At 44.4% G+C, this 72,089-nt stretch overlaps 1 protein-coding gene across 1 annotated transcript; it reads left to right on the top strand.

Annotated features, from left to right (window-relative positions):
• Positions 1–47,881: 47,881 nt before the first annotated feature.
• On the top strand, positions 47,882–69,307 carry LOC309567871 (indolethylamine N-methyltransferase-like). Its single transcript, XM_082273379.1, has 3 exons — positions 47,882–48,068; positions 64,444–64,651; positions 68,628–69,307. Exons 1-3 carry the CDS (start codon positions 47,915–47,917, stop codon positions 69,064–69,066), a joined length of 801 nt encoding a protein of 266 aa, XP_082129505.1. The 5' UTR covers positions 47,882–47,914; the 3' UTR covers positions 69,067–69,307.
• The last annotated feature ends 2,782 nt before the right edge of the window (positions 69,308–72,089 follow it).

The raw sequence follows: 72,089 nt of genomic DNA, 5'->3' as shown, positions 1-72,089 counted from the left end.
CCCATTCAAATAAATGGGCTATCATGTTCATGTAAACCACAGCCCTCATGGGCATGTAGATGTGAACCTAGTCTTAATGCACCTATGCCAAAGCAAAACTCTCTCATACTGGGTGGATTACTATTCAGGCTCTCCAAGGAGGTGAAGTCCAGCCAGGGAAGCTTTAGAACTGAACATGGACTGCACACAAGACATTTCAGTTAAAGTTTGTATGTAAAGTACTTAGCCATATGGCTCAATATGTTTTTGTAAAACCGTCACCAAGGAGGTCTAGTGTAGCAAAGGCAATTCAAAGAGGCCTGCACTGAGAGAAATATAGAGGCTATTATTGCTGAGATCCTTCTGAAAATGCTAACTGCCTGGCAGGTTTGGATATAGTCATTAAAAGAGAGCTATGATCAAAGCTTTTTTGGCCCTTACTTCTCCTATGGATAACAAGAGTGCATTTTGTTCTGCATTTCTGTGACCCATTGTTGGCTGATGTCATTCAGCCGGTCCAGGCTGTGGAAAAATCCTGACTTTTACAGTCGGGTTCCACCCAGATGCCTGGACCAGCAGCTGGCTAAAGCCCTGTACACACGATAAGAAATTCGGACAGGAAATTTCGTCCGACGACCGATCTGCAGATTTTTGGATTGTTAGTATGGTGCTTTCGACAGCCGACTCCGACTTTTCGGCTGACAAAATCCTGGTGTGCAGGCTATAAAATTTTTGTCCTCCGTCAAAACAAGTCAGATTTTCGTCTCATTAGTACAGATTTCGATGGTGAAAAATCTTATGAGCAAGACTAGGCATGCTCAGAGAGAAAGAACACAAAGAAAGCAATCCAACACATGACGTCACTTCTGAAGTAGAATTCTGTCGTACGGGAAAATTTGTGTGCAGTCTAGAGCACATTCCAACCAACAAACACCACTCTGGACAAAAGACAGACGACCGGTCGGCAGAAATTCGTAGCGTGTGTACAAGGCTTAAGCCTCTCAGCTGTGTTGTTGGGAACTGAGCCAGCTGCTCCCTCCCCAGCCCAGCACTTTTCTGAGCACTGGAGGGGCAGAGCAGAGAGCCGATAACTAATGGCACTTTTCCACTGCAAGTACCGGCTAGTACCGGCTCGGCTCTACTCGGCCCTGCTTGGCCCGGTTTGCTTTTCCACTGCTGGTACCGCATGGTATAGTGTCGGAACGGTTCGGTACGGTACGGTATAGGTTTGCTTTTCCACTAAAGTAGTACTAAGTTAAGTGGGTGGGATAACAACGGGGTGGGTGGGATTCTCTGACCAATTAGTGGCTAGTAGTGACTGCATGCAAAGGATTGTGGGATATGGTACCAGTTTGGTACCTGTTGGAACTACAATCGAGTAGGTACTGTTTTTTCAGAGCCGTACCGTACCGTACCGTTCGGTTCCATGCAGTGGAAAAGCAAACCTATACCGTACCGTACCGAACCGTTCCGACCCTATACCATGCGGTACCAGCAATGGAAAAGCACAAAAGGGTGCCGAACCGGTACAGTTCCATGCAGTGGAAAAGCGCCATAACAGTCACCTCTCTCTGCTCAGAGCAGAGGGGTAGAACTGAGCGATCAGCAGTGTTTGATTGCTACGTTCTCAGATGTGGTGGGGGACAGATGCAGCATCGGATCAATGCTGCATCCACCTAGGTGTTTTTTTTTTTTCTCAGTATATCCTATACTTCTCTTTTAATCCAGTTAAAGTGTTACTAAACCCACAACAGTAAAATCAGTCTGCATATGCAGTAAAGCATGCTTGTTATACTCACTGTGAAACCTAAGGGGTTAATCCCCTGCATAGTGCAAAAGGGCTGTTTGATCCTGTATGCACAGATCCTCTTCTTTTTTACATTGTCCCCATAACATGTCCGGATAAGACAGGCTGCACATGCCCAGTTTGGTGTGTATTGCTAAAGAGTTTTTTATTTTTTCTTGGGAGAGTGCATGTGATCAGCACAGGGCCAATCAGCACTGTCCAGACAGAGGGTGAGGGTTCCTGCATCCTCATAGGACAGCTAGTGCTGTATGAAATCTCCTCCTACAAGCTTAATCGGGAACTGATAGAAGTCACAAGACTGCTATATACTGCTGATGAGAAAAGGAATTTAGCAGATTATATTTACTAAAATAATTGCATTTTGATGTTCTGTGTACTGTGGGAGACAGTATATATGGTAGTGAATGCAGGCTCCTGGGTCCAGGGAGCTAGTATTTTCATAAAGAGTGGTTAGTAATGGAAGACTCAGGGTCAGTTCACATTACAATTTCTGCATTCCAGATGCGTTTCTGCTTGCATGTTTTTGATGCGTTTTGGTGCGTTTCTGGAGCATTCCAGTCAGTAGCGGAACTACCAGAGTCGCAGCAGTCGCCGTTGCGACTGGGCCCTGGAGTTCCGCCACTGTGGGGGGGGCCCGCCAGCCAGCCCACCCGTCAGTCTCTTCATTTGTTTTGCTATGCAGAGGTTGCGTCCGGTGTTGTGCCGAAATCGTGTGAAGATGGGAGGCCAAGCTGGGAGGGCTGGATTGCACCGGGCTGGAGGGGCGGAGTTCCGATCACAACCAAAAGCAAGGGGAAACTGGTTTCTCTGGGGAAACCAATTTTGGCAAAAGGCAGAGGGGAGGCTGCGCTGTGCACTGGAGTCTCAAACCCCGCCTCTCCTCTCCAGAGAGAGTGTGAAGCCGTACAGAGAGAAGGAGGTGGAGTCAGACCCCGTGCTACAGAGGCATCCCTGGAAGCATGTGCCTGTGGGATGATTACTGAGGGGGAAACGACTGACTGAAAAAGTGGGTAAGGAATTGCTAGTGCAACTGACCCCAACCCCCACCATCTCTGCCTCTTACTGATCCCAACCCCCCCCCCCCCCCCCCCACTACAGAACTCATCCCTATTCCCCAATCACCTCCACAACAGATAGGAATGAGATCTGTGGTGGGGGGGATCATTAAGAAGCAGAGGTGGTGGTGGGAGGATGTCGCTAATCCTACCCCCCTCACCACCACCGCTGCCACTGATCCCACCACCTCCCACTGATCCCATCCCACCACCACTGCTGCAACTGATCCTATCCCACCACAGCAGCCACTAATCCAATCCCACCACTGCTGCTACTGATCGCATCCCACCACCACTGCTGCAACTGATCCCACCCCCCTCACCACCACCGCAGCCACTGACCCACCCCCTTTACTGCCGCTACTACCACTGATCCCATCCCCTCACCACTGCTGCCAGTGATCCCCTCCCCTTCACCACCACCCCCGCTGCCACTCATTCCACCCCCTTCACCACCACTGTCACTGATCCCATTCCACCACCTCTGCCACTGATCCCATCCCACCACCACCGCTGCCACTGATCCCATCCCACCACCACTGCTGCCACTGATCCCATACCACCACCACTGCTGCCACTGATCCAATCCCACCACAGAAGCCACTGATCCAATCCCATCACTGCTGCCACTGATCCCATCCCACCACCACCGCTGCCACTGATCCCATCCCACCACCACTGCTGCCACTGATCCCATACCACCACCACTGCTGCCACTGATCCAATCCCACCACAGCAGCCACTGATCCAACCCCATCACTGCTGCTACTGATCCCATCCCACTACCACTGCTGCCACTGATCCCATCCCACCACAGCAGCCATTGATCCAATCCCACCATCCCTGCCACTGATCGCATCCCACCACCACCGCTGCCACTGATCCAATCCCACAACCACCGCTGCCATTGATCCCATCCCACCACCAACGCTGCCACTGATTCCATCCCCTCACCTCTGCTGCCAGTGATCCCCTCCCCTTCACCACCACCCCCGCTGCCACTCATTCCACCCCCTTCACCACCACTGTCACTGATCCCATTCCACCACCTCTGCCACTGATCCCATCCCACCACCACCGCTGCCACTGATCCCATCCCACCACCACCGCTGCCACTGATCCCATCCCACCACCACCGCTGCCACTGATCCTATCCCACCACCACCGCTGCCACTGATCCCATCCCACCACCACCTCTGCCACTGATCCCATCCCACCACCACTGCTGCCACTGATCCCATACCACCACCACTGCTGCCACTGATCCAATCCCACCACAGCAGCCACTGATCCAATCCCATCACTGCTGCCACTGATCCCATCCCACCACCACCGCTGCCACTGATCCCATCCCACCACCACTGCTGCCACTGATCCCATACCACCACCACTGCTGCCACTGATCCAATCCCACCACAGCAGCCACTGATCCAACCCCATCACTGCTGCCACTGATCCCATCCTACTACCACTGCTGCCACTGATCCCATCCCACCACAGCAGCCATTGATCCAATCCCACCATCCCTGCCACTGATTGCATCCCACCACCACCGCTGCCACTGATCCAATCCCACAACCACCGCTGCCATTGATCCCATCCCACCACCAACGCTGCCACTGATTCCATCCCACCACCAAGGCTGCCACTGATCCCATCCCACCACTACCACTCACCCCCCACCACTGCTGCCACTCATCCCATCCCACAACTACCTCTGCCACTGATTCCATTCCACCACCAAGGCTGCCACTGATCCCATCCCACCACTACCACTCCCCCCATCCCCTCTACCACTGCTGCCACCCATCCCATCCCCCCACCACCGCTGCCACTCATTCCATCCTGCAACTTATTCCAACCCAATGCTCCAGGGGGCCCCCATGCCTCACCTGTACACCTAGATAGGAGGGACAGCAGGGTGGAATATAGAGGAACATATCCCCTCTATGCCGCAGGAAGAAATGTAGGGGATCAGTTCCTCTATATGTCGCCCCGCCTCCTCTTCTGTACAGGGGGGCCCTTCATGGTTTCTTGCACCTGGGCCCTGAAGGTTCTTGTTACGCCTCTGATTCCAGTGCATTTTTTCCCTTATTTTCTCTTCATCTCAGTTGAGGACAGTTGAGGCTTGTGTACGTTTTTGCTGCATTTTGCAGCGTTCTGTATACAATCAATACAGAAAAAATACAACTGGTGTGAACCAGCCATCTGTGTTTCCATAGGACATTTTTTCATTTTTGCGTATAAGATGTACAATGTGTGTTGGATGGGACCTGGCAACAAAAACTGCTTATTATTCCACAGATGTCTGTATACTCCCAGACGGTTCCAAGTTACAGAGAAACAAATCTCACAGCATCCTGTCTCAGATCATTTACAATATGTTTAAATAGCCTTCCTGCTCTCTGATGTTTTATAAAAGATAGGATCATTAACAAAGAGGCAGAAAGAGAAAGGTTGCAGCCTTTTTCACTGTTTGTCTTAAAGCCGTATTATATTGCAGCTTACCAATTCTTAGATATAATGGCTGCATTCCTTTTCCTTTTTGTTTTAGCTTTCTTTCTTCTATTTTTATCTGGTGATCAAGCCAGTGAGTCTGTTGTTTTTCAAAAGAACAAATTATTTTCCAGTTATAACAGTTTACAGGGATGAGACAAACCATTTTACACTGGCAGAGGTGCTTATAATGATCAGCTTTTAGTTATTCACAAAAAAAAAAACAACAGTTTGCTGTAAGTGCTGGTTCACACATATGCGATGCAGGAACCCTGCAAATCCACTGCAAATCGCACTCGACTCGAAGGCAGCTCACACTGCCATATGCGAATCACTGGAGGTGTCAATACAAAGTTAACGACACCCCCATATCAGTTCACATATCGCAGTGCGAACTGTCAATTCAGACATTAATTGGATCGCATAGGTGTGAACACCCATGCGATCCAATTCTGGTGTGGACCAAGAAAAGGGTCCTGTGCGACTTTGGTCCGAATGCGATGCAAATTTAGCCAAACAATCTGTATGGCTAAATTCGCATCGCACAGACATTGCATGTAATTTGCAAAGCAGTGTGCTACGAATCACATGCGAAGTCTGATATTGCGTATGTGTGAACCGGCATTAACTGATTTAAAAGTGTGATCTAGAAATTGGCATGAATATGTTAGTGTATTTAAATCTACTAATACATTTAACACTCTGCTCCCCCCAGAACGCAAATGCTGCTGTCTACCTCCTGTGCTCATTAATCCAGAGTGGGGCACTCTAAGGCTTCATGTACACTAGCTTACATTTACGGCGGCTGTGGGAAAATGCAAAATGTGCCAAAATCGTGCCAAAATTGCAGCAAAAACATGCAACAATGTTGCCATGTTTCCTGTTTTTCCCACAGCCGGAGGTCAAAACATTCCTGTCCTGAAAGAGATTCTTCTGTGTTCAGGAGAGGGAGGTTGAAGGTCAACTATACACAGCAGCTCCTAAACTCTTGTACATGGACACATAGGCTTCTATAGAGTTGAGATTAGGAGCTTTGGCAAAAAAAACGAAGTTTAGGAGCTGCCAGCGTACATAAAGCCTAATACAGAAGGTGTGCTACTGGCCAGATCACCAGGTGAAAACAGAAGAAAAAAAGCCTAAAAACAAGAAAACAAATGCAGCCACCACATTTAATGATTGGTAAGTTGCAATATATTACATTTTTGATTTGGGGTTTAATACTTTAAAAATTATTTCCAGACAGGTATGGCAAATTTTACATATTTACAATCGTCCAGCTTAGATCAACGTATCCATGCGCATACCATACCCGTGGGACCCCTCTAGAAGCTGGGAATCACTGTAGTAGGCACCTCTACTATAGTAATCTCGGCTCCTCTACTATAGTAGTCTCCACTAGCTTCCAAGTCCCATGCTGAGCAGCTGCACTTCTGCTAACTGAACAAAGGAGGTCACCCACTTATAATGGGTACTGTTTAGAGAACACTTTGCATTTTCTTAAAGTGGATGTAAACCCTCGCATATTCCCAGTGAAGTGACCAGCCTCAGATAATACACAGAGATTATAAAAATCTCCTTACATAAGCTTTGCATGTATATATGATGTTTTAAGCTTGCTTTAGAAATTGCACATCGTGTTAGAGATTTTTTCTTCCTGTTCAGCACTGGGTTTGGAGTCTTGGCATACACTGTGTGACAGCTGATTGGAGGAAAGGCACACACCCCCACTCCACAAAGGGAGAGGAAGAAAGGATTGTGCAGAGCTGCACTATGAATAGACCAGCTCTCTGCCAAATCTATTTATAGCACCCACCCCGATGCAAATTTCAGGCAGGTTTTCTCTTGGTTGTCAGAGAACTTGTCAGAAGTTATCATGCTGATAACAGAGGAACGGAGCACCAGAAAGACACAGGACTTACGACTTTGAAGAGAGATAAGAAAACACTACAGATATATATGCTTAGGTCAATTTTCATGAATCAGGTTTACATCCACTTCAATGAATACAAAGTATTCTTTGACTGGGTGAGGTGGAGATTGTGACATCACCGCCCGCCTTGGCATGTCATCCAATCAGAGAACACTTTGCATTCTCTGAAGAAATGGAAAGTGTTTCTTAAATGGAGCCTGTGCCGAGCAAGCGACCTCCTGTGACCACAATGTAGCAGAGAAGCTTTACTGCGCGGGACCTGGAAGCTAGTGAAGATCATTATAGTAACAGTGCCTATTACAGTGATTTCCAGCTTTCACAGGGATCCCACATGTATGGAATGTACATACTGTACTTACTGGACCAGTGTAACTATGTAAAAATTGCCATACCTGGAATTTTTTTTAATCCAAGAACCATACCTGGAATTTATCTTTGAGTCAAACAAGTTTTTTTTTTTTTTTTGTAAATATCTGCAGATATTTACAGAAATGAAAACCTATGTTCTCCCCCCGGCAGCACAGGACTGAACCCAGTCAGCAGCTGCTGAGAAGCTTTAAGTACTCTCCATTGGAAAAGAACCAATCAGAATTGGTCTTATGCAAGACTCTGAAAATGTAATCTTCAGTGATAATAATTGCACAATCTTATTTATGAAATAGTGTTATTTGCTCTCACATTTAGCTTACTACTAGTGCTATAGGGAACCTGCCATAGGACTAATGTGTCCTTTTCTATGGGCTCCGGACGCCATCTTGGAGGATATCTCATTAGCTGCCTCACAGAGGTGCCCAGTGTACAAAAGGTGACTCAATGGATGTAGGATCCTATTTTGTCAGTTGTGTCCTCTACACCCGCCTCCACAGCGAAGCCGCAGAGACAGCTCAGCGTGGGATGGTGATTTCTTCCTTATAGGGCTAGATAGCTTAGTGTTAGATTATGGAGGTCTATAGATGCAGGAATTTTAGTGTTGGGGTGGACTTATCCTTTATGGATGCGGGCAGCCAGCTGCTTAACAACCAGCTATTTCTTCGCACAGAATTTGAATCGGTTGATTGTTTTTCGACCGATCCGAATTCTAATCTTTCTGAAAAGTTGGAATTCATTAGAAAATGAATAAACTAAACCAATTTTTACATATTTCAACTAAATTCATTACTATTCATTACTATTTCATTCTGAGATTCGGATACATCAGAATCTCTAAATAACCAAAAATGTGTCCCAATTTGTATTCGGACCGAATCAAATTGTACGTCTACTTAAAATGGGGGTGGGTAAGGCTACACTGAATATTGCCCCAAAAGTCAAATGAATGTTTGAGATGTAAGACACACATGGGTACACTACTCCACCTTTGGCGGTCGTGTCCCAGGATTGTACCCTTTTGGTCAGCTGTACTTGGCACAAATGAAGCTATAACGAATACAGAAATAGCTCGAGCTCTGCAGATAGCATTGCTCTCCCTTATTCTAGGCTCTGTTAAAGAGATCAAGCAGGGTCTCTTACATTTTTTTTTAATTGGCCACAAAGGCTGTCATACCAAAATATTGGAAATCTTCTGATGCGCCAAAAATAGTAGAATGGGCAGAGGAAATGCCATACCTGCAGAGAATGGAGGAATTTACTGCAATGTTAAGCGATAATTATTAGAAATTCCTTGCAGTGTGATCCCTGTGGATATCTTTCAGTGCATCCTTGGAAATGAGAGAATTGATTGAAGTGAGATTAGGAAACAGCGAGGGGTATGTTCTCCTGGGTGGGGATGAGGGGATGGGGGCGGGAAGAGGAGAGAATTATATCCCTCTTTTTTTTCTTATTTCTTCTCATTTCTGTGTTTTTTTTTTTTTTTTGGGTGAGTGTTTCAAGGCTCCTCAATATATGAGGAATATAAGTATAAAGATGGCTCCTGCATGATATTATAGCCTGGGTGAACTATAGCCTGTAAAATGAAATTGATGACCTGCTCTTAAAAGATTATGTGAATGATGTGCAAAATGTAATAAAAATTATAATTTAAAGAAAAAAAAAATAGGGGTGGGAGCAGGTTTAAGCTTAGTTAGGTTTTGACTGAACTTTCAATTTAAGTCTTATGGGTTGGAGCAATGAGGACCTAGAGAGTGCTGGTGCCAATTATCTGCTCAGAAAATTAATTATATGTAATGAAAAACTTTTTATGCTCAGCGTTTTAATATGTGCCAAGAGCTGCACTCACAAAATATCTGAATAATATATTCCATTAATGTTCTGGAATTTTTATAAATAGGATACTCCTATCTTCATATAGATTAGTGGTTCCAAATGATTAAAGCTACTGCAGTAGGGAACAGACACAAAAGATACACTCAGCATCTTTCCAAAATGACTGTTCTGTTTTATTTGATGCAATTGAAGGTTTTTATACACATGATTACTAGGGATGATCGAACTTTTGAAAAGTTCGGTTCGACCAGAACACCCGAACTTCCCGAAAGTTCGGCCCGGATTTCAGAACCCCATTGAAATCAATGGGACCCGAACTTCGGTAATAAAAAACACAATTTTGAAGCCCTAAAACCCAATAAATGCCCCTAAAAAGTGCCTAGGGTTCTGGGTCATGCTCCAGAGACTATTAATCACACAAAAAAAAAGTTCTTAAAAATTGTCATTTTTGATAGAGAGCCAATTATTGGAAAAAAAAATGAGATTTCTTTGGATTTAGTGTCTGGGTGGTCTAAAAAGTGTACCTGTGAAGTTTCAGCTCTGTAGCATGTCCAGAGCCAGAAAAAAATAAGTTTGTTTGCATTAGAATTAATATAGAACAGGGATATGGCTGCGCTATTTTCACACCTTGCCGGTTTGCAGCAGGCGTTTTTTTTGGGCATTTTTTGGGGTTCTTTGGAGGCAGGCATAACATCAGAACTTCTGTGTAGGGGTATATATACACACACACATGTATGTATATATACACATACACATATATAGGTGTGATAGGAGCGGAGCCATATGGGTGTTAATTATTTAATTAGCGCAAGCATAGTGTTCTGCTACTTTCACACCTATATATGTGTAGGTGTGTATACATACCCCTATACAAAAGTTCAGATGTCATGCCTGCCTCCAAAGACCCCCAAAAAAAGGCCCCAAAAAAAAGCCTGCAATAACACACCTGGGCGTTTTTTTTTGGCGCAGGCGTTTTTTTGGGCATTTTTTTTTTGGGGTCTTTGGAGGCAGGCAAAACATCTGAACTTGTGTATAGGGGTATATATACACACATACTTATATGTATTTAAACACTTACACATATATAGGTGTAATAGGAGCGGAGCCATATGGGTATTAATTATTTAATTAGCGCAAGCATAGGGTTCTGCTACTTTCACACCTATATACTGTATGTGTATATATACATACATGTGTGTGTGTATATATACCCCTACACACAAGTTCAGATGTCATGCCTGACTCCAAACATGTACTCAAAAAAGCCCTATAAACGCCTGCAGCAAAAAGCAGGCTGACAGGCGAGAAGCCATATCCCTGTTCTATAAGTGACCTAAGAGAAACAATCTTTTCTCTATAGCGGTCACCCTGACATGGAAGGGTTTGGTCACCCTGCCATAGCAGTCAAAGTCAGTTTACCCTACACTACACTACGGTCACCCTGGCACTTAACACTTTCCCTACAGAAACTAGATTTTTGAATCTAACTAAAGTGGAAAAAAACACTCTAACTACACTAGATATCCCTTTCCTCACACTAATAAATGCTAAATGAAGCCGAAGTAACAGAACTGCTTCCACTCTCTTCCATGTCCCTGTATTACAATGCTAGGAATTTGGCGGGGCTATCTTATATACTGGGGGGTGTATTCACTAATGATTGGCCTCTGGACCCCCTAGTCACTCCAATCACATTCCTAGCATTCTCCTGCCCCCTCAATTGGCTTTTACTGATGGTTCTGGTCCAATCACGGGCTTTTAAAGCCCAGTTCCTGTCCCATTGCAATTTCGTCGGTTCTGGTTGCCGAATTCCGAACTTTTTCAGCAATAAGTTCGGAATTTGGCAGAACCTCGAACAGCCAATGTTCGGGTCGAACCGATGGTCGACCCGAACCGTTCGATCATCCCTAATGATTACTTTGGTATTACAGTAATATTACAATTGTACTTTTAATGTAACAAGGGGCATAACATAGGCAGGCTAATTCTAATCAGGACTCGTAAGAATGCAAACATGTAATGAAAACAGTGCAGTGTGCAATACATAGGCAAACATACAAAAAAGAATGCTGGAAGACAGAAGCCAGGTCTTCATAGTGGGGAAGGCTTCCCTCTGTCAGTGGAAGGGTTAACTCCAGCCAGGTCACAGCCTATTTCCTCTTCCTCTGGTTGACCCCAGCCCTCCTCTTCTCCCCCCACGCAGCCGCTTCTCCAGCAACAAGTGTGTCGGGAGAGATAATATTCCAGGTCATGGCTCCTCACTTCTCCTGGCTCTCTCCTTTCCTCTCCCTGGGTCCACAACCTCCTCTCTCTTTCTCTGACACACAGTGGACACTCCTTGCCTCTCGCTACAAACTCATCAACTTTCTGCTCCCCTCACGCTCCACCCTGGACAGCAGAAAGCCTCTCTGCGCATTCGCAGTCCTAGGGGGCCCCCCACCTAGGCACGGTGCTGCGCGGTGATTGGCTCCTCACCATGTCCATCTCATGCTCTCCTCGTTGGCAGGGAAAAGAGTGTAAGAAGAGAAGTTCTACAAGTGGTTTGGCTGAGATTGTCGGATCTTCAATGGAAATAATTTTGGATTGGGGGATCTGTCAGGGGGGAGGTAATATATACTACAGGCTGTCGCAATTGTCCTGGCTCCAGCAGCAGATGATCAGGTACATTAGAGAACCCGGCAGCCATTGCTGAGCCCTAGGTGGCAGTGCACCCTGGGCGGCTGCCTAATTTGCCTAGCGGTAGAACCGGCCTTGTATGCCAGCGTAACTTTGGATAAAGCCATTTTAAAGGACCATGTGTTAATCTTCCTTGTGTGGAATCTGATTCCCCCCTCACATTAGCTTCCCCCAAGCGATGCATGTGTTCAAACGCAAGAGGCAGCAAATGGCTACATTTGACCTGCTTTTTAGTGCAATTACATCTCAGTAGGACCAGCTGTGTCCAAAGAAACGCAACGCAAAGCAGGTAAAATGCCGCATTAGAACTCTCAATTACAACAAAATATGAATGACGTTTTTTTAAACGATTGTGCAATGTGCTTTGGCAAATTCCTATAAAGTATTGTCACGATGGTACTATACCCCAACCAGAATCTTTGCCTATCCTCTTATCCCTCCACCTCTTTTTGGGAGTGTTCGGAACCCGGGGACATGAAGCATATTTGGTGGATGTGCCAAACGCCAATCGATTCAAATGTACACCAAAATATACACTATGGTCAATACAGCTTTTTAAATGAATCTCGTAAAGATCTCTGGGAAGCTGTCCTACATAAGCCTATAAAAAAAATATCCTCCATTGGGAACGCACACTTATCATTCATCTCTTTATGGCCACTTAACAGACAATTACTCGGGCATAGAATTCAGCAACACTTCATTTTGCCAGGATAAAGGGCAGTACACAGGGTACATTTATCAATGAGAAACTAACAGCTATCCTTAACCACTTCAACCCCAGAAGGTTTTACCCCCTTAATGACCAGCCCATTTTTTGCGATACGCCACTGCCTTAATTTACCTGACAAAAAAAGAGTGACAATTCTGAAAAAAAAAAACAATATTTTTCACATTCTGCTATATGATAACATTTTTTAACATTTTAGGTCAATTTGTTTTCCGCTACATATTTTTGGTAAAAAAAAATTGCAATAAGGGTATTTTGATTGGTTTGCGCAAAAGTTATTGCGTCTACTAACTACGGAAAAGATTTATGTCATTTTTATTGTTTTGTTTTTTTTACTAGTAATGGCGGCGATCTGCGATTTTTTGCGGGACTGCGACATTGCGGCGGACAGATCAGACCCCTGACTGAAATTTTTGACACTTTTGGGGGGACCAGTGACATTACTACAGTAATCAGTGCTAAAAATATGCACTGTTACTGTAATAATGACACTGGAAGGGAAGGGGTTAACAGTATAGGTGATCAAGGGGTTAAATGTGTACCTAGGGGTGTGTTTCTAACTGTGGGGGGCGTGGCTTGTGGAATGACCATAAAGACCTGTGATCCTATATAGAAGGATCCCAGGGACTCTGTGATCATTCCAGGGAGAAGAACGGTCAGCTGTGTTTACAACAGCTGAACGTTTTTCTCTCTCAGCGGGAAACGATCGCGGGTGTCAGGCGGCAATCGGAGCCGCCTGCCCGCTGCATCAGCTTCCCCGCTGATGAGCGGGGGTGGGAGCGTGCCGCCGGTGGCACGTGCTCGCCCCCTAGTTGTCACCAAGCGGCCAACATAGACCTATGTCGGTGTGCCTGGTAGAGCCACACTGCCTTAGTAAATATGCGGTAATCGGTCGACAACCGGTTAATAGCCCCTTTACCTCTGCCTTTTCCATTGGGAGGCTTTACTGTACAGTAAGTATCTTTTGGCCCCTTTCACACGGACATTCTGATTGGGTCCGCCTGTCAGTTTTTCAGGTGGACCCAATCAGAACCTCAATTTTTCTCTATGGAGCCGTGGATGACAGCGGACATGTTTACCCGATCCAATACGGTTCGGTTAAAAAAAAAAAAACAGATGGGGGTTTGTTCCCCATTCGTCCAGCAGATCGGATGACAGTCCGATGGAAAACGGACAGGTGGTCTGTTTCCATCCGACCGCCCCATAGAGAGCAGCAGTCTGTGTCCGTGTCCGCTCTGCATCACCACCATAGACATTACAACAATATATAGGATTTAAAAACACAATAATTTTTTATAATTATTATTTTTTTTTTTTTTTCAAACTGGACTATTATTATCAATAGTTGGTACGATTAAGCACCACAATTCAGATGGTACAATCTTGGATTAGCAAGTTCTTCTCAACATGTTTTGCGGTTCTACTGCTTCTTCAGGAGTATTTGAGAAAGTAAATTATCTGTAAAAGACAGTAGATATATCATAATACGCATAACGATATGTTATAAAAATCATATTATTACTTTGTGTTCAACAAGATATATCTCACAACCAACGGAAAGAGACAGCTTACCCGGCGAGCCCCAATGGACCAGCGCACAGGATAGCACCAAGGGTCAGCTCCCCCGGCGGGTGTAGGAGCAATGTACAAATGTTCAGCAGGCTAACAGGACGGCAGCGGTACCCTCAGGGTAGGACCCAGGAAATTCTGCTAAGAAAAGAACAGAGAAACACAATTAACCCTAACCTTCCCAACTGGGTAAATTCTACCACCCTAGAAGGGGTGTTGCTAACATCCTAACTGATCCTTCTCTTCTCGGGTCCCCCATTTGTGCTTCTGGCTCCTCTGAGTGCGCCCTCATAGGAAGCCTCTTCCTTATCATGGCACACCTGCTGGCTCGCTCCACAGCCGAGCTGCCTACATCTATAGACACAGACAGCATGGCTTGCCCCCGCCCCCTCTCAAAGGATTTGACCGACAACAGCGGGAGCCAATAGCTTTTGCTACTCTCAGCCGAGCCTGTGAGAACAGGGAGGAGGGAGAGAGCCGCTATAGATGGGCACAGTGCTGGATCAAGTGAGGGCTCAGGTAAGTATAAGGAGGGGGTAAAAACACTTTCATGAACTAAAAAAACCAAAACACTAAAGTTAGCCCAATTTTTTTGTATAATGTGAAAGATGATATTACGCCAAGTAAATGAATACCTAACATTTCATGCTTTAAAATTGTGTCTGCCAGTGGTATGGCAGCAAACTACGGTGCTTAAAATTCTCCATAGGCGCTGCTTTAAAGCCTTTGCAGGTTACCAGTTTAGAGTTGCACAGGAGGTCTGGTAAAATTATTGCTCTCGCTCTGACGTTTGCAACAATACCCCACATGTGTGGTGCGAGCACCGTTTACATATGTGCGTGGGAGTAGCATATGCGTTCGCATTTGCGCATAAGCATGGTGGGACGGTGGCACTTTAAAAAAAAAAAGTATTATTTATTTATTATTTATTTTATACATTTTTTTCCCCTTTTTTTTGTACTAACTTTAATGCTATCACAAGGGATGAACAACATCCCTTGTGACAGCATGGGCTATGCCAGGTCCGCTTTATGGAGAGATTTGGGGCCTATTAGACCCCAAATCTCTCCTCTGGCCCCCCATGCAGCCGATCAGTCCGCTGGTGGCCAGGTAAACAAAGAGGCGGAACCGGAAGTGACAAATTACTCGATGCTCCCGGTTTCCAGGGTTACAGAGAGAGGAGACCAATGTCAGTTCCTCTCTCTGTCTGTACAGGGCAGCCATCGCTGCCGGACACATCGCTCCCAGGCACTGCGATCGTACAGTAAAGTCCAGGAGAGGCAGCGGTGGGAGGGGGGTAGGACCCCTTTCTGCCACCCGCAGAAGTTATCAAGTAGCTAATTAGCCACTCAGATTACTTCTGCTTTACTCAGAATCGCCGGCTGAAAATAATAATATCAGGATGATGCCTGTATGTACAGTCATCATCCCGGTATAACCACTAAAACCCGAGGATGTCCAGGAACATCCATTTGGGTTCAGTGGTTAAACATTTTTACTTTAGTCCTTAAGATACAACTGTAGAAGGGAGACAAACAGCGCACAGCCGACCTCGCGTAATAACGCCATAGCCTCTCCGTCTGTGTTAGTTCTTACTTACGGTAACTATGGGCGAGTCCACAGTGCGCCTGCGCACGGGCCCGTGCAGATGGAGAGGCTATGGCGGAGCCCTAGGTGGATCACTATACACAGGATATACCGGAGGCAATCCGAAAGGGAAAGGGGGAGGAAGCCCTTGCTGAAGTGCCTTTCATTTTTATTGGACATGTGAGTGGAACTTATTTGTCATGTTTTATGTGCTTCATTAAAGCTGTTGTAAACCCAAAGTTCAAAAAAAAAAAAAAAAAAACCTGCAAGACAAAGGCATAATGAGCTAGTATGCATCGCATACTAGCTCATTATGTATTACTTACCTTAGAACGAAGCCCCGACACGGACCCCCGGACATCGCTGCGGGCGCTGCCATGATCCCTCGCCGTCTCTTCTGGGTTCGGCGGCTCCGGCGCGGTGATTGGCTGGAAGAGACGGCTCCGGCGCGATGATTGGCCGGAGCCGCGATGACGTCACTCCCGCGCATGCGCGCAGGAGTGATTTTCCGGCAAGCTCCCGGCAAATAGATTGAAGGTCCCCCCGGACCTTCAGAGCGCATGCGCCGCTCGCGCGAGCGGCTGCATGCACTGTAAATATCTCCTAAACCATGCCGGTTTAGGAGATATTATTTGTACCAACAGGTAAGCCTTATTATAGGCTTACCTGTAGGTAAAAGTGTAAAAAAGCGGGATACAACCGCTTTAAACATTATTATGCGAGGTCGGCTGTGCGTTGTTTGTCTCCCTACTACAGTTGTATCTTATTGTCCAAGTCCACCACCCAGTGGATGTAAGAAGGAACTGCAACGACCACGCATTGCAAGCAACATACCACATTGCAGCAGACTGGGGACTGTTTAAGTGGATCAGCGCAAGTTCTGGTGATACACTGTAGAGTATATGCATATTTGTGTTACTTTAGTCCTTTACTCCTAAAGTAATGCTGGCCATACACTAGCCCAAAAATCGTTCGAAAATCTGTCATTTGGTCCATTTGTTCATTTTTCGTCCAGTTAATGGGCACAAATAGAAAACCGATTTTAGTTTTTCAGAAGAAATCGAAAATCGAACAGTTTGGGAAATTCTGCCAAACAAACGATAAATTGAAAAGTTAATGTGTTTCTCACCCAAACTGTTTGCACTAGGTACATAGGTGTGCGCAGCCTATTGCATTAGGGTGTGCACCTCAAAGTTTAAATACACATGCATGTGTTTTCCTACATGTACATGGCCCCGATACATTACCCTCCCTGCTGGCAAAGAGAAATAGAAGTGTGTGGCACTTCTCTTATGGCAGAGCAGGTCCGAGGGAGATCTTTCCCATCTCCTCACTGGCAAACAGAGCGATAATGCTAATGTGCCCTAGGTGATTAGGGTGTGCCCAGGCACACCCGGCACACCCTGTGCGCACGCCTATGACTAGGTATATGTGACAAACTGAACAAAAAAACTGATTCATTTATGTCCATTGAACGATTTATCTATCAAAATTAGTTCATTACATGATGGTAAGATTGTCTGCTCTCACAGCCGAGTGTTTGTTTTTCGAAAATGAGTTTGAACGATTTTTCAGCTAGTGTATGGCCAGCAAAAGAAATGCATTAAGGTGAAAATGTTTAGGCTTTAGAACCACTTGAAATATAGGGCAAGAGAGAGTAAAATTTAACAATCACTGCATTGAACAATATTTTAAACAAAACAAAATCAAGCTTATTATTGCTTGTTTAATCTGTGAAATGTGATCATGCTGACATAGCTCAAAAAGTACAAATCTAAGTACTATAGTTCTGAAATGTAAAGTCCTGCCAAATTAACTCCAGGGTTTGGCTGCTGTACAGGGAACAAATAACAACACCCCTATAACTGGCACAGGATCCTGCAGTGTGTTACACAAGATTTAATCCCTTAATGTCCAGAGATGGTTCACAGCCAGACCAGATTAGTAAATTACATAAACTTTCTAAGGTGGGATTTAAACTTTATGCTGTGTAAATGTATGCAGGTTGTTATTTTTTACCATAGTGTGACTGCATGCATTTTTCATGACCTTGTCTAAATCAAAGCCAAACTTTGGGCTATTTTTTTTTTTGGTCCCCCTAGGTAGGATTTAAAAAGGAGCTCAATCTTCAATACTCTCCTTCAATTTGAAGCTTTCCTCCACAATAACTCTATTCCACCACAAGATATTCTCAGTCTTCCAGTCTAAATGACTCCCTGTGTTCTTCAACTTGGAAGACTGAAGACTTAAAGGAGAAGCTCTTTTGGCTGAAAACTGCTGTCGGCTGATGTCACAGAGCCGGTCCAGGCTCGAGAAAGATCACAACCATATAGTCGTGATCCACCCACATGCCTGGTCTAGCACCCAGCTCAGCGAGCCACTGAGAGCCTGAGATGGTCGCTCCAGCTAGATAAGTATGATTGTAAAATTTAAAAAAATCCCATACTTCTTTTTTTAAGTATAATTCTGGGCTAATCTTAACTAATTTTAAAAGCATTCACTCCTCCTCCTAACATCTATACTAACTAATCTGTAGAAAAAAAGGTGCCTTTACCTTTAGGCTGCTTCGGTTTGGTCTATAGAAATTGTGTAGCAATCGGGCCAATCATTTTAATGATTATCGCTACATGGCCATCACCAATGAGTGTTTGCCAACAAAGCTAGAAACAAGCATACAAGAAGTATCCCGTATAGACACGGGCAAAAGAAGCTATAATGTTGGCAAGGAATCTAGACCCAGAGGTATGGTAAGGAATATAAAAAATGACTTTATTGAATAATGACAAGGTACATATAAGCCTGGAAGGAAATTCACAAAACTGGACCTTTGCCATAAGCAACAACCAACAAAGAACAGAAGACAAAACAAACAAATAACAAAAAATGAACAGCCGGCCGGATGCCAGCTACCTCTTGCTTATAGATGGGTTCCCACGGCATACGCCGTATAGTAGCTACCAAAATGGTGGTTGCTGGGGAACCCTCTATATGCAAGCCCCTGCTTCAGTTTGGTCACATGGTCAGCACCCCTGTGACAGCCGACACTGCCTGCAGGGGAGAGGAAAGAGTGCCAACAACTGGTTAGCCATAGTAAGCCTATGGGTGATGTCACCACTCAGGCATTACCAGTAGAGTTGAGCGGACACCTGGATGTCCGTGTTCGGCGGGTTCAGCCGAACTTGAAAAAAAAGTCCGGGTCCGTGTCCCGGACTTTTTCCGAACTTTACCCGGGCACCGAACCCCATTGAAGTCAATGGGGACCCGAACTTTCAGGCACTAAAATGGCTGTAAAAAAACAATGGAAAGGGCTAGAGTGCTGCAAATGCCAGCACAATGTAGTTAAGAGCATGGCAAGTGCTCTTAAAAAAAAATTCCCCTTTAAATTTGTAATTTTTAAATAGCAGATTAGAACACCAATCTGTAGTAAAATATAGCTGAACGCTGCACACAACAGACTGATAAAAATATATTTTTTTCTCCCTCCTCCTCCTCCTCAGTGGGCTCAAGTGAGGACAAAAAGATTGTTCACTGCACCACCCCCCACACAGCAAAATCGATGTAGATCGCTAACGGACGGTTGTTCTGTCCTGTGTCTCCTATCTGACCCTACCTAATCTCTCCAGCCTGTCCCTAAGCGCCGGTTCACACTGGCGCGACGCTACTTTCAGGGGCGACCTCCGAGATCGCGGTGCGAGCAGCGCGCCGCGACCTCGGAGCGGCCGCCACAGACTTCATAACATTGAAGTCTATGGCGGTCGCCTCCTGGTCGCCCCAAAGAAGCTCCGGACCCTTTTTCTAGGTCGGAGCGACTTGTGTCGCTCCTATTAGAACGGGTCCGTAGCTTCCCTATGGGAGGCGACCTGCGGCGACCTGTGAGGCATGGCTGTGATGGCGCACACCAGTTAAACGCTTGTTGATTGGCTGTTGAAAGCCCGCCATTAAAAGCGCGCCATTACATACAAAACAGGAAATAAAATTACCGAAAACGGATTTTAAACCCGACATACAGTAAAGTTTTCGGGTCCGTGTCCAGGTAGCAAAAATCCAATTATCCGGTACGAACCCGAATAATACAGTCCGTGTTCGCTCAACACTAATTACCAGCCATTGAAAAAAAATTGATTCCCTAACAAGAAAAACTACTAGGACTTTTTAGGTGGTCCTAGTAGTTTTTATTGCCACGGAATCAATATTTTTTTTTGTCTTTAATAGAAAATGTGGTACCAGTAAAACCATAGAAAAAGTTGAGACTCATTCATTGAGCACTCCTTCCCATTTTTCTTTTTTGTGCAAGATTACTAGCCGTTGTAGCGCTTTCTCTCTATTGCTCTGAAGCCACTGAGGAGAGATCACATGATCGGACCTGAGTGGCCTGAAAATAGGTAAGTATATGCATCTGTTTTTTAAGATCAATTAAGATTAGCCCAGAATTTTAATTTAAGCTGTCCATAGACGATAAGTTTTTTTTCGTTCAGCCTGCTGCTTTAACGAGGACCATCCAGCTTGGAAAGTAGCCGAAGAGAAATAGGCCCCTATGGTATCAGGGGACCTGCCTGAAGAATTTTGGAGAAGGTGAGTATACAAAAGAATATAATTTGGAGGACTACAAGTTGAGGGGTAATTTTTTAGGAAGGGAGCATGGAGCCGGAGTTGGGCAACCTCTTTACCCCCAGATTTTAAAAGTGGTTAGGAGCTGGGCATCTGTTTGCTTTTTTTGCAGAACCAATCCAAGTGGCTCTGTACTGATGGCCAATCACAGTGATCACAAATGTAAACACATTAGTGTTTTCATTGGAGAACTCTCCTCTTCCTCCATTGTGAGAGAAAGTGGAACTAATGAATTTACTATCATTCATTTGTTTAAGATCACAAGCAGCAGCAGATTCAAAGTAGGGACTTTGTCATTTCAAAGTATTGCAGAAAGTAGCAAAAGGCTGCACCACAAAGCAGCAAATTGCTAGCTAACAGAGCTGACAAGAGGAATGATCTGCTGCTGCCATAAGTATGTAAGCAGGGGTTAGGAACCTTTTAGGGAGTCTCCACCCTGTGGGCTTCTTTGCCTGGGAGAAGGTTTAAAAGGGCAGGGAGGCATTGTAAAAGGGGCTGATGGGAAGTGAAGCCTTGGTATTCCTCAGCATGTGGTAGGAAAGGTGCCACAAAATTTCCCCCCTTGGCGGCCCCTATCTAACTCACAAGTACAGTGCATCCGGAAAGTATGCAAAGGGATTCACTTTTTCCACATTTTGTTATGCTACAGCCTTATTCCAAAATTGATTAAATTTGGTATTTTCTTTAATATTCTACAAACAATACTCAAAAATGACAACGTGAAAGAAGTAAGTTTGAAATCTTTGAAAATGTATTAATAATAAAAAACGAAACAAAATCCAATGTACATAAGTATTCACAGGCTTTGCTCAATACTTTGTTGAAGCACCTTTGGCACCAATTACAGCCTCAAGTCTTTTTGAGTATGATGCTAGAAGAAGCCTGCCGCTAGAAGCCTGCCCACCTATTTTTGGGGCAGTTTCTTCCATTCTTTTTTGCAGGGCCTCTCAAGTTCCATCGGGTTGGATGGAGAGCATCGATGCACAGCCATTTTCAGATCTCTCCAGAGATGTTCAATCAGGTTCAAGTCTGGGCTCTGTCTGGCCACATTCACAGAGTTGACCCGTAGCCACTCCTTTGTTATCTTGGCTGTGTGCTAAGGGTTATTGTCCTGTTAAAAGATGAACCTTTGCCCCAGTTTGAGGTCCAGAGCGCTCTGGAGCAGGGTTTCATCAAGGATGTCTCTGTACATTGCTGCATTCATCTTTTCCTTGATCTTGACTAGTCTCCCAGTTCCTGCTGCTGAAAAACATCCCCACAGCATGATGCTGCCACCACCATGCTTCACTGTAAGGATGGTATTGGCCAGGTGATGAGCGGTGCCTGGTTTTCCCCCAGACATGACACTCACCATTCAGGTCAAAGAGTACAATCTTTGTTTCAGAGACCAGAGAATTTTGTTTCTCATGATCTGAGAGTCCTTTAGGTGCCTTTTGGCAATCTCCAGGAGAGCTGTCATATGCCTTTTACTGAGGAGTGGCTTCCATGTGGCAATTCTACCATACAGGCCTGATTGGTGGAGTACTGCAGAGATAGTTGTTCTTCTGGAAGGCTTTCCTCTCTCTACAGAGAAACACTGGAGCTCTGGTAGAGTGACATTTGGGTTTTTGGTCACCTCCCTGACTAAGGCCCTTCTACCCTGATTGCTCAGTTTGGCCGAGGTCCCACACTAGGAAGAGTCCTGGTGGTTCCAACTTCTGCCATTTTTCGATGATGGAGGCCACTGTGTTCATTGGGACCTTAAAAGCTGCAGAAATTGTTCTGTACCCTTCCCAAGATCTGTGCCTTAATGCAATCCTGTCTTGGAGGTCTTCAGACAATTCCTTGGACTTCATGGTTCAGTTTGTGCCCTGACATGCACTGTTAACTGTGGGACCTTTTATAGACAGGTACCCTTCCAAATCATGTCTAATTAATTGAATTTACCACAGGTGGACTCCAATCAAGTCGTAGAAACATCTCAGGGATGATAAGTAGAAACAGGATGCACCTGAGCTCAATTTTGAGTGTCATGGAAAAGGCTGTAAATACTGTTGTACATGGGATTTTTTTTTTTCGGTTTTTATTTTTATTGCATTTGCAAACATTTTAGACAAACTTCTTTCACATTTTCAATATGGTATTGCTTGTAGGATTTTGAGGAAAAATTTAGAATTAATCCATTTTGAAAGAAGGCTGTAACATAACAAAATGTGGAAAAAGTGAAGCGCTGTAAATACTTTCCGCATGCACAGTACCTTCAGGGAATAGAAGTGGAATGTTGGCTGTGTGGAGGTCATGTAAAGATGTTATTGATAAGATGTTCCCGGGGGCTGGGATGTGTTCTATTGTTCCCAAATCAGTAAACCATTGTTAAAGCATTTGTTACCCCAACATTTCATATTCCTGATATGTGCCTGTTGTACCATGTACTTGTATGAGAAAGTATCCTGCTGTCTTTGCATTTCTTCATTTATGTGAAATCCCTGGTGTTCCTGCCAGTCCTTCTGCTTTCATATTAAAACTGACCACAATAAGCAGGGGAGCAAACCGTGGTCAGTTCTCTAGCACCCCCCCCCCCCCCAGCAGCGAAGAACAGAGGGAATTTGCTCACTTATAAAAAAGGGGGAAAAAAGGAATTTATAATGTTTTTTTTATATCTATACACAAATGTTTTGCCTTTCATTTCTATTTTAAACTGAATGGGTTGTTTTACAAGCTAATCATTTACAATCACTTTAAGTGCCGGTTAAGGCATATGCAATGTCAGACATTGCATGTGATTCGGAGCGCACTGCTGTGCAAATCACATGCGATGTCTGTGCATGTGAATTCAGCTATACAGATTGTATAGCTGAATTTGCATCACATCCGGACCCTTTTCACACAGGACCCTTTTTTTTGGTCCGCACCAGAATCGCATTGCGTGAGTGTTTACACCTATGTGATCTGATTCATGTCCAAACTGTCAGTTTGCACTGCGATATGAAAACTGATCTGGGGGTGTCGTTAACTTTGTATTGACACCCCCAGTGATTCTGTATTTCAGTGATTCGCATATGTGTGAACCGGCACTAACGCAAGCTCTGACTGGACAATCATTATTGGGGACGAAATCTTGAATCTGTGGGGCCTGAGTCAGGCGAGGATGAACCTTGGGCCTATTGGTGTCTGAAAATTGACAGGAAAGTGGAGCCTACCCTACAAGTAGGAGAGTCGGTAAACCCCACGTTGACTGCCCCAACCCCCATGAGTCCCCCCCACACCACAGGATAATTGTGCCTGCTGTCTCCCTGTTGCAGCTGCTCTGGTCTTTGCTCCTTGGACCTGTCAGCAGTCTATCCTCCAGTTCCTGCTGATTCAACAACATGGGTAGTGTGTGGATCCTGGAATCTTTTATCATCATCCCACTGAAGTTGTTTCTTCATGAGTTCACATGCTGCTTTATTACCAGACTGGACTTCACCTTCTGTGATGCAAATGGATGCTATTTTATTCTCAATAAAATGGAATGTTTTTACTGACATTACCCTGTGCTCTCCTGTTTGTTTTCTTGGCTCTGAGGCTGGTCCTTCCAAGATGGCTGTGCAGATGCTGTGTCTGATGTATGCTTGATCCCAGCTCCCAGCACCATTATCCCTCCTCCTCATTCACTCCTATACCTCAGTCAATCTCTCCATTTTATTGGACTATTTTGGCTCCTGGACCTTTTGGACCTTTGTCTATAACCCACTAGTACACAGGCTAGTGCTATGACATATTATTATTGTAGCAGTAGGGAGTGACGTCATCGCGGCTCCGGGTTTCCATGCAGCAGTGGACTGTGTCCTCTGGAAACCATGTAACTGCTGCAGTATCACTTTGCATACTGAAAGGTTTTCAGACTTTATTTAGTAAATATGTAACTGTTTTAAGCTGTAAAAATTCCTGCAGGGTACATTCCAATGCTTTTTTTATTGCACTTTTAGCCTGTTTAACACACAACATGTTAAGCACTTGATGACCGCCCCACGTATATATATACTGTGGGGCGGAGGCTTCTACAGGCAAAATCATGTACTCATATAAAAGAATACTTTACCTGACATATAACAAGTTAATGGTACTTATCCATATTCCCTTATACATATCTTACTTCAGAGGCGTAACTAGAACCTTCAGGGCCCCGGTGCAAGAAACCATGAAAGGTCCCCCCAGACCCCTGGCCGGGGCCCTTCTCTCCCACTGATCCTGGGGCCCTTTACTCTCCTTGTAGGGCTCTTTCTTATGGTCCTGCAGCAGGACCCTTTCACAAGTTCTGCAGTGGGCCCCCTTCCTGCCATCTTGGGGCCTCCCCATGGTGGTGGAATGCCAGGGCCAAGTGGCAAGTGTGACCTTTGCGATCCTGGAAGTTCACCCACTGGTGTCAGTAGTTTTTATTTTCTGGTATTTTAAGGGCTCTTTCACACGGCCGCTCCGCTGTTCTTATCCGCTGCGGGACTTTTTTTTTTTTTTTTTTTCACGGAGCGGATGACACTTGTGTCATCCGCTCCGTGTGTCCGCATATCATCCCATCCGTTTGCGGATGATATGCAGACATAATGTAAGTCTATGGGCATTGCGGATGTCAGCGGATGACACCCCTGACAAACCCGATTTTCCTTCCTTTACGTTTTTTACACGGAGGAAAAATAGGGTTCTGTTTGGTTCCAAAAAACGGAACAGAACTGAAAGGAAGGAAATCGGATGTCAGCGGTGTCATCCGCTGAAATCCGCAATGCCATTGACTTACATTATGTCCGCAAATCATCCGCAAAAAAATAGGATGATTTGCGGACAAGCGGAGCGGCCGTGTGAAAGAGCCCTAATTGTATTATTTTTTTATACATTTTTTTTTTTTTTTTTACAATGTCACTGACTATGACTCTGTCCATTCAGAAAAGGAAGGAGCTGGTAAATTACATGTTTACCGACCCCTTCCTGGGTCTCTATTGTGACACATCCCCTGCAGCAGCCATCAGGAGAGGGAAGGGAGCACAGTGGGGGGGGGGGGGGGACCAGGGGAGCACACAGAGGCCCAGAGACAGCAGAACACAAGTGAACTGGATAGGATGAGTGGCGGGGGCAGCATACAGAGGAACCAATCTCCTCCATTTTCCTCCTGCAGCTACAGGAGGAAAAAGGAGGACAGTGATTTCTCTACATTCTGCCCCCGCCGCCCCTCTTAGCCAGGTGTACAGGGGAGCAGCACGGGCCCCCTGGAGCATGGGGCCTGGTTGCAATTGCAACCCCTGTAGTTAAGCCCCTGTATTAATTTATTATAACTAAAAAATTATCCCAGAACTGCAACTGTATCTATCTACCTAAGGGATTTATCCCTTTCTATATTATCTGTCTATTTAATCTCTACTAACCTTTGCCGGCATAGCTTTCCATTCCACATTTCCAAACTTCAGAGCCCTGGAAGTAACTCACTTTCACGAGTGTATAGTGAATGGGCTACTTCATTTTAATTTCTATCTAGTCTTTGGGTCTTATATACAGTGTACAAAAAAAGGATATATTTCCAGTCTATAGACGTCATATACTACATAATAAAAATAGAATCATGCATAACAGGGAAAAGTCCTTTACCATAATTATCAGCAAGAGACTCTTTAAAATATGCCTTTATCTAAAGGAAAAAGATATATTTATATGACAGGAAAGCAAACATCTCAGAATAGCAAAATACTGTGCGACCAAACAATATTATCACAAATCGGAAACAATGGAAGGACATTTACATTCTTAACAACAAAAAATATCTGAGAAAGGCTCTTTCACACGGCCGCTCAGTTTTTTTCCTCCGCTGCGGCACTTTTTTTTTTTCACGGACACGGGTGACACTTGTGTCATCCGGTCCGTATGTCCGCATATAATCCCATCCGTTTGTGGATGATATAAGGACATAATGTATGTCTATGGGGATTGCGGATGTCAGAGGATGACACCGCTGACATCCGATTTTGCTTCCTTTCCGTTTTTTTAAACGGAAGAAAAATAGGGTTCTGTTCCGTTCCAAAAAACGGAACAGAACTGAAAGGACGCAAATCGGATGTCAGCGGATGGTCATCCGCTGACATCCGCAATCCCATTGACATGCATTACGTCCGTATATCATCCGCAAATGGATGGGGTGATATACGGACATACGGAACACCCGTGTGAAGGAGCCCTTACAGCGAGAGATTTTCAGTAAAAAGTTTAAAGCATAACTCCAATCATTAAATTAGGCATGACTATATAACATTTAAATAAAACATAATCCTAACACCGTACATGATCGCTTCTTCTGGATTTGTGCCACGCACACGTGCGCCACTGGCGACCAGCTCCTGCTGTGATTGACACAGCGGGAGCCAATCAGAAGGTCTAGCGGACCCACGGATCATTTCCAACAGAGGCAGAATGGTGGTCTGCCTATGTAACCAGTGCATATCGTCATTCTGTGACACGGGAAGACAGAGATCCTGTTTTTCTGCTAAGCAGGAACACAGATCTCTGTCTTTCCACTGTATAAGCACCTCCGCACAGTCAGAAAGCACTCCCTAGGGACACATTTAACCCTTTGATCACCCCTGATGTTATCCCCTTTCCTACCAGTGCATTAGTACAGTGACAGTGCATATTTTTAGCATTGATTATTGGTGTCACTGGTCCCTTAAAAAGTGTCACTTAGTGTCCGATTTGTCCGCCGCAATGTCGCAGTCCCTTTATAAGTCACTGATTTCCACCATTACTAGTAAAAAATAAATAAACACATAAATGCAAATTCTCTAAAAATATCCCATAGCTTGTAGATGCTATAACTTTTTCACAAACAAACCAAAATACGCTTATTGGGATTTTTTTTTTACCAAAAATATGTAGCAGAATACATATTAGCCTAAATTGATGAGGACATTTTTTTTTTAGCAGAAAGTAAAAAAAAAAAATATATATATATATACATATATATATATATATATATACACGTATACATATATATTTTTTATTTTTATTTTTTTCAAAATTGGAGTTTTGTTTTGTATAGCGCAAAAAATAAAAACCGCAGAGGTGATTAAAAGAAGGACATAAATTCTATTTGTGTACAGCATCGCACGACTGCACAATCGTCAGCTAAATTAATGCAGTGCCATATCGCAAAAAATGGCCTGGTCATGAAGGAAGGTAAATCTTCCAGAGCTGCAGTGGTTAATGTTGCAACTATCTTCTAAAAAATATTTTTGTCTATCGTGTTTACAATCTCAATTCCAAAAAAGTTGGGACGCTGTGTAAAATTTACATAAAAACAAAATGCAATGATCTTGCAAATCGCATACACCCATATTTTATAGAAAATAGAAAACGTCTCGAATGTTTAACCAGTTCTGGACCGGAAGGATTTTCGCCCGTAACCGCCTCCGGACCGCCCGTCGCCTTTTTACTGCGGCAGTGCGGCCCTCCTGTGCGCAGGCAGCTAGGGGGCGAGTGCGCGCCGGTGGCAGCACGCTCCCACCCCCACTCGGCAGCAGGGAAGCCGATGCATGGGGAAGGAGGCTCCGATTGCAGCCTGACACCCGCGATCGCTCCCCGCTGAGAAAGAAGGACGGGCATCTGTTGTAAACACAGCTGACCGTTCTTCTCTCTGGAATAATCATAGAGCCCCTGTGGTTCTTCTTTATAGGATCACAGGTCTCTATGATCATTTCACAAACCACGCCCCCATACAGTTAGAATCACTCCCCTAGGCTCACATTTATCTCCTTGATCACCCACAATGTTAACCCCTTCCCTGTCAGTGTCATTATTACAGTTATCAGTGCATATTTTTAGCACTGATTACTGCAGTAATGTCACTGGTCCTCCCCAAAAGTGTCAAAAATGTCAGTTAGGGGTCCAATCTGTCCTCCGCAATGTCGCAGTCCTGCTAAAAATCGCAGATCGCTGCCATTACTAGTAAAAAAGAAAAATACATTAAAAATGATATAAATCTTTCCTGTAGTTAGTAGACGCGATAATTTTTGCTCAAACCAATCAAAATACGCTTATTGCGATTTTTTTTTTTTTTTTACCAAAAATATGTAGCAGAAAACAAATTGGCCTAAAATGTTAAAAAATTTTGATCTTTAAATTTTTTTTTTGAGAATGTTATATAGCAGAATGTGAAAAATATAATTCTTTTCAGAATTGTCGCTATTTTTATCTTTATAGCGCAAAATATAAAAATCGCACAGGTGATCAAATACCACCAAAAGAAAGCTCTGTTTGTGGGAAAAAAAGGACATCAATTTTATTTGGGTACATCGTTGCATGACTGCGCAATTGTCCATTAAAGTAATGCAGTACCGAATCGCAAAAATCTTCCGGTCCAGAAGTGGTTATTGACCAGACCATTTTTTGCAATTCGGCACTGCGTTACTTTTTAATGGAAAATTGCGCAGTCATGCGACGTTGTACATAAATTAAATTGATCTCCTTTTTTCCCACTAATAGAGCTTTCTTTTGGTGGTATTTGATCATCTGCGCAATTTTTATTTTTCGCGCTATAAACAAGAAAAGAGCAACAATTATGAAAAAAAAATATATATATATTTTTTACTTTCTGCTATATAACATTCCCAAAAAAAAAAAATATTTAAATCTATTTTTTCATCCTTTTAGGCCAATTTGTATTCTGCTACTTTTGGTAAAAAAAAAAAAAAATAGCAATAAGCGTATTTTGATTGGTTTGCGCAAAAGTTATCGCATCTACAAACTAGGGGAAAGATTTGTAACTTTTATTAATTTTTTACTAGTAATGGCGGCTATCTGAAATTTCTAATGGGACTGCGACATTGCGGCGGACAGATCTGACCCCTAACTGACATTTTTGACACTTTTGGGGGGGACCAGTGGAATTACTACAGTAATCAGTGCTAAAAATATACACTGTTATTGTAATAATGACACTGGCAGGGAAGGGGTTAACCTAGGGGTGATCAAAGGGTTCATTGTGAGTCTAGGGGAGTGATTACTAACTGTGGGGAGAGGGACTTGTGAAATGATCACAGAGACATGTGATCTTATATAGAAGGATCACAGGCGCTCTGTGATCATTTCAGAGAGAACAACGGTCAGCTGTGTTTACAACAGCTGACCGGTGTTCTCTTTCAGTGGGGAGCGATTGCGGGTGCCCAGCGGAAATCGGTGCCGCCAGTCTCGTGGACTATATGTGGCGGGTGGTTGGCAAGTGGTTAAACTAAATAAACAATTTTAGGAAACAAATAGGGTAATTTTGAATTTGGCGGGAGCAAGAAGCCTTCAAAAAAGTTTGGAGGGGGGGGGGGTGTGGCGACCGCCGAGAAATATGATCTGAGTGCTCCCGGCTTCCACTATATCTACGCCCATCTACAGCGCTTCCTGAGCCCTCCTCATCACAGCCAAAACGGGTGGAACACCTCGGCCTCACAATAGCACAACGAAGACGGTGCTCCGAAACGGCTCCGGTGAGGAAACGGCCGCGCTTACCATCCTCTGGCGGCCAGCACGCCGGAGCTCCGGGAGGCGGACCCTGAGCATCCCGCGCTGCAAGATGAAGCATCCATGGCGCAGAGGGACTTACAGCACTGCTCTGGGGACTCTTCACCTCTCACCCCATCCACACAGTCAACATTGCTAATGGAGGTGAGCTCTGACCAGAACCCTCTCCTGCCTCATCCACCTGTCCCTGACCTCTTCCCCTCCTTTCAGACTACAGGGCAGCCTGTGTCCGACACCACCATCAAGGACATGTTAACCATGCTCCACACATCCCTGCAAGCGGACATTATTACGGCTATGACAGAAGAAAGGGTGATTACTGTAGAAAACAAAATTAGTGAGTTTACTACATCATACAACGCTCTGGTCGACTCACATGCATTATACCAAGAAGATATGCATCTTGTACAAGGCAAACTAGCCGACCTCGAGGATAGGTCGAGGCGCAATAATTTGAAGATCAGAGGGATTCCTGAATCTGTCGCGTCCAACCAACTTCCTCACTACGTATGTGACCTCTTTAAAAAGGTGCTCCCTGACCTCTCCAACTAGGATCTGACAATAGATAGGATCCATCGTATCCCAAACCATCCTTCCTCCCTCAAGAAGTCCTGCGCGATGTGCTCCTGCGCATCCCTTTTTTTCAAGCCAAAGAAAAGATACTGGATGCCTTTCGCCTAGGATCATCTCCCGGAACAAGCAATTCCATTACAAGTCCTCCTGGACTACTCCCAATACATCTTGCAGCTCCGTCGTAACTTGAACTCTATCACAAAAGCATTAAGAAACAACCGGATCATGTACAAGTGGAAATACCCCGCCAAGCTCTGCATAACACATCAAGGTTCCACCTCCTACGTCTCCACCATGGAAAAGGGCCTCCATCTTCTCTGTCAATGGGGGATCGTCCCAGATCCTCCGAATACACAGCATAGCTGTACAGCCCCAGCTCCAAATCATGTCCAGCCGGACTGGTAGGTTGTTTCCAGGAGGTCTAGAACCTTGCATAGCCAAGCTTAGGAGATGCACCGGACTACTCACCGGGATCACCAGGCCCTTCTCAGGTTACAGAGTACTACCCATCGTACTCTGTCCCCCACAGGCTTTGCAGCCTATACGATGCTCCATTGGTCCCCAAGGACCATTTTTTTTCCTGCAATTTGTTCATTGTTCTTTTGTTTTGCTGGTTCTTTTCGTCTCCCTGTAACACCCTCTTTTACAGTATGACCTCCTCCAGACCCCAAGGCACTGCTGCATCGAACCTAGGATACTGCTCCCATCCACACCGACCATCTATCAAGCGCTCACAGTCTACCCAAATGATGAACTTTACTTGGCTTTTAATTCACCAGACGGACTTCGTAAGTAGCTGATTTCCACTGTTCCTTTGCCTGCTCATTGGTATCGCTACCTTAGATATCTCAAAAATATGTGCTGGGCTAGCCCTAATCGCCTGGACACACTAATACAAATTGTCATATATATTCTGTATTACCCATACCTTTTAAATGCCCCTTAATTGCTTATCTCTCAATGTTAGGGGTTTGAACCACCCCGCAAAACGGCTTTCTTTATGGTCTGAGGCCATTCGCTCCAAAGCGGATATAGTGGCAGCACAGGAGACCCACTTTCAGAGAGACCGGACCCCTAGATGCCAACATGCAAAGTACTCGCATGTCTTTTTGGCGTCGGCCTCTGCCAAGAAGCGGGGGGTTTTGCAGGCGATCACAAGTGGTGACGGACACAGAAGGTAGAAACTTGCTCCATTGACAACTGTCCATATACCATTGTGAATGTATATGTGCCTAATACCCACCAAATACGCTTCTTGTGCAAACTCTGGGCCAAGATTAACAAGTTGAAAATGGGAAAGTTAATTGTATGCGGTGACCTCAACCTGGTGGTGGACCATACAATAGACTCCTCTAACAAGAGGCCGTCCCGACTACCCACCCTCGCCAATCTCCTCAAAACGGAGGAGATGCACGACGTGTGGCGCTACCACCACGTTGAAGAATGTGACTACACATACTTTTCCCCGAGACATGGATCTTACTCCAGAATAGACATGTTCTTAGTTGATTTACAAACCCTCCAGGTTGTGTCTGACACCTTGATTTCCCCCATCACGTGGTCAGACCACGCGGCTATACATATGACCATCACCACAGGCCCCTCTAATCCCTCGACTTACATATGGCATTGTAATAACTCCCTCTTAACTGACCCTGACTCCCTGACCTCCCTTACAGCACAATTAAAATAATTTTTTGAAATCAATGACACCCCCAATGTTTCCCCAACCCTATTATGGACTACTCAAAAAGCGAATGCTAGAGGCCTCCTAATCCAACTTGGTTCTAAATTGAAAAAACGCTACACGTCTAAACTAACGGAACTGTTGACTGAAATACAGACCCTAGACGCGTTACACAAACACTCGCCCTCTCCAACCCATCTGTCCAAACTGACATCCCTCAGACTTGAGCTACGTAGACTCCTATGGGAGAAACACGAAAAACTGCTAGCGTGTCTTTGCCTCCAGTATTATGCATCACACACAACAAAGCGGGGAAATTTCTTGCATCTAGATTGAAAGCAAGAAGAACTAAGACCAAAATTACCTCACTTACCCACCCTCATACTGGCGCCACTTTACTTCATCCCCAAGCTATCGCAGATGCTTTCGCGGACTACTTTGGCTCCCTCTATAACCTAAAAAATGATAAAGACACCCCACAGCCCTCTGAACCTGATATTCAAAACTTTTTTGAGACACCTCAAACTCCCTATGCTCTCCCACACATCCTCCTCCTTCCTTAACGGTCCCATTACCACCCAAGAACTTCTACGCACCATAAAATCTCTTCCTCTTAACAAATCCCCAATCCCCGACAAACGAATATTACCGTTCCTTGCAGGAGCTGTTGACCCCCCATATCCTCAAAATGTTTTCTGCCACCATCGACTCTCAATCCTTTCTGCCTGAAATGCTACAGGCCCATATCACAACTCTCCCCAAACCCAGTAAACCCCCTACCACCCCCGCAAACTTTTGTCCCATTTCCCTGTTAAACACAGACGTTAAACTGTATGGTAAACTCCTAGCGAACAGGTTGGCCCTGGTACTACCTGATCTGGTGGGTCCTGATCAAATGGGGTTTATCAAAGGACTACAAGCCCCCGACGCCACCAGAAGAGTGATCAACCTAATCCACCAGGCGGAGCGCGCTCGAGTGCCTTCTCTGCTTCTCTCCATTGACGCAGAGAAGGCATTCGACCGCGTCCACTGGGGATATATGACAGCAGTGCTAGCTAAGTTTGGCTTCTCAGGTCCAATTGTGTCAGCCATTTTAGCGCTATATTCGTCCCCGTCAGCCAAAGTCCTCTCCTCCGGTCTGCTCTCTAAATCTTTCCCAATCACAAATGGTACACGTCAGGAATGCCCTCTCTCCCCCCTCATCTTTAACTTACTTATCGTACCCCTTGCAGCTTAAATCTGAGAACAACCCGTCATGTCTGGTTTCAAATTTCTCCAATCTCATCATTCTATCACCCTCTTTGCAGATGATGTGATCCTCAGCCTCACAAACCCTATAGTTTCCCTCCCAACAGCGCACCAAATACTCCAAACATTTAGTAATTTTGACTCACTTCCGGTTGCGGACCAAAACGAACGTCACTTCCGGTCAGGAACTTCCTGTGTGTGGAACGCACGCCGAGAGCGGCGCCGCACAAGTTCCTTGTTCCTTGTACATGCTTTATCTCTATACATGCTTGTGAGTACCCATCTGAATACCCTTTTGGGAATAAAATTGTTCAAAACTTACTTCACCATGTATGGCCATTCTTTTTTTAACGGTGGAGGCGGAAGCTGACCCAATAAGTGTGAAGGCTACACAGGAGAAGTTCTGGTCCTTAAAGATCCCGGGCAATGTGCAATAATCTTGAAGGTCTTAATTTATCTGCAATCTGGTGAGTGGGGAACCTTGAGGGGCACCTTGTCACTTTGCAAGCACCTGAATTATTTTGGCACCTTGGCACCTTAATTGGATCACTATAAGGATTTTTTTAAGCACTGAATATTCTTTTGGACTATATCTAATCACCTATGTGTATACATGCACTTTATAATTTATTTGTCATTGCATAGATATTTTTTAGCACTTAGCACTTTGTGTATATGATCCTTATTATGCACTATATAAAATATTGAATATTATATATATATCATAGCACTTATCACTTTATTGAAGCTAGCGCTGCATAAATTCGTTTTCATTACATTTAGTAATATCTACTATTACAAAGTAAATTTCAGTAAATCCCTGATACCGAATATGAGAGTGCATCCCTCCACACTTTCCCACTTGCAGAATACTCTACCATATACATGGACGGATCAAGAAATCTCATACTTAGGCCTGAAACTCACCTATCCAACCTCCTCCCTAATCCCCTCCAACTTAAAACCCCTACTAGCCTCCATTTTGGGGGATGTACAAAAAATCTTTTTAACATTTTAGGCCAATTTGTTTTCTGCTGCATATTTTTGGTAAAAAAAAAATTGTAATAAGAGTATTTTGATTGGTTTGCGCAAAAGTTATTGCGTTTACTAACTACGGGAAAGATTTATGTCATTTTTATTGTTTTTTTTTACTAGTAATGGTGGCGATCTGCGATTTTTTGCGGGACTGCGACATTGCGGCAGACAGATCGGACCCCTGACTGACATTTTTGACACTTTTGGGAGTACCAGTGACATTACTACAGTAATCAGTGCTATAAATATGCACTGTTACTGTCAAAATGACACTGGCAGGGAAGGGGTTAACTTTATTGGTGATCAATGGGTTAAGTGTGACCCTAGGGGCGTAATTCTAACTGTCAGGGGGCGTGACTTGTTGGATCATTACAGAGACATGTGATCCTATATAGCAGGATCGCATAGCCTCTGTGATGATCTAAGGGAGAATGACAGACGGCTGTGTTTACATCAGCCATCTGTCTTTCTCCCTCTGCAGCGGGAGATCGTGAGTGACCGGTGGCCATCGGAGCCGCTGGTCACTCGCGCTAGCTCCCCAGGGAATGAGCGGGGCGGGAGCGCGGCGCCGGCGGCGGGAGCTCGCCCCCCACAGGCGGCTGAGTGAGTGACATACCCCTACGTCACTTTGCCCAGCAGCGGCTGCCTGCTGCAGTATATCTGCGGTGGGCGGTCGTTATGTGGCTAAAAGTTACAATAAAAGTGATAAAAACATTTTTTTAAAATGGATAGTGTAAAAATAATGTAGCACCCTCCTAGGTAGGTGCTAGTGAGAGAGTATAGTTTTGGCTCTGTCTGCCTATCAGAGGAGCAGCAGAGAAATCTATATTGCTTTCTGCCTACCAGAGAGCAGGATCTGTGAGTTAGGTCTACTCAGTGTGCTCAGTGTGTGATTCATTGGGTCTAGAGAGTGTGGCACACTGGTCCAATTGTGGAGGCATGTTGGACAGTGGGAGGAAACCTGACCAGTGGGTACAGAGGCCTTGATACAGTCCCAGTGATTGGTAGAGACTAGCTGTCTCTGTGCATTATGGGATACTGTATAAAAGCCAGGAGCACATGTGCTGCGGGGTCTTTGGCTGGTGAGCAGAGTCCCGGAGGGAGGGTGGCAGCTGCCTCCTCCTCTGTAGCAGTGGTATGCGGTCACAGGCAGTCGGTCTGGGGACCAGAGGAAATGAACTGAACCCAGAGGTCCAGGAGAACTGACTGGAGGGGTAGAGACACTGGAGACCCTCAAAAACCTCAGTATCGTAAATACAGGGGATCGTGTCTAGGGGCCTGACCTGAGGGGGGCCACCTAGGTGTAGGATAGTCAGAGGATGGGTGTCAGTCTGACGAGTGAAAAATGATACTAGGCAGGTATCCCGAAGATAATCTACCTACGTTGTCTAAATTCATCTAGTGGCATGGTGAATCTGCAGCCTGGCTGCATCTCAAGATAGGAGTCCTCATCCATTGTGAATAGTTCAATTTGGAGTATCCCAATATTCCCTTCTCCCATCCCTATTTAAAATAAAACACCAAAAACAACTACAACGCCTAGACTGATCATTGACTGAGCCAAAAAGTATTAATCTGTGAATGCCAATGTTGTGAACGGTAACCCAGGGGGACCTGAGAGTGTATTATCCAGCAGTCCTCAAGAGAGCCGTGCTACAATTAAAAAAAAAAATGTAAAAGAGCGAACACATATGCAAGTCACGCTCAAATATATAAAACGGGTGTTTCAAACTAGGGATGATCGAACTTTTGAAAAGTTTGGTTCGACCAGAACACCCGAATTTCCCGAAAGTTCGGTTCGGATTCCAGAACCCAATTGAAATCAATGGGACCCGAACTTCTGGAATCAAAAAACACCATTTTGAAGCCCTAAAACCCAATAAATGCCCCTAAAAAGTGCCTAGGGTTCTGGGTCAAGCCCCAGGGACTATTAATCACACAAAAAAAAAAAGTTCTTAAAAATTGTCATTTTTGATAGAGAGCCAATTAATGAAAAAAAGTTAAAAAAAAAAAAAAAATTTGATTTCTTTGGATTTAGTGTCTGGGGGGTCTAAAAAGTGTACATGTGAGGTTTCAGCTCTGTAGCATGTCCAGAACCAGAAAAAAAAGATAATTTTTATTAGAATTAATATAGAACAGGGATATGGCTCCGCTATTTTCACACCTTGCCGATTTAGTAGCAAACGTTTTTTGGGCATTTTTTGGGGTCTTTGGAGGCAGGCAAAACATCTGAACTTGTGTATAGGGGTATATATACACACATACTTATATGTGTATATATACACCTACACATATATAGGTGTGAAAGTATATAGGTGTGAAATTATTTAATTAGCGCAAGCATAAACCTATGCTTGCGCTAATTAAATAATTAACACCAATATGGCTCCGCTCCTATCACACCTATATATGTGTAAGTGTATAAAAACATATAAGTATGTGTGTATATATACCCCTATACACAAGTTCAGATGTTTTGCCTGCCTCCAAAAACCCCCAAAAAATGCCCAAAAAAACGCCTGCGACAAAAAAAAACGCCCAGGTGTGTTTTTGCAGCAGGCGTTTTTTTGGGGCATTTTTTGGGGTCTTTGGAGGCAGGCAAAACATCTGAACTTGTGTATAGGGGTATATATACACACATACTTATATGTTTTTATACACTAATTTTACTGATGGTTCTGGTCCAATCACGGTCTTTTAAAGCCCATTTCCTGTCCCATTGCAGTTTGGTCGGTTCTGGTTGCCGAATTCCGAACTTTTTCAGCAAAAAATTCGGAATTCGGCCGAACCTCGAACAGCCAATGTTCGGGTCGAACCGATGGTCGACCTGAACCGTTCGATCACCCCTATTTCAAACCACACATGAGGTATCGCCGCGATTATTAGAGTGAGAGCAAGAGATCTAGCGCAAGAATTCTAGCACCTCCTCTGTAACTCTAAACAGGTAGAGTTAACAATTTTTAAAGAGTTGCCTATTCAAATTTTTAAGTATAGAAAATTGTCGCCATTCCACGAGCGTTTGCAATTTCAAAGCATGGTATATTAGGTATATATTTACTTAACTTTACTGTTTTTTTTTTTTTTTTTTTATTCATAAAAGTGTATTTCTTCCCAAAAAAATAGCAATTAATAGACTGCTGCGCAAATACCGTGTGACATAAAATATTGCACTGATCACCATTTTATTCTCTAGGGTCTCTGCTAGAAAAAAAATAATTTTTCTATCAAAAAATACTGGTTTTAACTTGTAAGCAACAAATGTCAGAAAAAGGATGAGTCTCCAAGGGGTTAAAACCACTTTAGGACAAGCAGTTGTAAAAATTGTGCCATGTCATAAAACATCTAGCAGAACTCTCAACTGTATTGTGGTTGTAACTGGTCCTCATAAAGCTTGTTTATTTGTTTCTGGATAGAAGCTGGAAAAGCTAAAGCCTCTCCCAGCTTTTTGTTACTGCCAACTGTCATTTTCTTTGTGGAGATTTGGCCTGTCCAGGCAGGAAGTAATGAGGAATTTCATCAATGTGTACAGAGACGGAAACATGACTGCTGATAAGCTTAGGCCCATTTTAACCAGTTATTACGAACACAAGACATTGCCCCCCCCCCTCCAGAAAAGACACACAGACTTGTTTAAGTTGGAATTAGGACAAGGCCACAGCTTTATTGAACTTACCAAATGTACCATTATTAAATTACCACATAACAACACCAGTCACGGTCTATACCATGAGCGTTATAACAAACACAGATAGTCTAATAGGCCTGACTCCGCCATCAGTGCAAGAAAGGCATTAAACTGATCCCAGACTTAAACTTGAGGGCATGGCCCATAAGGGAATATCTATTGCTGGCAAGGTAAACCCGCCAACAAAACTGTGACAAATTCACAACAGGCGGGCCGGTGGATGGGAAACTGTGACGTCAGAATCTCCTCAGAGTGGTGGGACGTGCCCAGTGGCGTAGCGTGGGTTGTCAGCGCCCGGGGAAAGGTAAGTAATTTGCGCCCTCTACACAAATCTACTAGACCACTACACAGACCACTACACTGACACCTACACAGACCTAGCTGACTACTACAGAGACCTACCTTATTCCTACACTGACCTACCTGATTACTATACTGACACCTACACAGACCTATCTGACCACTACAGAGACCTACCTTATACCTACAACGACACCAACACTGAACCCTCTTCCACACTGACACCTTCACTGATCCCCCCCATACACTGACTCCCCCATACACTGACCCATCTTCACTGACCCCCCCCCTGCACTGACAACTTCACTGACCCCCCTACACTGACCCCCCCTACACTGACAACTACACTGACCCCCCCTACACTGACCCCCTTATACTGACCCCCCCTACACTGACCCCCCCATACATTCCCACATACACTGAGACCTACACTGACCTCACACATTGACAACTACACTGACCCCCCTACACTGACCCCACACACTGATGCCCCTACACTGACCCCCCTACACTGACACCCCACACTGACTCCCCTACACTGACCCCCCTACACTGACACCCCACACTGACTCCCCTACACTGACCCCCCTACACTGACACAACACACTGACTTCCCTGCACTGACCCCCCTACAGTGATACTTACACTGACCCCCCCTTAAACTGACCCCCTACACTGACAACTACACTGACCCCCCTTCACTGACACCACACACTGACTCCCCTACACTGACCCCCCTACACTGACACCCCACACTGACTCCCCTACACTGACCCCCCTACACTGACACCCCACACTGACTCCCCTACACTGACCCCCCTTCACTGACACCACACACTGACTCCCCTACACTGACCCCCCTACACTGACACCCCACACTGACTCCCCTACACTGACCCCCCTACACTGACACCCCACACTGACTCCCCTGCACTGACCCCCCCTACACTGACACAACACACTGACTCCCCTGCACTGACCCCCCTACAGTGATACCTACACTGACCCTCCCTTAAACTGACCCCCTACACTGACAACTACACTGACCCCCTTCACTGACCCCCACCCATACACTGACACCTACACTGACCCCCCATACACTGACACCTACACTGACCCCCCATACACTGACACCCCTACACTGACACCTACACAGACCCCCCCATACACTGACACCTAAACTGACCCCTACACTGACCCCCCATACACTGACACCTACACTGACCCCCCCCTCATACATTGACACCCCCCCTACACTGACCTATCTCCCCCCTCCCATGTCCACTTCCCTGGGCTCCCGGGGAAGGCAGCACATCACTCACCTCTTTCTGTGTCTGGGGACTTGAGGAGGCGATCCGGAGCGGAGGAGAGACACAGCGTGTCAGCAGCAGCAGCCAGCGTGGAGGCAGCCGGTCCGGACAGCAGGGAGAGGCTCCAAGAGCGGCGCTGCATATGCCCCTAGCCACCGGCTGCCATCTTCACCTACGACCAGCCCCACCCCCTGGCCGCACGTGACACCTTTAGTGTCCACCGCTCATCCTGCACAAAGAGGCAATAAAGGAGCCAAGTGCGGGAAAAAGCGGGCGGGCGGGCCGCCGGACGGGGCATTGTCACAATAAAGGGATAGGGGACACTATGATCTTGCGGATGGCAAGCGAGGGATGCACCCCCTAAAGGTTGCGCCCGGGGCCAGTAGCCCCCTCTGCACCCCCCACGCTACACCACTGGACATGACCTTGCGTAGCCCCTTTTCTGGAGTTCAGGCTCCACCCAATCACCTCGTGCCTTAGTGGCCAATCCCATCGAATCCACTAATACTCCCCGTTCATATCAATGCCCACGTAGCTGCCAAGCTTCCAGCAGTCAAGGCTCCCTTTCCCTAGAGGACGGGATCAAGGGCCCTTCAAAAACACATTTTAGTAGGCTCAGGAAAGGGTAAGAACTTCAGACTGTGCTTTCATTACTCATTTTTTTTTCCCTGGAGACAAACAAACACTTTTTGTAAGCATGTCATAAAGACAGGAATCTTCCCAATAGGGTCACAAACAGAAATAAAAACCTGGCAGAAACTGTAACTCTTTTCTACTCTATCCAATATAAAGAATACAAAAAAAAAAAAGCTGGAGTCTTTGGAGGAGGCTTTAAAGCAGGGGCCTTCAAACTATGGCCCTCCAGTTGTTCAGGAACTACAATTTCCATCATGCCTAGTCATGTCTGTGAATGTCAGAATTTTACATTGCCCCATGGGACGTGTAGTTCCTCCTCAACAGCTGGAGGGCCGTAGTTTGAAGATCCCTGCTTTAAATTGTTGCTAAACCCAGGAGCCTGCAGTCACTATATCTGGTCTCCCACAGTAAGCAGAACATGGATATACAATTATTGTAGTAAATATAAACTGCTAAATACCTTTTCTCATCAGCAGTATATAGCAGTCTTTTTACTTCTATCAATTCCTTGTAAAGCTTGTAGGAGGAGTTTTCATATTGCACCATATGCGTACGCACAGGGTGTGCCATATTTCCCCTGTTTAGATTCCCTTCTATTTCATCAAATAAAAAAAAATTCTCTTTTTTTGTAAAAAAAAATAAATACAGAAAATTATAAAACAAAAAACGACTGACACCATTCACTGCCCTACTGACACCAATCTCTGCCCTTATGACACCATACACTGCTCTACCGACAACGTCCTCTGCTCTACCGACACCGTCAGTATGTATACACATGCACACACGCTTACAGTATGTGTTTGAGCTTTGGGGGGCACACCCTAATGCAATAGGCTGTGCACTCCTATGTACTGCACTGAGCTGTCCTATCAGGATGCAGCACCCCCGACCCTCTGTCTGGACATGTCTGGACAGTGCTGATTGGCCCCTGTGCTGATCACATGCACCCTCCCAAGAAAAAAAAACTCTCTAGCAATACACACCAAACTGAGCCTGTGCAGATTGACTCCAAATACTCTGTCTTATCCGAACATGTTCTGGAGTCAGTGGAAGAAGGGGAGGATCTGTGCATACAGGATCAAACAGCCTTTTTACACAATACAGAGGATTAACCCCTTAGGTTCCACAGAGAGTATACCAAGTATGCTTTATTGCATATACAGTATCTCACAAGTGAGTACACCCCTCACATTTTTGTAAATATTTTATTATATATTTTCATGTGACAACACTGAAGAAATGACACTTTGCTACAATGTAAAGTAGTGAGTGTACAGCTTGCTGTCCCCTCAAAATAACTCAACACACAGCCATTCATATCTAAACTGCTGGCAACAAAAGTGAGTACACCCCTAAGTGAAATATGTCCAAACTGGGCCAAAAGTGTCAATATTTTGTGTGTCCACCATTATTTTCCAGCATTGCCTTAATCCTCTTGGGCATGGAGTTCACCAGAACTTCACAGGAGCCACTGGAGTCCTCTTCCACTCCTCCATGATGACATCACTGAGCTGGTGGATGTTAGAGACCTTGCGCTCCTCCTCCTTCTGTTTGAGGATACCGCACAGATGCTCAATAGAGTTTAGGTCTGGAGACATGCTTGGCCAGTCCATCACCTTTACCCTCAGCTTTTTTTAGCAAGGCAGTGGTCATTTTGGAGGTGTGTTTGGGGTCATTATCATGTTGGAATACTGCCCTGTGGCCGAAGGGAGGGGATCATGCACTGCTTCAGTTTGTCACAGTACATGTTGGCATTCATGGTTCCCTCAATGAACTGTAGCTTCCCAGTGCCGGCAGCACTCATGCATCCCAGACCATGACACTCCCACCACCATGCTTGACTGTAGGCAAGACATACTTGTCTTTGTGCTCCGTCCTCACCTGGTTGCAGCCACACATGCTTGACACCATCTAAGCCAAATAAGTTTATCTTGGTCTCATCAGACCACAGGACATGGTTCCAGTAATCCATGTCCTTAGTCAGCTTGTCTTCAGTAAACTGTTTGTGGGTTTTCTTGTGCATCATCTTTAGAAGAGTCTTCCTTCTGGGATGATAGCCATGCAGACCAATTTGATGCAGTGTACAGTGTATGGTCTGAGCACTGACAGGCTGACCCCCCACCCCTTCAACCTCTGCACCAATGCTGGCAGCACTTGTACGTCCATTCCCCAAAGACAACCTCTGGATATGACGCTGAGCATGTGCACTCAACTTCATTGGTCGTACATGGCAAGGCCTGTTCTTAGTGTAACCTGTCCTGTTAAACTGCTGTATGTTCTTGGCCACTGTGCTGCAGTTCAGTTTCAGGGTCTTGGCAATCTTCTTATAGCCTAGGCCATCTTTATGTAGAGCAACAATTTTTTTCGGGTCCTCAGAGAGTTCTTTGCCTTGAGGTGCCATGTTGAACTTCCACTGACCAGTATGAGAGAGTGAGAGTTAAAAATAACAAACATGTTATATTTACCTGCTCTGTGCAGTGGTTTTGCAGTCCAGTTCCTTCTTTTCTCGGGTCCCTCCTTCTGCCCTTTCCCTCCTGTTGAATGCCCCCACTGCAAGCAGCTTGCTATGGGGGCACCTGAGCCGAACCACAGTTCTCTGTGTCTATTCAGACACAGAGCCATGGCCCGCCCTCACTCTTTCTCTCTTCATTGGCTGACTGACTATAATTGATAGCAGCAGGAGCCATTTGTGCCGCGCTGCTGTCTCAGCCAAAGAAGAGGGGAGTCCCAGGCAGCTGGGACACTCCTGCAACATCGCTGGATCTAGGGAGACCTCAGGAAGGTATTAGGGGGGCTGAGGGGGGCTTCTGCATACAGAAGGCTTTTTATTTTAATACATAGAATGCATTAGGATAAAAAAAACATTATGCTTTACAATCACTTTAAAGTTACTGCAAGTCCTTATAAGAACATGAGTATAGATACCTTTACCTTGTCTGTGAATTAGTACCAAGAAATAGACACAAGACCGTTTAGTGGTAATGAACTCAATATATAGGTCCAGGTTAGAATAAATGGTAGTTTGAGCATAAATGAGCCCACAGAAGGTAGGTTCAGACAGTCTGCTAGACCGTATAATCACTATGCCAAGGTAACTTAGAATAGAGCTCTGTACCACTAGACTGGAATAAATCAGCAGACTAGACTCATGAATCAGCGAAGTTAGCAATAATCAGTGCATATAAGCCTTATAAGAGTAACTCCACTTTCATTGATAAAAAAGCATTCCCCTCTGGGTGATCTCTGTAAATTACAAGGATTTTAACAAACCTTGTTGCAGATTCCTACCTTTTGTTATCCTGAAGGAATAGCTGTTTGTCTGTCTGTGTCTATGTGAACCTGTATGGGAGTGATAATAATCAAGTATCGAGTAATAACCAATCAGCTGCTGCACAGCAGGGCTCTGATGAGGAAAGTGGCAGGGTCTGCATTTCTTTAGATGTGATTTCCCTTTGGGAGTAGCTCGCTAAAAATGACATTTTTGTTGCAGGGATTGCTCAAATTCTGATTTGTATCTTAGTGAAAACTTCTGGGAAAATCAGTAAGCCAATCACACAAGCAGGAATTTACATATCTGGGGGTGGTCAGTACATTATCTGTGTACAGAACACCTCCAGGTAGCCATATTACATTGCTTTTTTTACAGAAAATTACAGCACTGCAGATTAAAAGGGAAAGGTATTTTTAATAAAATTCAATTACAATATGACTTGTGTCACAATTGTATACTACATATTATTTTTTATTTGCTATTTTTTTTTCTTACAAAAGTGGAGTTACCCTTTAACTACAATGTAAAAAATAGCATTAAAATTAATTTAGAAAACACGCTAGGGGAATTACTTGGATATTGTGCAATGTCCCCTGAGAGGTACTCCTTAGCATAAGTAACAAGAATAGTTCTCTGTGTAGCAGCTGTAAAGGGGCAGTCATTAGTCCTACTGGAAACTCTTCAACTGGCTAGCATTGGGGCCCAGTTGTACCATTTGTGCACATGAGAATAGTCCCAGTCAAGCCTGCGTGCAGGAAAAGGCCACTAAATGGTTGTGTGGTTGGTTCCTAAAGGGTTCCAGTCTCTCTAGTGAATTCCCACAGCAGCAGCTTACCAGTCCCAACAATATTGCAGCTCACCATCCGCTCACACACAGCAATTAGCCTACTCTCTTGTCTGCACCTAGGTGACTCTGTCAACACCCCCAAAATCTCTCTGACACACTCTAGATCCCGCTCAGGCTGCCGATTTGCAGCAGTGGTGTTGTACAGTAGGCATCAAAGTGCACTCTCCTGTCTCCCTCATGGCAAGAGGAAGCTGTGTCCTGAACAGCCTGAGAAAATGCAGTTCTTTCACCTCTCTCTGGGGAATGTTGTTCAAAAGCCCTTGATTACGGTAGAGTCTCTCTCCTCTGGACTACAGTTCCCACAGTGCAGGTCTGCCTGACTCATTGCCGGTTCACACTGATGTGGTGCTGAATTCACAGTGAATTATGTGCAATTTCTGCACCGCATTAAAATCGCCCCCTATTCATGCAAACCGCTGTGGGTGTCTATGTTAACCACTTAAGCCCCGGAGGATTTGGCTGCTAAAGGACCAGGGGTTTTTTTGCGATTTTTTACTGCGTGACTTTAACGGACAATTGCGCGGTCGTGCGACGCTGTACCTAAACGAATTTGACGTCCTTTTTTTCCCACAAACAGAGCTTTCTTTTGGTGGTATTTGATCACCTGTGCGATTTTTTGATCACGCGCTATAAACAAAAAAAGAGCGTAAATTTTGCAAAAATAACAATATTTTTCACATTTTTTTATATGAAATTCCCCCAAAAAAAAAGTAAAAATCAAAATTTTTTAACATTTTTCGGCCAATTTGTTTTATGCTACCTATGTTTGGTAAAAAAAATCGCAAAAAGCGTATTTTGATTGGTTTGCGCAAAAGTTATCGCGTTTACTAACAAAGAGAAAGATTTTTGTCATTTTTGGTGTTTTTTTTTTTAACGCGTAATGGCGGCGATCTGCGATTTTTTTTTCGGTACTGCGACATTGCGGCGGACAGATCGGACCCTTGACTGACATTTTTGACACTTTTGGGGTTACCAGTGACATTACTGCAGTAATCAGTGCTATACATATGCACTGTTACTGCAAAAATGACACTGGCAGGGAAGGGGTTAACTTTATTGGACAGGGAGGGGTTAAGTGTGTCCTAGGGGCGTGCTTTCTACTGTGTAGGGACATTCCTATTGGTGTAAAAGCAAAGATCAACCGTTCTACATAGTAGAACGGTCAGATCTTTACTTTTACACAGGGAGAACTGACAGGCAGCTTGTTTACACAAGCTGCTCTGTCTTTCTCCCTTCACAGGAGCGATCGCAGTGTGACTGGCGGACATCGAGTCCGCCGGTCACACGCACTGACTTGCCTGTGAACGAGCCGCGGCGGGCGCGCGCCGCGGCGGGCGCGCGCCTCGGCGGGCGCGCGCCCGCCCGCGATAGGCTCGCAAGTCAGTGACAGGCGAGTGACGTACCGATACGTCACTCTGCCTGGCCGGGGCTGACCGCCGCAGTATATAGTCGTGCGGCGGTCGGCAACCGGTTAAAAAGCAGTGTGATTTGCAGAATCACACCCATACAATCTGATTCTGATGCAGCAAAAAAGGGTCCTGCACAATTTTGAGAGCAGATGTGGTGTGATATGAGATATACAGAATAAATGGCACAAATCGCACTGCTGAAGAATCGCATGTGATTTGAACAGGTATGCGGTGCGATTCCTGTACCAATGAAATATGTTTCCCGCACCGCATCAGTGTGAACCGCCACCAGGTTGGTAAATGAAAAGGAAGCCGCTCAGCACAGAGCACTTACTGCTCAATCATTGTACAGTGCAGCGAAAGGGACTGGGGAATCTGTGTCCTCACTGCCTTTGTCTGTCTCAAAAGTGAGACATCAGGGGTCTGTTTAGACCCCCGATATTTCACCAAAGCTTCCCAACAGGAATTATAAAAGAAATATTGAAAAAATAATGCAAATTCTAAAAATAATAAAAAAAACTGCTGACACCATCCACTGCTCTACTGACACCATCCTCTGCCTTACTGGCACCGTCTACTGTCCTACACACACCAACCACTGCCCTACTGACACTGTCCTCTGCCTCACTGACACCAACCACTGCCCTACTGACACCGTCCTCTGCCTCACTGACACCAACCACTGCCCTACTGACACCGTCCTCTGCCTCACTGACACCAACCACTGCCCTACTGACACCGTCCTCTGCCTCACTGACACCAACCACTGCCCTACTGACACCGTCCTCTGCCTCACTGACACCAACCACTGCCCTACTGACATCGTCCTCTGCTTCACTGACACCAACCACTGCCCTACTGACAACGTCCTCTGCCTCACTGACACCAACCACTGCCCTAGTGATACAGTCCTCTGCCTCACTGACACCAACCACTGCCCTACTGACACCGTTCTCTGCCTCACTGACACCAACCACTGCCCTACTGATACAGTCCTCTGCCTCACTGACACCAACCACTGCCCTACTGACACCGTCCTCTGCCTCACTGACACCAACCACTGCCCTACTGACACCGTCCTCTGCCTCACTGACACCAACCACTGCCCTACTGACATCGTCCTCTGCCTCACTGACACCAACCACTGCCCTACTGACATCGTCCTCTGCCTCACTGACACCAACCACTGCCCTACTGACATCGTCCTCTGCCTCACTGACACCAACCACTGCCCTACTGACATCGTCCTCTGCCTCACTGACACCAACCACTGCCCTACTGATACCATTCTCTGCCTCACTGACACATCCACTGTCCTACACACACCGTCCTCTGCCCTACTGACATGTCCACTGACATACGCATGTGTCCTTGAGCTTTGGGCTGCACAAACAAATGCAAAAGGCCGCATGCACCTTTGACCGCCACTAAGTCCATTGCACTCTTCCTGCTTAGCAGCTCCCTTCCCCCACTGATACAGCTGTTAACCAGTTCAGCACTGCAGGGCAGCAGCTACAGAGAGCTGCTGCAGTCAGCATTTCTCTCACTCATTTTCTGCATAGTTTTTACCCATGAAAGGGTTACCAAAAAAAACATGGCTCTCATCCAAAACTTTCAGCTTTGTTTGTTCTAAAATATTTTGCAGGATATCATATTTCACTTTGCTGAGACTCATAATCTGTTAACTAGTACGATGTAGCCACTCCTTTTATGCAATGTACATATAAATTCTGACTTACCCTGCATTCAGTTCCATTTTGTTGTGTAAACATGGAGACAGATTTTACAGACAAAGATACTTACCAAGACATATTCGATCCACATGCATATTGTAATACCTACTATGGACCTAAATCAGGACTTTTGGTGGTTGATGGATTTCTGGATTTTGCATTGAAGAAACTTTGTGAGACTTTTACTGTTCGTAAGTATTTCATTGCTACTATTGTACAAGAAAATTGACTTTTGTATTTGATAAATGACATAGTAGTGTAGAATATATTTCAGAAATGCATTATTATCTGCACTCCAAAGACTAGGATGTCTTTCTGTAATCTAATTCAAAGGCAGAACTTTTATATCGAAGAACTGGAGGGTTTAAATAATTTATAGATGACAGTTATTAAAAACAAAACAAAAAAAAAGACTAATAGGTAGGGACACCAGTAAGTGAAATAAGTATACTATGCTATGGAATCTATAAAGTAAAGAGCAAATGTCAGTAATAAAAAGGGGTTGATTTACTAAAACTGGAGAGTGCAAAATTTGGTGCAGCTGTGCATAGAAACCAATCAGCTTCCAGGATTTTTGTCAAAGCTTAATTGAACGAGCTGAAGTTAGAAACTGATTGGCTGCCATGCACAGCTGCACCAAATCTTGCAATTTATAGTTTTAGTAAATCAATCCCTTTAAAAAGCATAAAGCAGAGCAAAGTTATCCATGCTTTCCTGTTACAATTAAAACAGAGAAACATTAATTATTTTACTTGTCCAATATTTGTTAACATCGCTCACTCTAAATGCACTTTATTAGACGTGCGTTGACAACATGTTGCATTGCGTGCTTTAGAGATCGACCGATTATCGGCAAAGCCGATATATCGAGGGCCGATATGCCCTTTCCCCGATATATCGGAATCGGCCCCTGGGGTTACTGATATTACCGATATTTCGGAAAGTGCTGTACCAGAGTGATGTCTGCAGTTAGAGGCATCACCCCTGTACCGGCGTCCATAGCCGACGGTCGGCTGTCTTTAGAAGGAGCGAGAGGGGACGGGGCTCACCTGGGTCTCCTGTCCCACCGGGAGACCCGGGCAACCAGCCTGCAAGGCCGCTGAAGACCCAATCAAAGCCGCATTTGGCTCTGATCAGGTCCCCATGCAAAAACCCAGAAGTGATGTCATGACATCACTTCCGGGTACTGGCGCCAGATTAAAAAAAATGACAGCATTCAAAACAGCCAAACTTGGCGTTTTGAATGCTTTTAAATGCAGAGGAGGGGTTCGGGACCCCCAGATCCCTCCACAAGAGTACCTGTCAAAAAAAAAAAATGTAAATGTACGAAAATATCAGCCCATATCGGCCAATACCGATACGCGATGACCAAAATATTGGTATCGGCAATGAAAAAACAATATTGGTCGATCCCTAGCGTGCTTCATTCTTTCTCAGCTTTTTCCCTTTAATCCATGTTGCAGTGCACTGCAATACTTTGTAATGTGTTGTGAACTTGCGATGCACTATGCTGAATTTAAACATATAACTAAACATGTTACATTTTTGACCAGCAAACACCAACATAGCATGTTGCTCTTAATTATTAAAATTTTAGGGGGAGATGTCCTAAAAATTGGTGTGCAAATAATCTAGTGCAGCGGTGCATAGTAACCAATCAGTTTATAACTTCAGCTTGTTCAGTTAGGGTCCTTTCACACGGGCTTTCCGCCCGGTGGACTCCGCTTTGCTCAGCGGGGATGGATCCGCCCATCCCAGCTGAGCAGGCGGATGACAGCTCCGTCTCCGCTTACTTTGCAGAGACAGACCTGTCCGATCCCCGATCTTGTCTCTATAGTTGATTGGATGAAAACTAACCACCTGTCCATTTTCATCCGATCCAATCCTCCAGACGGATGGAAAATAGGGTTTCCATCTGTCCGGATTTCATGGAACACATCAGATCGGAGAGCATCGAGTGTCAGCGGAGACACTCCAATCAGGTCCGTCTGAAAAACTGACAGGCAGACTGATCGGAAAGCTCGTGTGAAAGAGGCCTTAAGCCCACGCTCACAATGGGCAAATTTAACATGCAATTTGACATGTTACATAGTTACATAGTTACATAGTAGTTGAGGTTGAATAAAGACAATAGTCCATCCAGTTCAACCTGTGTAGGTGTGTGTGGCCGTAATCATCTCTCATACCCCTTAATATTCTGATCCTTGAGATTTACGTCCAAGAGTCTTTTGAAAGTAGCCATACTTCCCGCAGAAACCACCTCTTGTGGTAGAGAATTCCACACTCTTGTAGCCCTAACAGTAAAGAACCCCCTGCGTTGCCTGAGGCAAATCGCTTCTCCTCTAATCGCATTGTATGTCCTCGAGTTCTCATGCAATCCTTGCGACTGAAAAGCTTTTTTTCTATGCTGAGATCACCATTTAGGTATTTATAAATAGCTATCATGTCTCCTCTCAGGCGTCTCTTCTCCAGGGAGAATAAATTAAGCGATTGTAGACGCTCTTCATAATTAAGGTCCTCCAATCCCCTAATCAGTTTAGTTGCCCTTCTCTGGACTCTCTCCAGCTCCAACACATCCCTCCTGAGGACCGGCGACCAGAACTGGACAGAATACTCCAGATGCGGTCGGACCAGAGTTTTATAAAGTGGAAGGATTATAGTTTTATCTCTGGAATACAACCCTTTCTTTATGCATGCTAATATTCTGCCGGCTTTGGCAGCTGCCGCTTGACATTGCATGCTATTGCTTAGTCTTTCCTCTACCAAGACTCCCAGATCTTTCTCCATTTTTGATTCCCCCCAAGGGTTCCCCTCCTAACGTGTATTGTGATTTTATGTTTTTAGTCCCCAAGTGCAAAACCTTACACTTCTCCACATTAAACCTCATTTGCCATGTCGTTGCCCACTCTGATATTTTGTTCTGGTCATTCTGTAGGATATCTGCTTCATGCTGTGCAGTTATTGCCCTGCCCAATTTTGTGTCATCTGCAAAAACTGATAACAAACAACTGATCCCGTCCTCAATGCTGTTTATGAATAAATTGAATAAGGTTGGTCCCAGGACTGAACCTTGGGGGACCCCACTTACCACCCCAGACCAGTCTGAGTATGCGCTATTTATTACCACCCTTTGGACACGCCCTTTTAGCCAGTTCCATATCCAAGAGCAAACCTTGTGGTCAATGCCTACATACCTTATTTTATAAATTAAGCGCTTGTGGGGAACTGTCAAATCTCATGTCAAATTGGAGCCTATTGCCGGCAATGGCACTTTCCGAATCAGTGCGACGCCGACTTTGCCGCGCCGCACCGATTCCCAAAAGTAGTTTGTGCACTATTTTTTAGCGACTTCGGGGGCGATTTCATTAGACATCTGTGTAGGAACCCGCACAAATGTCTGTCAAATCTCCCCCTAAGTCAGACTGAAAATGCTGGTTTGAAATTGTGCGAGTTCAGCTGAACATGTACGATTTCAAACCCGCCCTCTGTGTGAACCTACACTAATGTAGAACTATAGGCAAACTTTTTTTATTCTTCTCTGGTTCACACTGAGGTCGGGTTTGAAAATGTGCCCTTGAACTTTGCACTGAAATACAGGTTTGAAACTATGTGAGTTCAGCTGAACTCACATAGTTTCAAACCTGTATTTCAGTGCAAAGTTCAAGGGCCATTTGAGAGACATCTGTGCGGGTTCATGCCCAGATGACTATTGAAATTGCCCCCGAATTCACCAAAAGCAGTGCAGGAATTACTTTTGGGCATCGATGTGGCGCTGCAAAGTCAGTGCCGCTCCGATTCGGATAGTGCCGTTGCTGGCAATAGGCTCATATTTGGCATTTGATTTGACATGTTAAATCTCATGTCAAATTGGCCCAATGTAAACAGGGGCTCAGGGTAAGAGGAAAACCCTGCAAATTGGGGGACTCTCTTGGGACCCCCCCACCTCACCCAAACTTGTGTCGTCGTTGGAAGATTTCCCCTCTATTACTTTTCTGGGGACAATCCAAAATGTGGGATTTTCTTTTACTTTCACTTTCAACGATGATGGCAAACAGCATAGTTGCCAACATTTGAAAAAAATTTCCAGGGACACTTTGCAGCACAGTTATCAATTACTTACCACACCCACTTCCCCGAAGCTCCGCCCACTCCGCATAATTAATCTCTGCCTACTTATCAGATTATAGGGTCTACTTCATAAAGAGAGAATTACAGGAAATTGAAAAGGGAATTGAAAACTTTAGGTCAAAGTAGCAGAGTTGGAATAATTCTCCCATTCAGCTGCACTACTTCTGCCTAAAGTTTAAAATTCTCATCACAATTCCCTGCAATTCTAAAGTGTGAAATGTGCTCAGGTGTGACCATAGAAAAAATGTTATATGGAAATATAAATAAAGTGCAAGGTGTAAATAAGTACGATTATACTATCTGGTATAATTAGGTTTTATGTACTTATTTACACCTAATACTTTATTTAGATTTACATATTCCATTTTTTGTATGGTCACACCTGAGCACATTTCACACTTTATTCACCTGTCTTTGAATTCAGCCCTCTGTAGGGTGATCATTTTCATTTACATAAAACAATGTAGCATCCTTTCCTTCCTAACACATTACCCAGTCCATACCAGTATAGATTCTAACACATTACCCAGTCCATACCAGTACAGATCCTAACACATTACCCAGTCCATACCAGTATAGATCCTAACACATTACCCAGTCCGTACCAGTACAGATCCTAACACATTACCCAGTCCATACCAGTATAGATCCTAACACATTACCCAGTCCATACCGGTATAGATCCTAACACATTCCCCAGTCCATACCAGTATAGATACTAACACATTCCCCAGTCCATACCAAGATAGATCCTAACACATTACCCAGTCCATACCATCCTAACACATTACAGAGTTCATACCAGTATAGTCCATACCAGTATAGATCCTAACACATTACCCAGTCCATATTATCCTAACACATACCAAGTCCATACCGGTATAGATATCCAGCATGAGATTTTTCCCATTGAGGATTGAGGTCTGTTTTCATTTTTTTGAGCAATATATATATATATATATATATATATATATATATATATATATATATATATATATATATGCACACACATACACATACACGGATATTTACACACATTTATCTAGAGCTAGAAAACTATATATATGTATCAATTAACAGGTGAATAAATTATATCTATAAAAAAACATTATTGATAGTAGTAATTAATGGAGTGTGAGGCCTCCAGCTTGTCGTAAGGTGCTCTGCCTCCCCCTGCTGGCGGATTTTGGAAAGTGCACCATGCTGACACCCTGCCTTCGGTGACACGTTAAATTTGCGACAGGCGGGAAGAGTGAGCAGGCACAGAGAGAGAGACAACCTGCTGCCAGAACTACAACTCCTAGCTGGGGTGAGAGCGACACTGTGTGGCACAAAATAAAAAAAATTTAAAAAAAATATTTTTTTTTTTTTTTTGTGATTTACATTGTCCCTGATTAACAGGGACACTGTAAAATACCCGGGACAGGCTCCTATTTGCCGGGATTGTCCCGGGAAAAACGGGACAGTTGGCAGGTATGAAACAGGACAAATAGAGAGGGTGAATCTCTTAATGGGGGCACAGGCAGCAATAAAACCTAACATGTTCTAATCCTTCTACACTACACTCTATCCAAAACTAAAGAACACAAGTTTCGCCTTTTGTTAATCTTTGAGGCTCTGTTAACACATATGCTGTGAGGGAACCCTGCGAATCCACCGCGGTTTCCCGCATCGCATTCAAATCACAGGCAGTTCACACTGCCATATCAAAATCGCTGGGGGGGTCGATACAAAGATAACGACACCCCCAGATCATTTTGCATATCGCAGTGCGAACTGACAGTCCGGACATGAGTCGGATCGCATTGGTGTGAACCATCATGCGATCTGATTCTGCTGCGGACCCAAAAAAAGGGTCCTGTGCGTGTTCATTCCGAATCAGATGCAAATTCAGCCATACAATCTGTATGGCTGAATTTGCATTGCACAGACATTACATGTGATTTTCAGAGCAGTGCGCTCTGAATCACATGCGATGTCTGTGATCGCTATAGTTGCAGATTCCTACCTTTTGTTAATTACAAGAAATAACTGTTGTTGGGCTGTGTATATGTGCAAATGAATCTGTATGGGAGTAGTATTATAATTATCAGTCAGCTGCCGCACATGCAGGGCTCTAATGAGAAAATTGGCATGGTCTATATCGTGAGGCGTAACTAGAACCTTCAGGGCCCCGGTGCAAGAAACCACGAAGGGCCCCCCTAACCCCCCCGCCAGGGCCCTTCCCACTGATCCCGGGGCGTAAGGGCAGCAGGACCTGGATAGGAGGGGCGGTAAAGGGGGACATATAGAGGAACAAATCCCCTCCATTTTCCTCCTGCAGCCTGTGAATGCCTATAGGAGGGAAAGGAGGAGAACCTGGTTTTTACCAGCTGCAGGAGAAAAATAGAGGGGATTCCTTCCTCTATATTCCTCTTCCGTTATCGCGTCTACAAACTAGGAGAAAGATTTATGTAATTTTTTATTTTTCTACTAGCAATGGTGATCAGCAATTTTTAGCGGGACTGCGACTTCGCGGTGGACAGATCGGACACTTAACTGAAATTTTTGACACTTTTGGGGGACCAGTGACATTACTATAGTAATCAGTGCTAAAAATATGCACTGTTACTGTCTAATGACACTGGCAGGGAAGGGGTTAACACCAGGGGCAATCAAAGGGTTAAATGTGTCCCTAGGGGGTGCTTTCTAACTGTGGGGGGATGGATTTACTGAATGAACACAGTAAATAAGAGAAACACAGGATCCCTGTGTTCATTAAAGATAGAACAGCGGTCTGAATTTGGGGGCGATTTGAGAGACGTCTGTGTGGGTTCATGCACAGATGTCTATTGAAATCGCCCCCAAAGTCCCTAAAAGTAGTGCAGATACTTTTGGGAATCTGTGGAGCGCCACAAAGTGGGCATCACACCAATTCAGATGGTGCTGTTGCCGGTAATAGACTCCGATTTGGCATGTAATTTGACATGGGAAATCGCATGTCATATCAGCCCAATGTGAACGGGGGCTTAGATTCAAGGCAATTACACTTGCCCCTGTGTTGGGGCTGCATTCAGCAATGTAGGCCAACGCAGCCCATTGTAAGTGGTGTGGATTTGCCCTAATACACACACATCTACTGCACTACACAGCAAGGCAGGTGACACTACTATTTTCTAATTCAGCTTTATAGGCTAAGGTGACCAGATTTTTAAAATGAAATCCGGGGACATATTTTTTTTAAATTGGCAAATGGCACAGGACTGCATAATACACCGATTGCTGGACACAGGACTGCATAATACACAGAGCGCTGGGCACAGGACTACATAATACACAGCCCGCTGAGCACAGGACTACATAATACACAGACCGCTGGGCACAGGATTACATAATACACAGAGCGCTGGGCACAGGACTACATAATACACAGAGTGCTGGGCACAGGACTGCACAATACACAGAGCGCTGGGCACAGGACTATATAATACACAGCCCGCTGGGCACAGGACTACATAATACACAGACCGCTGGGCACAGGATTACATAATACACAGACCGCTGGGCACAGGATTACATAATACACAGAGCGCTGGGCACAGGACTACATAATACACAGAGTGCTGGGCACAGGACTGCACAATACACAGAGCGCTGGACACAGGACTATATAATACACAGCCCGCTGGGCACAGGACTACATAATACACAGCCCGCTGAGCACAGGACTACATAATACACAGACCGCTGGGCACAGGATTACATAATACACAGAGCGCTGGGCACAGGACTACATAATACACAGAGTGCTGGGCACAGGACTGCACAATACACAGAGCGCTGGGCACAGGACTATATAATACACAGCCCGCTGGGCACAGGACTACATAATACACAGACCGCTGGGCACAGGATTACATAATACACAGACCGCTGGGCACAGGATTACATAATACACAGAGCGCTGGGCACAGGACTACATAATACACAGAGTGCTGGGCACAGGACTGCATAATACACAGAGCGCTGGGCACAGGACTGCATAATACACAGAGCGCTGGGCACAGGACTGCATAACACACAGAGCACTGGGCACAGGGCTACATAATACACAGAGCACTGGGCACAGGACTGCATAATACACACACCGCTCTGCCTCTCCTCCAGTGAACAGCAGCAGGAGCGGTAGTGAGATCATCCAGCAGGGGGCGTCTGCATCTGAGCCACCAGGCTGTTTCTCAGCCAGCATGGGATGCCCTGTCTACATTAATCCGGCCTCCCGAATTTGGGGACAAAACCAGGGACAAACTTGGACCGAGGACGGTGTCCTCAATCCGGGGACTGTCCCTGGAGACCCAGATGTCTGGTCACCCTATTATAGGGCCCTGTGTCATCCACTTCTAATTTGTCCATAAAGATCAGATTTATCACAATGTTGATACACAGATTAACCATCTTACAGGTGACATGTATACACATAGACCTATGACATAGAAATACATAAAGTGATGTCACCAGACTCTGTTTGTAGTGTGACAGAGCTGTATAAATCATAAGACTGGCTATATAAAATTACATGTCTTTTGGCAAGTAAATCATTTATAGATAAAGTATTTAAACTGTATATTTAGCTGTTTGGCAGGAATTTTATTTCAAGTCATGATTTAATGAAATTACATATTGGTATTGAAATGTGTTTGCCAAGTAAAAGATCACTACTTCTGCTCTCTAAAGCAAAGTGAAGGGTTAGAAAATACACATGGGGTTGATTTGCTAAAACTGGATAGTGCAAAGTCTGGTGCATGGTAGCCAATCGGCTTCTAACTTCAGCTTGTTCAATTAAGCTTTGATAAAAAAAAAAAACCTGAAAGCTGATTGGTTTCTATGCAGAGCTGCACCAGATTTAGCACCTCCAGTTTTAGTAAATCAACCCCATAGCTGTCATGTATCAGACACGTGCTGGCTTGGTGATTCCATAGGTAGCTTGAAGCTTTTCTGCCCTTTTCAGACTAAGGTAATCCTTAACACTAACCGACAAAACATCAAGAAGGGCGCAGTACTTTCATGCATTGCCTTTTAAAGTATTGCTTATTTCTAAAAAAAGGTATACTTCCAACTAAAAACACAAGTTCATAATGTTGCTAAAGATGCCATCCTCTAGATCAGCCTTTTTCAACCAGGGTGCCTTCAGGTTTCTTCAGGAGTGCCTTGGCAAAATGCCTAATAATTGCCCAAAAATTCTGTTCTGCCAGCAGATGGATTAAGCCTGTCTTATAGTTACCCAAAGCCACAGGTTTTTTATTGTGCACCATTACAACCTTCTAGCCACTGGCATCCAAACAACCATCAGTTGGTAAGGAGGACGTTGGGTGTTTGCACATCATCCTTATTTGCCCCTCCTCTGTACCTCTCTGTCAGCATTGGGGTAATAAGGGCTTTTTTTTTCAGAAAATAGGTGCAGGAACTCCCCCTTTCTGAGTCACTTCCTGTCTCCACCACCTACCTACCCACCTTCCAGTACTGCCCCTTTTAGAGAATACAGAACCAACTATCGTTTTGTGGCGATAAGTCATTTGTATGGAATTTGTTAATAACAAGAAAAGCAGTAAAATAGATCTCCCGCAGCAACAATGGACCCTCCCCAGCAAAAATGGACCTCAACAATAATAGATCCCGGCAGCAACAACAGATTTCCCAGCAGCCAGACCAGCATTAATAGACTCTCTAGCAGCCAGCAACAATAGACCCCCCTCTCTCAACAGTAGATCCCTTCCAGCAACAGTTGCCCGCCCAGCAACATACGTAAGCCCAACCAACAACAATAGACTGTCACACAAAGGCGCTTTAGCAACAATAGACTTCCTCCTCAACAGTAGATTTCTGCCAGCAACAACTGACCCCCAAGCAACATAAGCCTTCTCCCCCCAGGAATAATTGACCTGCCCAGCAATAATAGACCACAGTGTAAAAAAAGATCCCCCAGCAGCCAGCATCAATGACCCTTCAGCACACCCCAGCACCCCTTGCCATTACATACATTCAGTGCTTGAGGTGCCGGAACTGCGTTCCCCCACGTTCCCACGGGGGTAACATTAGCAGAGCGCGGGAGAAAAAGGGCATTGTTTGGCTGCTCACAATAATGGCCCCTTAACCTCAGAGCTCCGGCAGAGGAAAGCTCCTATAGCAGCTAATCAGCAGCCTCAGCCCGCACGATCGAGCGCATGTCACAGCCTGGAGCCAGGATGACCAGAAGAGCTCTCTCTTGCCACTCCTCCATCTCTCACCAGCCTAAAAAGCTGACAAATTTCTTTCCTGGTGCCGGCAGAGAGGACACAAAAGATGGCGCTGGAGGTAATTCATCTCTCCCTCACACAGATACTTCACTACCTTCCAGCCCATCAGAAACAGCGATCCAAGACATAGAACAGGAGGAAAAGCAGACAAACAAACAATCTGCATCTTCTCCTTTTCCTCATCACAGTCTAAAGGGCATGTAAGTAAAAAATACAACGCTTCCATGGAGAACTGTGACTTAGGACAGGAGCCACAGGACACACTGTCCTCCTTTCCTGCCACTGATCAACCAGCATCAGAGCATACATTAAAAGTAATGCTCATCTCCCTAAAACAGGACCCACAAGTGGAATTGTATAAAAACATCAACAATTTACAAGTAAAAGTGGATCAGATCGAGGAAAGAGTTAAAAATGTGGAATCCAAGCTAGGAGATTCTGTAACTGGACATACTAATTTAGTGGACTGCTATCAGGTGCACAATGATGACATCCAGTGGCTGAAAAATAAAGTTGCAGACTTAAAAGTCTTGGAGAAAAAATCTAAAATTTAGAGGAATCCCTGAAACAATTTCTCCTTCTGAGATTGTTCCCTATCTCCTCCAACTGCTTAAAACCTTTCTCCCGATGGAACATCCTCGAGACCTAGTCAAAGACAGAGCTCACAGAATTGCCAAACCAAGCTCACTTCCAGGTACAATTCCACGGAATAGTCTGACAAGAATGCATTTCTTTTACATTAAAGACAGAGCTATGGCGGCATCCTGCAAGGCAGGTTAACTTCCTGAACCCTTCTCTCATCTCTATTTACACTGACCTCTTAGTGGCAATGCTAGCAAGGCGGAGAAAAATTTTCTCCATCATGGGGGCTCTAAGGCTGGCCATACACGTTCAACCCTCTTGTACAATTTTCCTTTATATTTACCAAAAACCATATAATATGAACTCAAAACTAAACAACTTTCAATTGTATCCAATTAGCCCCCGTTCACACTAGGGCGACCTGTGAGGCGACCTGGTCGCCTCACAGGTCGCCGCACGTCGCCTTCCATAGGGAAGCTGCGGACCCTTTCTAATAGGAGCGACACAAGTCGCTCCGACTTAGAAAAAGGGTCCGGAGCTTCTTTGGGGCGACCAGGAGGCGACCGCCATAGACTTCAATGTTATGAAGTCCGTGGCGGCCGCTCCGAGGTCGCGGCGCGCTGCTCGCACCGCGACCTCGGAGGTCGCCACCCGAAGTCGGATCGCCCCTATGTGAACGGGGGCTTAGGCAGGCCCTTGCACTATATAGTTTAAGTTAAATCTAAAGGAAAATTGTACAAGAAAATGAAACCTGTATGGCCAGCCTTAAGACACAAAAAAATGGTCTATAAATGTCTCTTCCCAGCCACACTTCAAATCACTCATCAGGGGCACAAGTATGTTCTCCTGTCCCCAGCGGAGAACAAGAAGCTGCCACAACAATGGGGTATCCCACCACCCCTCACAATCCTCAAAATCACAAAGCTCTGAATTTACCCTCTCAGGCTGGGAAAAAAGTCCCTGGCCCAGGATAAGGAGCTAAGCAAACAAGGGCTTTGAAAGCATGCATGGGCAATTCCTAGCATGGTGCTTCCTCATGGCCGGACTTTCTGTTGTTCACGTACCCTGACACGTTGGTAGAGTGAGAAGAGAAGAGAAACATTGGAATGCTTGCACTGGTGTGCAAAGATAGGTTTGCTTTGGAAGAATAAATAATCTCTAACATTGGGTGTCCTACAAGTGTGGATGCTGCTGTGTTACATAAAACTATTTGTTTAGTTTTTTACATTTTAAAATGGGGTGCCCTGAGATTGTGCAGGGCACGGTGACTGAAAAAAGGTTGAGAAACACTGCTCAAGATACAGTAGATCAAGACTGAGTTAGGTAGGTGGAACTAGATGAAAAACCAAGGCATAATCAGGAGCTGACTTGTTTCAAGGGGTATATCCTAAAGGCATTAGATTAGAAGATTTGACATGTATTCTATTGGCATGCACATCTGCTTTAACTGCCATGCTTTTATTCACAGATACTTGGATACCCAGTTAAATGCTACAGTATCCCCAGCTTTATAACACCGACCAATTCTTGTGTGCAGCAAAACAAATTTGCTGCATCCATGACACTAGGAACAGAACTGGATCTGTAAGGATCTTGCCTTAAGTTGGAGAGCCACTAGTCCAAATGTAGTGTTTGCACCTACAAATGTATTTTCCAGGTTTTCCAAGCCTGTGGCCTGATGTGGGTCTGCTATCCGTACCGGTTACCCCTCTAGCCCTTGTGAGCTGCGGCCCTGGGTGTGAGCACTGAGACATTGACAACTCCGACATCTTTGTTTTGTGGTTTTATTGTATTTAGGGGATGGGAGAAGGGAATGAGTGGGAAACTCCTTTAGGCTCAACTAAATACAATTGTGGGACTTTCCTGGCAAAAATGCCTGTTGGCGCTGTCTTGACGCCAGCCGACGCTAGCCAACGCTTCCTGACGCTTGAACACTGTGTAATTACTGAAACTGTGCTGGATCCTCGACTTTAGTCCTGAAGATCCAGGACTGTGGAACTACTTGACTTGTAACACTGCAATCGCTCAGAGTCACTGAAGGGCTCCCTCCAGCACTGCACCGACTGAGAAAACTCCTTGTAAGTTCCTGTACTGCTGCAACTCTCAACTGGCACTATCACTTCAGGGCCCATACCACAGGCGCCCCCTTTACACTTTAAGCTCTTCAGGGTCCACTGACTATGTATCCCCTCTGTCACTTCAGGGTCCTCAACCTAGTTACCCCCTTTCACCACTAGCTGGCACTGGATCCCCGAACCTCTTCCGGAGTGGTCCCCTCTAACTTCAGGCAGACCCCCAGGGGCAATCCTCAGTACTCATGACCTGTGTAGGCTTTCCTGGGACTGGACCCCTCTGACTCTCCACAGGTTCTGGGCACACCGGATCCCCTCAGCTCAACTCATCGCTCTCTGGACACTCAGGCAGAACCCCCGAGAGCCTCCTCCTCAGACAGGAGCAGAGACAGCCGTTCTCTCCCTCCTGGGACTCTGCTCCCGCCAAAGACATCGTGTCATGTGCCACCCCCAAACTTATACCCACTCCCAGAATCCTTTGCAGCACAATCTGCCTTCTGGGGTGGTTACAAGCCTGGATGTGTCCCCTGATTGGGTTTCCTCCACCGCCCTATGAGAAGCCACTCACAGGAGCCAGTGGGGAGACTCCCCCTTCAGCAGGCACACCTGGAAACCATGACACCCTGACTAATAAATCACAGCCCTGCTGTTAGACAGACAAGGCCCACTATACCTTTACCTAGCACCTACCTGTAGGGTGCTACACCAGTAAGGAGTGAGAAGATGCAATTTATTGGGTTGTGAATATTTATCCTCTTCCTCATCCTACTGGCCAGTCACTGAGAGGTGTATGTCTTTGAAGTAGGATGAGGAAGAGGATAAAGATTTGGAGAAACCAAGAAGGGTATTTACATCCCAGGTTCTGCTTGATGAGGATGTAAATGTGGCAGGTTCCAGTCATGTGTAGCTTCAGGGAGGTCAAGTCTTTGCCTCCCAGGCTCTTTTCATTGATGAGAAAACCAGAGCCAAAAAAACGTGTTTTGTTCTCCTAGCTGCCTATTTGGGCCTAGCGCGCCTTAACTGGACTGTGACAGAAGCCTGAGGAGTCTTAATCTGGCTTGTTAAAAACCTGAAAAGTAACTGTCCCTCTGAATTCAATGTCTGTCTGTCTGTTGCTGTCAGTCAGTGAGTCTCTGGGTACAGCTACAGGGCAGGTCACCATTACGAAGGCTTGGAGAGCATGGTAAAAGCCAACAAGTTATTAGGTAGGAGTCATTGTTCAAGTTCCACCTTTGAATTGTGCTAACATATTACTGGTTAATGGACAATAAGAGGATACTGTTAATATGCATTTTGGTTTAACCCTTTCGCGGCCAGGCCCTGCTCTCCACTTTTAAACACAGGTGGCCAGACCACGTTTGTGAAAGAACCCTCAAACCATACATTTTCTGAAACAAGCATAGGACAAGTAGAATAAAGAGAAGGTGCTACTGATTTTTTTAGGCCCTGTGATATTTACACAAATGTTTATCAAAAGAAAATGTTCTCTAAAAATACACTTAAATCATAATTAGGGAATACATACATGACAAAACTTTCAAAATTCCTGCTAAATTCCTGCTAAATATAAAATCTAAAACTGTATTGAGTTATTAAATAACACATATTTGTAAACTTTACGTTTACGTGACCATGAGCTTATAGCAGCTGGAGGAATTTTTAGGTCTGTACAGACCTGGCCATCTGGAAGTGGTTCTGTAGGTCCATATGCAGTATGGACCTGGCAGCGAATAGGGTTAAAGCGACAGAAATGTCCACGAAATGAGAACTAGCAAGCTAAGCTGTGTTGTCTGTATTGTCTTTCACAGGTTAACAGGACATTATTTTTTGCTGCATTATTGCCTCAATAATTTAATCTGTTTTTATTTAACTCATTGATGTCAACCTTTTTTTTCTTGAGGCCACATATTTGTGTATCTTCCTTTGTGCTGGGAGCACGCTGCGCGGTGCGCTCCGAGCACAAAGATTGCGGTCTTCCCGAGAGTCCCGGGTCCCGTACTAATGATCGGGACCTGGAACATCAGATTCTGAGTCACCTGATTACTGTGATAGACTCTGCTACCACAGTGATCAGTCACTGTGAAGCCCACCCCCATGTTTTCTCTCTCTATGAATGGAGGAGAGATATGCATTGAGAGAAAATAAAAGTGTGTGTAAAAAATAAAAATAATAAGAATACAAAAATAAAATATAAAAGTAGCTAGATCAGGGTTTGATCTAGGTCAGTGCCAAGGTTAGTGTTTGGACCAAGGTCAGGGTCAGTATTTTTTTGGACAGGATTTTTTTTTTAAATTAGTATCAGTGTCAGTGTGTTTTAGGTAGGATAAAAAAAGCAAAATGCGCACTATTGTATCTGGGCTGTACTACAGGTACAAACAGCAACTAACATACACATATGTGTGATCGTCAGGAACAGGGGAGTTAATTTTGGCTTTCACTTTGGTGGAAGGTTATGGAGGTAGCAAGAAATATAAAGCTAAATAAAAAAAAATGTATTTTTTTCTATTTTGGGCCAATTTTACTTGGATGTCTCCTGATTTTTTAATATTATCAATTACCATTTACCGCCAAATAAATGCCCAATTTGTCCTGAAAAAATGTGTAATCCACTTGGATGCACAAAGTAGTTGTGATGGTATGTAAGGTTTTACTAACACGTCAAAGTTGCAAAACTGTAAGATTTGTTTTACCATTAGGCACAAAGGGGTTAAAGTAGATCTAAACTCCATCATTAAACTCTCAAAAAGGGTTTAACATGTTAACACAATTTAAAAAGTTTTAATTCTTTTTTTTTTGTTCCATAAAAAAAAGTTTTCATTCTTTTTAAAATGAACAAATGCTATATAATACATTACTCAACAAAATTGAAAGGAACACTTTTTAATCAGAGTATAGCATCAAGTCAATTAAACTCCTGGGATATTGATCTGGTCAGTTAAGTAGCAGAGGGGGTTGTTAATCAGTTTCAGCTGCTTTGGTGTTAATGAAATTAACAACAGGTGCACTAGATGGGCAACAATGAGACAACCTCCAAAACAGGAATGGTTTTACAGGTGGAGGCAACTGACATTTTTTTTCCCTACTCATCTTTTTGACTGTTTCACTAGTTTTGCATTTGCTTAGGGTTAGTGCCACTACTCTTCAAGGGCTCAGTGATGCCCTGGTCCAGATCTAGGAGGAAATACCCCAGGACACCATCGGTTGTATCATTAGGAGCATGCCCCGGCGTTGTCAGGCATGCATACAAGCACGTTTTCAGGGGTGTCTTAGAATTCAGCCCTCTATAGGTTGATAATTTTCATTTCCATCAAACAATGTAGCATCCTTTCGTTCCTAACACGTTACCCAGCCCATATCAGTATAGATATCCAGCATGATATTTTTTCCCATTGATATCTGATGTGTTTTCAAAGTGTTCCTTTAATTTTTTTGAGCAGTGTATATAATTACTATATTTCAAAATATTGTAAGTGAAATTCATCAATTTAAATGTGTTTTTATTTCTCTAAAAGGAGGTATCAAGGGAAAAACTTTGATTGACATTGGACATGGACCTACCACTTTTCAGGACCTATCCGCTTGTGAAGCTTTTGAAGAGATCATTGGTGCAGACTATAGTGATCGCAATAGAGAATACTATGAACGAAGCCTAAGAAATGAGCCTGGAACATTTGACTGGACGGGAGTTGTACAAAAAGTCTGTGATCTGGAAGGAAAAGGGTATAAATAAAAAATGTGATTAAAGTGGTTGTACTATGTACAAGGAACCCAGGTGTATTACCAGGTCCATAGACCAGACACAACCAGGTACCTGTTACTTAGTTCAAAATGTTTGTAGAGTGGGGGAACCCCAAGACATTAGTGCTAGTCATTTATTGACCATGCAGGTCAAGGTCAATAACTTCCCAACCTCTTCTTTCCACCATGCCTACCTGTACCAAAAAGGTCTAGGGAGAGCAGGAGGTCAGCTAATTGTCAGCCAAGAAGCTGTGTGATTGTTTTTTCTGGGATCCCCAGTTAATGCCTGATTTGTGGACCTGGGATTCACCTACAATTAAGGCATGTCCACTGGTTTCCTGTTAACAGCTATGTCTGAGACATGTAACTAATTGATGATATGATTTGTCATATTCCCAGGGAGTGATCCATGCTATTGCAGTATGTTGCTATGATTACACATTAGACAAAAGAGAGATGTAAGAGCTTCATGTTACCAGACAAATTATTGTAACTCAGATTGCCAGAGATAATGCTGTGACCTTTATGTTACTAGAGATAGTGCTACGACAGCTCCACATCAACTGAGAGAGTGCTATAAAAATTGTATATTGCCATAAAGCTTTTCACTATCTGAGAGTACATTGAGATCTGCATATTGCTGTAGAGCAGGGGTGTCCAACCTGCAGCCCACGGCCCACATGCAGCCCAAGACGGCTTTGAATACGGCCCAACACAAAATTGTAAACCTGAATAAAAAAAAAGTTGTAATAATGCATTTCCACTTAGCAAACACATGCAGCTGAAGACAAATTTGACAGTGTCTCTTTACTAGACTTTTATGAGTTTCATCTTCCCAAAGAAAAATATCCCAATCTTCACAATCACACCTTATTCATGTCATCAGTTTTCAGCTCTGGTAAATAAACTGGCAGTTATGTTTCCCCAGCCGCAGCATTGTCTTTAGTGACCAATTTTACACCTGTTACTTCTATCCAAAGTCTGCAGAAGAGACACCAGAATTTATCCAAAAAATCTCTAATCATGTTCCCAGTGCACTACATTGTGGCCTCATCAAACAGACTGGTTCCCCAAACCAGTGTTTACAAAATAAAGAAAGCTTGCAGGGAAAATGTCATTTGTCTGGCTTTATAAATGCAATTATTTCTGCAGCTGCTTCTATACACAGTACAGATGCGCCACTTTACAGGTAGACCAAGGGGACCCCCCAGGTGCTATATTGAAAGGAATTTGCCTTTTATCATATTAATTTATCATTTTGATGCTTTCACTTTAACCACTTGCCTACTGTGCACTTAAACCCCCTTCCCATCCAGACCAATTTTTAGCTTTCAGCGCTCTCACATTTTGAATGACAATTGCGCGGTCATGCTACACTGTACCCATATGACATTTTTATCATTTTTTTCACACAAATAGAGCTTTCTTTTGGTGGTATTTAATCACCTCTAGGTTTTTTATTTTTTACAAAAAAAAAGAAAAAAGACAGAAAATTTTGAAAAAAAAAAGTTTTTCTTATTTTCTGCGAGTAAATTTTGAAAATAAATACATTTTTCTCCTTCACTGATGTGCGCTGATGAGGGGGCACTGATGGGCACTGATAGGCTGCACTGATGGGCACTGATGAGGTGGCACTTATGGGCACTGATGAGGTGGCACTTATGGGCACTGATGAGGAGGTACTAATATGCCGCACTGGTGAGCACTGATAGGCGGCACTGATAGGCGGCACTGATAGGCGGCACTGATGAGCACTGATAGGCGGCACTGCTGGGCACTGAGAGGTGGCACTGCTGGGCACTGAGAGGTGGCACTGAGAGGTGGCACTGCTGGGCACTGAGAGGCAGCACTGACGGGCGGCACTGATGGGCACTGATAGGCGGCACTGATGGGCACTGGCAGGAGGGCACTGATGGACACTGACAGGTGGCACTGATGAGCACTGATGGGCGGCACTGATGAGCACTGATGGGCAGCACCATCAGTGCCCATAGTGCTGCCAGTCAGTGCTCATCAGTGCCTAGATGAGCAGGCACTGATGGGCACTGACTGGCAGCACTATGGGCACTGAGTGTGGGCACTGATGGGGGGCACTGATGACGGGCACTGTGGGCACTGATGGTGGGCACTTTGTGTATGTTTTTTAGCTTGTGTAATCAGGGCACTGGTGATCAGTGCCCTGATTACATTCTTCTGTGTCCCCGGCGGCTGATCGGCTCTCCTCCTTCCTCACACTGCAGTCTCTGTGTTAGGAAGGAGCGTTGGCGATGAGAGATGATCTCATATGTTTACATATGAGATCATCTCTCATTGCATGGGCCAATCACGTGGTAAATGGCCGCTGTGATTGTCCATTTACCACTATCTGTGATTGGCTGTGTCCAAGGGACACGGCCGACACAGATTTTCCCCGATGCGCGCTCGCGGGAGCGCGCCGGGAGCCTGTTTCTGGGAGGCCGTTTAAAGATGGCCTCCCGAAAATTAGAGTCCGCGCTGCAGCCGTGTTTTCGGCTATAGCGCGGACCGGAAGTAGTTAAGCATCAGTAAATCACTGCTCATTTAAAAATCATGTTTTTTACAAATTTTTTTTTTTTTATTTATTGATCTATGTCCCCCCCCCCCCCCCCCCCCCCAGGGCAGTACCCGGACCTCTATAACCATTGTATGCCCAACTACTTGCATATAAGCCTTCAAAATTGTCACTTTTGATTTTTTTCCAGTTCAGGTCCCATAGACTTCAACGGGGTTTGTTTTTCGGGTTCTGAACTTTCGCAATGTTCGAAAGTTCTGGTGCGAACCGAACAGGGGGTCGTTCGGCCCATCCCTCGTGGCCCAGGAAGGTCAAAAGTTTGGACACCCCTACTATAGCGTGTGCAATATAATTCAACATTATTGCTAAAAAAAAAAAAAAAATACTAAAGCAGAATTTCATTAGAGAGAGCTACAAGAGCTGTTATGTTTCTGAAGGAAATTCCAAGAACATTGCCTTAATTCTAGTTGAAATACTATACAGGATTCCACATTACCCAGGAAATTCTACATTTTTAAAAAAGAGATGCCATTTTTAAGGGGAGATTGTCTTGTTGCCACTTGTTAGAATGAGAGACAATGTTGGTATCGAAGTGCAATAACTCAACTTTTTCACGTGAGGAAGGGCCATGTTTAAATTATGGCAGGGCCGTACCCTTCAAAGTCTGCCTAATATTTCTAGATAACATTCACCTTTTGGGGACCCTAGATGTGACATAAGGCCGAACAACTAAAAGTGTTATAGAATTTTCATTCAATAGAGCAAAATTCAATAAATAAAATTCAAAGAACATATTCACAATTATCCAATCATGTGAACAGCATATTTATGTTCTAATTGAGTACCCAATCATTTGTAAATTAAATAAGTAAACAGGAATGTGCTTTTCAGATGTTTAACGGAAGCATATATAGGTCCTCTAAACTGTGTGCACTCCTGGCAGGACCCATTGACACTATGGGGCTGATTTACTAAAGGAAAACAGACTGTGCACTTTGCATGAGCAGTTACTCCAGAGCTTAATAAATGAACAGAAGCTCTGCTGAATTCCATCATCTGATCATGCGCAAGAAAACATTTTTTTTATTTCTTTGCATGTCATTGGGTATTCTTTGTAAAATTCTTTGCAACCTTATTTACTAAGCTCTAGAGCAACTGCAACTTTGCAAAGTGCACAGTCTATTTGCCTTTAGTAAATTAGTCCCATTTTCTTTAGACAAGTGGAAAACCACTTTTGTATTAAAAAGGCCTACCGGCTTACCAGCTGTCCAAGTGGTCTCTTGGTTGAGACAATCAGGACAAAGGAAGAGCAGCGTAAAGGACAATTGTGCCCTGGCTTAACATAAGAGTTTGCTAGAAGCAAGTACTCTCCATGCTTGAACCTTGCATTAACTGATGATCTAAATAAAATGTTACATTATTTTTTAGAATGACAGTAGAGGAGAAGAAAAAGAAGATGCAAAACACGGTGAAGAAGACCATAAAGTGTGACGTTTTGAAAAGCAACCCAATGGAACCATTAGTTCTGCCCAAGGTTGACGGTGTCCTGACTATGGGATGCCTAGAGTGTGCTTGCAGTGACCTCGATACTTATCGCAGAGTACTTAAAAATGTTGCATCTTTGATAAAAGTAGGAGGGCACCTGATTGTAAGTGAAATTCTTAACTGTAGCTCATACTTACTTGGAGGTGAGCGGTTCTCCTGTTTGGTGTTGACAGAGGGGTTTATGAGAAGTGCTATTACTGAGGCAGGCTTTTCCATTGTGGATTTGGAAGTCATCCCCAGAGAGTATGATAAAGAGCAATATGAGCTCTGTAACCATGATTCCAGCTTGTTTGTGGTTGCACGAAAAGAGCGAGATGTTTAAGATTAATTTGAGACGGTATGGAAAAATTGTCACTTATTACTTCAGTTACGTATTTGTAGAAAGCACATTAGAAAATATACCAGAAACATAGGAAGAATGTTATGTATAATTCCATGGCATATGTAATTGTGCAAATAAGACATTTAGTTCATGTTGATTGAATTATATATTCTCTATGAAAATCACATATTTCAGGGAAAAGACCTTTCTTCTACTGAAAGCATCATTCCAATTGATTCATTCATTCTACATGTTCGACAAAATCCTAAAGGAAAACTTCACTTTCAATAAAAAAAAAAAAAAAATGAATATAGCATATACTACACAAGCCATTTTGTAACTCAATGTTATTATAAATTACCCCTCCATTTTAATCTGCTGCAGCAGATTTAGTGCAGTATGGCAACCCGGGGGCATTCTGTACATTCTGGCGTACAGAACGCCCCCAGAAATGTCATTACAGTAAACCCCCCTCCATTGCGGGGGTTACGTTCCGGACCCAGCCGCGAAAAGTGAAATTCCGCGAAATAGAAAAACCCTATTAAAATGCATTGTAGGCATGTTTTTTTTACTGTCACTGTACGTGTAAAAGCATTTTAAGGTCTTTAAACACACTTCTAAAACAATAGAAACTCATTTAAACACATAAAAGATACTAAAAGACATAGCAAGAGCTATGGAAAACACAAAAATATTTCATTTTTAATGATTTATATAGTAAGATAACATTACAAAAAAACTGTGAATTACCGGGACCGCAAAAACTGAACAGCGATGGAGCGGGGGATTACTGTACTTCTGTGATTGGCTTACTGATTTTCTTGAAGTCTGCATTAATATACAAGTATTAATAAGTATATACAATTTTTGGCATCCCCTGCAGTGTAATCATTATTTTTGTTCTGTTGGAAATTTTGCTTTATGCATTGACATATGTCTTTAGATCCAATCTGTCTGGACAGTATAGTCACCTTTTTGACTTGGCACCATTCACAGGCAGCTTAGACACAGAAGATGAATCCAACAAATTTTATTTTAATTTTTGGAGTACCTTAACCCCCTGTATACTGTTACAGACCTTTTATTGTCACCAATTTATCTAATGAAACATCAAAACCTAGGCAGCTGGTACACTCCATCCACAAAGTATCTCCAGGACTAAAAAGGGCTGTTTGTCAAAGTAGCATTAAGCAGCTATTGTGAGTCCTTTGTTGTTGTTTTTTTTAGGTTTAGCGCCGGTTCACACTGGCGCGACGCTACTTTCAGGGGCGACCTCCGAGATCGCGGTGCGAGCAGCGCGCCGCGACCTCGGAGCGGCCGCCACAGACTTCATAACATTGAAGTCTATGGCGGTCGCCTCCTGGTCGACCCAAAGAAGCTCCGGACCCTTTTTCTAGGTCGGAGCGACTTGTGTAGCTCCTATTAGAACGGGTCCGTAGCTTCCCTATGGGAGGCGACCTGCGGCGACCTGTGAGGCGACCAGGTCGCCTCACAGGTCGCCCTAGTGTGAACCGGGGCTTAGAGTTTAAGAGCTCTGAAAGGTTAGAACCTCTGTCAGTTTTTTTAATTGCCGCCTGTGTCCTTGTCAGGAAGATTTAACCCCCCTTATACTGATCACCGTTGCAGTTGGAAGTGAACCTAAAGGGGGATGTAGAATTTTATGCCTGAAGAGGAACCAAAGGGAAATATTTGAATAGGGACACTCATTTTGTTGTTAAAGGTAGGATTTTATCTAATTTGGGGGGATTTACACATACTTCCTGTTTTCTCTGGGACAGGGAGTGTAGGGTAATCTTGTTGATGGTGCTATAATTAGCATTTAAATCTGACGGAGGCTTCAACCTTCCACCTTCCAACTGAGATTTTTTTTTTTTTTTATATATAGTTGAGTATCATGCATCTTGTTCTGTAACTGTATGCTTTTACATAAAAGTATATCACACACAGCTTGTATTATTTCATTTATATACTGTAAAATTATATGTTTATTGTCAATAGTTTACTATTTTCTAAACTATAAAACACACAACTACTATGAATTATTTTACGGCTTTTCAAATAAAATTTACAATTTACTTTATGCAAGTATTGCTTTCAAATGGAACTTTGAACCTTTACCTTTACAACTCAGGGATGGTAACATTAATTTACACACTGGGCACAGAGCTTTTTCTAAATCATGGAGTTCCACTCTAACATGCCCCCTTTATACAAAGGCAGCTAGAGGAGCTGTAAACCCAAGTGGTTGATCCATATTTTACCAACCCACTACAGCCTACAAGCAGACCTATTGTCGCTTGGGTGTCGCCCATTTATTTACACACTGGGCGCAGAGCTTTTTCTAAATCCTGGAGTTCCACTCTAACATGCCCCCTTTATACACAGGCAGCTAGAGGAGCTGCAAACACAAGTGGTTGATCCATGTTTTTACCAACCCACTACAGCCCATCTACAAGCAGACATATTGTCGTTCGGGTGTCGCCCATTTATTTACAAACTGGGCACAGAGCTTTTTCTAAACCTTGGCGTTCCACTCTAACATGCCCCCTTTATACACAGGCAGCTAGAGGAGCTGTACACCCAATTGGTTGATCCATATTTTTACCAACCCACTACAGCCCACCTGCAAGCAGACATATTGTCGCTTGGGTGAGTACACAATGCGGCGTGTTCTGCAATGAAAAATCCCTGTAGCAGTAAAAAAAAAAAAATAATGGGCGTCAGGAGGAGGCAACAAAAATGAAGAAGGGAGCACCAGCCTAGTGCATTACCAATGGTACCATTTATTAAAATGTGAAAGACAGACAATTATACTCACAAAGCCAAATGAGTGTAACCTGAACCAGAAATCGACTGCAACTGTAGCCTCAATTTGAAGATCTAGAAAGGCACAAATGACACGCAATGCAGAGCAGACACTGATGCATTTCGAGGGTAAATCCTCTTCCTCAGAGCTCTGTCCTTTTTCTATTTTGTTATCCAGTGTTTGGGGCCCCCCTGTCTGATAAGGGCTGCAGAAACTG

This window comes from Pelophylax lessonae (genome assembly GCF_965119305.1).
Source record: "Pelophylax lessonae genome assembly, chromosome: 12".
Classification (NCBI taxonomy): Eukaryota; Metazoa; Chordata; class Amphibia; order Anura; family Ranidae; genus Pelophylax; species Pelophylax lessonae.
Note: the sequence above shows the minus strand (reverse complement) of the source record. Positions and strands in the feature narration are given on the sequence as shown.

Bases quoted from the DNA above. Each gene is read 5' to 3' on its own strand.
- LOC309567871 (XM_082273379.1), top strand. From the start codon at position 47,915: ATGGAGACAGATTTTACAGACAAAGATACTTACCAAGACATATTCGAT. The intron at 48,069-64,443 runs GTAAGTATTTCA...TTTCTCTAAAAG, and splicing joins TTGTGAGACTTTTACTGTTC to GAGGTATCAAGGGAAAAACT. The intron at 64,652-68,627 runs GTATAAATAAAA...ATTATTTTTTAG, and splicing joins TGTGATCTGGAAGGAAAAGG to AATGACAGTAGAGGAGAAGA.